Source organism: Ictidomys tridecemlineatus, chromosome 7 (assembly GCF_052094955.1).
Source record: "Ictidomys tridecemlineatus isolate mIctTri1 chromosome 7, mIctTri1.hap1, whole genome shotgun sequence".
In the NCBI taxonomy this organism is placed as follows: Eukaryota; Metazoa; Chordata; class Mammalia; order Rodentia; family Sciuridae; genus Ictidomys; species Ictidomys tridecemlineatus.
In genome coordinates this window covers 24,359,398-24,431,486 of record NC_135483.1, presented here as the reverse complement: position 1 = coordinate 24,431,486, position 72,089 = coordinate 24,359,398, and positions in this window count along the sequence as shown.

Sequence of the window (72,089 nt, the reverse complement as noted above, 5' to 3'; positions counted from 1 at the left end):
TGTTCTTTCTTTCTTGAAAATATAATAAAGAGTGAGAGCATCTGCTGCATTTCTAACAAGTAGCAAGTAAGTGTGTGCTTGAATACAACTACGGGTTTTGAGGTACCTGAAGGTAAAGTACCAATTAAGAGAAACCTAGAAGCAATGCTCCAGGGAAGAGCAGAAGGGGAGAGTCTCAGTCTGGAGAACATTAAAGTCACATGAATCATAGGATTGTTTAAGCATTGTATGTGTCTCAGATTGTGGAAGGTTCTTTTCCGTATTGATAAACAAAGAGACATGTAAGCAAATAATTAATCAATATGTAAGAGAGGTGTTAAAGGATTTATAAATATTAATGTTTCAAATGCAAACTCAGTTTGTGATATATATTTTTTAAATAATCTGCATTAAATATTTTGAACTCTATACTCCCAAAACCATTTGATGTGACCTCAAGTATTGCATTGCAAGTAAATGCACATTTTCTGCTTAGATATTAGTCTATGAACATTTTGATTCTAAAGACTTTAGCTGATTCATATCTCTCTGTAAGAATTTAGCTCATGTGTTTGCCTACATTGGGCACTCAATAAAAGATGATGAATGAATCAACAACAACCAACCCTTCTTGTAAGACCAACTTCCAGAGAGGAATATGGCATAGCTGATTTTTCAGAACTATAAATGGATCAAAGAAAGAAACCTTAATAAATTGTTTCTTTTTAAATCCATGTTAGGGAGAAGCAGAACTGTAAAGAGGCAGAAAATATAAAACAAAGTTTTAAGATCAATTTCATAACTTATTAAAGTCCACAGTTACCTTTTACCCAGTGGAAAATTGTTTCATGTACTAATATTAAAATTGGGTTTGTGGACTAGTTTCACACTGAGCTTTTAATAAAAGATGGTTCAGAATACTTTGAATTATTGGGAAATACTAGTTTAAGGTGACATATTAATTTGTAGTACATAAAAGAGAGATGGTTAACACTCAAAACAGTTTTCTTAGGCACCAATCAGCAACATACACAAAGCAGGACATACACACATATAATCATGTATATGTACATTTAAAAAGTCTGAAAGAAGACAAAACATCAATATTAAGTATAGGACCTATAATAACAAAACTACAGTTGAAACAAGGAATACAATCTCATTTTTCATGTGGCATTCAACACATGCATTAAATTTAATTCTTACTGTTTATAGAATATCCAGTATTGGCAACATGAAGATTTGAGAAGATTTTCTTATTTTCCAGTATGAATACTGTAACCTTTTTTGACTAGAAATTTGTAATCGTAGTACTCATATTGATATTTTGTAAAGTAGTCACTCAAATTTTATAACTATTAAATGCGGATACTAGACCCTAATAATTCAGGAGAGAATATTACAAGTTATAATCCTAAAATTAATTCCAATCCTGACATTCCTGGGAAATTATTAATTTTTTGACATGCCATGAGTTAAACATGTAGACCACTGTAAACATAGATATTTGTGTGGTGATTTTATATATATATATGTATATATAAATTAAGCATCAGATGCTCATTTTTTCCTTGTTATTTGAGACATGAGGCTGTCATTTCTCCCCCCGCTGTCATACTAGGTTCTCCCCAAGTTAGATGAAATAGTTCTCTAGCCTTTTCCTGTGACACTTTTCTGTATTAACATTACCAATTCTTTCTCTTTTTTTTCCTTTTAATTTTCTGCAAAACATATTTTAGTAGTTTCACAAGAAAGAAGAAAAGATATATGGGAGGTAAAATGTTGACCCCCTGTATGCTTCAAAACACCTGTATTTCTTCCTGTACTTAATTGACATATTTCTCTATAACTTGAAAGTGTTTCATTCTGTCAGGCAATGCTGTTGAAAAATCTGATGCTGTTCTTAGTCTCAGTTTTTTGAGAGTGATCTATTGTGATTCTCTGTGGATATTTATTTTTGTTTTTTTGTAGAAGATTTAAGATTCTGTTTTTACCTGGCATTCTAAAATTCTTCACTGATTTACATTGTTTTGATATTCCTTTAATGTAGTTGTCACCCGGTTGGTCCTTTTACACAGAACACCTGTGTCTTCACATAAAAGCAGTTGTTCACATATTTTAGTTTCCACTTTCATTTAGAAATGAGTTGAAGTTTGGTAGTGTTAGAGTCTGTAAACAAGTCAAGATGGCGTCTGGCATTTTGCAGGAGTGGTTTGTGAAGTAATGCCAGGGAGCCATTGAGTATGGAGATTCCTTATTGGTTGACTGCTCTATCTAGTTTATGTTAATTAAGATAAGCTGTGTGGAATGTATGTATACCCCTCTGGTCCTACAATAAACGGCTCCCACTCCAGCTGTATCAATGTACACAAGTTGTTTGTCACCCCCCAGTTATTTTGCTGCAGCCAGACTGCGGCATGGTAGTCCCTGTGTAACCATTAATTATTAATAGTGGTTAAAAAAAACATAATATGCTGGTAAGAATTGAGGAGGCTAACCAGCCAATAGACACTGATCTAAAAGTGGCCTGACATACTCTTTATGGTGGATGCCAAAATGACAGTATTTGTAGCTTTTTCTCTTCTAGACCTTTTTAGTTATTTCCAACAAAAATATCTAAATCTTCTAATGGAGAAGACTGGGTTTAGGAAGAGAAGTATAATATCTGAAATCTGTGAGCAACCAGACTCTAGGTTCCCAGAGACTCTTTTCTATAGTTACCTACATTCTAAATCAGTATTATAGTTTAAGTATTAATATTTCTTCTAAAAAATTAAGGAAATTTTCTTATCTATGATTATTATCCTTTCTGTTCTCATTGTCCCTTTGAGTTTCCCACTTGCCATATGTCTTTTCTGTCATTGTAACAGAATTGTGTTGGAGAGTGAGGATAACCACCAGCCATCACTTGATGCTTCATCACCTAGTTGGTATAAGGTACAACGAGTCCTCTTTTGTTTTCCCCTCCATTGGCTCTCTAAGGCTTGTCAGTTTAGGCAAATGACATGTAAAATGTCTCTGGAAGTCATTAAATTATTTCACTAAGAATATAATATGGTTTCCTTTTGAGATATGTCCATACATATTAAATCGAGCAATTAGTTAGGATTTACATCGATAAAATGAGGATTGACAGACTGATTCCAACCTAGGATGCTGGTGGTAAGGAAAAATTCTCAGATGAACTTTGTCTTTAACTCTTGCCTTGTCACATCTTATAGTAGTTGGTAAGAATAAAAAGGCATGAAAATAAAACTTTAGTTTGACCTGAAGCTTGTAATGAAAATTCATATATCAACTGAATAGATCAAATTTTAGAAAGGTACATCACAATGTACAATGATTTTCCCAAACCGTAAATATGAAATTGAATGAGTCTAAAGGATTTTTGAATTTGAGATAAATAATTGAAGAATCAAAGCACTAAATACTGATAGATTGATAACAGTTCATATAAGAGGAGCTGAGGATTTTATTTAACTTTCTTACGGGTAATTTTTACTTCAAAATAACAACAGAGGCAAATTTTTATTTCCCCACTCTGATGAAGTAACTTATATCAGATTTGCCATTCTGCAAAAAACAATTATTAAGCTAGATAATACATGTCTGATATCTATACTCTCACCCAAAAATAGACATCATGAGACTGTATTATTGAGAAAAAAGAAAGAAACACATGAGGTGAGTTTCATACTCAACTTAGATTTCTTCCTGGGATGTTTATTAGACCATGGTAAAGGAAGATAAAACTGAGACAGAGCTCAGCATTCTTTTTTATTAGTAGTAGTAAATTTTATCTTAATCAACATAATATTTTTAATTGAAAAAATACATCTAAAATACTATTTATAACTAACATTATAACTAAATGAATTTGGAACAAAACATTGTATTTTGTTGAAAATACAAGATATTACATAGAGTAAATAAAGAGGATATAGTATAAATAGATACATGATAATCACAGTTAATTATCTGAGCTTAATTTTGTTAAGTATAATTTCTTTCTAAATTGTTCTATAGTTCCAATACAATTATCAATCAAAATTATAGAACATAGTAAAAATTGTAACATTGATTCTAAAACATGTTGGAATTCATGGGGCTTATTATAGCAAACAATACTGAAATTTAAAAGCAAAATATGAGGTCATATGTTACCTGATTTCAATGTTTAATATAAAACCTCAGAAACAGTAATATATGACATTATATTAGGATATAAAAATTAATTGAAAATTTGACCCACAATGTAAAATCATCTATCTAATCTCTTCACCAAGTAAACTGGAAAAATTGAATAAATATGTAGAAAAAATAACACTAAACTCTGACACCCTCTTATGAACTATAATTAATTTTTTTTGAGAGAGAGAGAGAGAGAGAATTTTTAATATTTATTTTTTTAGTTTTCGGTGGACACACCATCCTTGTTTGTATGTGGTACTGAGGATTGAACCCCGGGCCGCATGCATGCCAGGCGAGAGCACACTACCACTTGAGCCACATCCCCAGCCCCCAACTATAATTAATTTGAGATGGTTCATCTAACATAAATACAAAAACTAAAGTTGTGAAGCATTTTGAAGAAAATATAGGAGAAAAGTGTCCACACAAATGTATTTTTAGAGAGGATCCACCAAAACATTGTTTATAATAGAAAACTAGAGAAATTGAAATTAAAATAGCTAATAAAACATAGTGTTATATAAATAAGATGATAAATCTAAACTAGGTAGAAATGTTTGCAATACAAAAATCTAATAAGGGCTGTATCCAGAATATACAATTTCACACCAATAAAAAAATACTTATAACTCAATAAAACTTGACAAAAACTTGAATATATTTTTTAAAGAAAAGAGCATAGGAAATTACTAAGATGCACAATTAAACTCTTCAATATCACTAAAATTAACCAGGCAGTACAAATAGAAATCACAGGGAAATTCTCTTTTGCCTGTACTTGCATGACTAGATTAAAAAGACTAATAATATAACTTTTGACAATAGAAGTATAAAATGATGCAACCAATTTGGAAATCTGCAGGGCAGTTTCTCATAGAGTCATACATACCATATTAGCTTATGACCCACATTTCCATTCTTAGTTATCCATCCAAGAGAAATTAAAACTTAATTCCATGAAAAATATTGTATAATAATGTTTCTGGCTTTATGAAAATTCAAACTATAAACCATTCAAATGTTCTAATAGAAGAGTAATTTAATTGTATTGTATTTATATGATAGAATAATAATTTTAAAATATATTCTAACAACACGTGAAAATATAGAAGAATCTTCAAAATATGTAGAACAAAATAAGTCAAATGCAAAGAATATAGAGTGTCTGATTTTAATTATGTAAATATCTGGAGAAATATATAATCTATGATGAAAGAAAGGTTGTAGAAAGGCTAGTTTTCTCCCAGTGGGAAGAACTGACTGAAGTGCAATAGGTAATTTTCTGAGGTAATGAGTTGAAGTTTCCTGTTTCTTGATTTATATGTTCATTTTATGTGCTTCTGCATATATTAAAATATTGAAGTATACACTTGAGTTATATGTATCTTATTTTACATAAAGTCTCCCTCAATATGAAAAGTCATATAAACTTACAAATCTTATAAGCTAAAAGAATCAAAGGCAAACGTTTCATTAAAAATATTGTCCCCTGAGGCTGGGGATGTGGCTCAAGCAATAGCGTGCTCACCTGACATGCACGGGGCATTGGTTTTGATCCTCAGCACCACATAAAAATAAAATAAAGATGTTGTGTCCACAGAAAACTAAAATAAATAAATAAATATTTAAAAACTCTCTCTCTCTCTTTGTCTCTCTCCCCTGAAATTCACACACAGACAAACTTATACAAGTTTTCATCTAGAAATACAAAAAATGTAATAAAGTATATAGAATACATCTTGCTGTTTTTGTATAGACAGAATCACCTAGGAGTCAGAATTTACATATTCTTCAGTTTATGCCTCAATATACTTATGTTTCTCAAACTGTAGGAAAATATTAGAGGCTACTGTAGAGATTAGAGTTAAGCACACACAATGATGCAATTGCTGCTGTGTTCATTTGTTGACCCAGTCTCAGTGTACTCTAAATTGAACCTCCTGTTGGTTTATGTACTAGATCTTGAAAACCAACTTTTCAATGAAACCAGCTGATTTTATGGTGCAGCTATATTATGATACCAAGAACTGACTAAGTATCAGGACCATGTTAAATGCTTCATATTTATCAATTTACTCACTCTTCACAGAAATCCATTAATCTAAAGAGTATAATTATTCTTATTTAAGTGAGAATTGAATGTTCTTTAAGGAAATTAGTCAATGACTATAAGGCTCATTTTTGGTGGAGAAACTTCTAATTCAGATAGTCTAATGTGAGGTTTTTGCTCCTATTTCTGTGATATTCTAGCTCTCGATAAAGCAAAGAGATGATTTTCATGAGCTTAAAACTATACATTCTAAAACCATAAAATGTCTATATTTGCTTCTCTTTCCAATAACTTTAGTAATTAACTTTAGTTCATATAATTGACAGGTATTTTAATGGCTGTCCAAGATTTTCAAGTGTAAAGATCCTGCAGTTAATATTCACTTACAATGGGAAAGGTCAATATTACTTGAGGATTAGAACAACAAGAAATAATATTGGAATTTATTTTGACTTTAAAATGACAATGAATTTCTGTGGCATATAGTTTGCTAGAAAATTAATCCTAATAACAACTTTTGTTTAAATCCAGGATTTAAAATATTAATAGTAGTATCAATTGTTTTCCATAGTATATTTGTTATATATAAGTGGATATTGCAATCTCAATTTTGCAATAAATTTATCAATAGTGTGCACATGGAAAAAATGAAAGATAATTTGTAATGTGTCAAATTTTAAAAATTGAGAACACAGCCTGGAATTAATTGTTGAAAATTATAAATACATTTTCTATTGCTAAATATGATGAAAACAAAATATAATATTTCTTAGTTACAATAAGCATTATATTTTATTTTCTTTTTCTTTCACTATCTTTTTTCATATTAGATAAAAGCACAAGAAACAACATTAAGGGTTACAGTTTGATTACTAACTTACTGAATGAAACTAAGTAATATATGACTCTATTCTGACAGCTACTGTTTTTGGAAGTCATAAAAGTGACCAAAACAGTTTTCATGATTTAACTGCAAGTCACATGCTTTTTTTAAAAAACTAATTTTTATATAGGAATCATAGTACCATAGGATTATGACACATTAGGTTTATGGATATTAATTGTTTTCTATTTCTCCTTGTAGCATGAAATATTCATGAAAGTTGATCATAGGATATGCCTCTAGGATAGCATTAGTTGTTTTTAGGTCAAAATGTCTGGCCTCTGAGTCCCAATTCTATGTTCAGCAATTCATATTTCTATATTTCTGGGAGAGGAAAAAAATATTTTTCTTCAAAATGATGTAGAGAGAATATACTTCTCCTTATCCTTTGGGAGCAATGGCAAGATAGTGTTCTCTAATTTTAGCCAGTGAGATGCACCCACTAAGGATATTGTATTTTCAACACGTGACTTAAAGATAAAGGAGAAGTAAAATGAAAATCTTGGTGGTGATGTGTGATGAGGTCAGTGTTACCCTTATCAGCAGTGCACATATCTAGATAAAGACAGGAGTATTTATTAGAAACAACACTTTCTGTTTTCATAAGTTTAGTTCTCTATCTTATAAAAGCCTTAAGTTGAATCTGTTTACCTGCTATGGTTAGAGTCATTTTTTTGGATGCATCCAGAATCCTGGCTGAGTGACTGGAACCCCAATTGTAAAAATTCTTTGGATCCCACCTTAACTGATTGAGACATATAAAACAAGTAAGTGTCAGTGGCTATGCTGGTGAAGTACAGAGGAAAAATAAGACATGGTCCTCAAGACAAATGAACAGAGTAAGGAATGAATTGAGAAAACACAAAGAGAAAACTAACAATTAACCAAAGACTAAACGAAATTAGAAAATAAACCTGAAGCAAGACACTCAATACTTTTCCCTAGTGAATTTATTGGCTGGTGATGTGTTATTTCTGTTGGCTATAGAAATAAAATAATAGATAAAGTCAGACTATTCTTGGGGGAAAATTTAACAAAGAAATCCAGATTATGGAGGGTCTTAAACAGCATGAGAAAAGAACAGAGGATCATGATAAATTGATGATTTTTTAAGTGCAAGTACATTCTGGAAGATGTTGAATAAGATCAATTATCATGGAATTTCTAAGTAGTGTATCTCATCTTTTAAATGTATCAATATTTTATACACAGTTTTTTTTTTTGCAGGATCAACTAACTTGAGAAACTTCATACATGTGTGGGTATAATGTCTGGTTGGAGGAGTAGGGGCTTGCATATAAAGGCCAGTTCCTTTGCTTCAGACATGTATAAATGTTTATTAATTTAAACTAGAAGGGTGTTCTCTTTAGTTCAATGCATCTTTGCTCAAAAAGGCAAATATATGAAGATAATGTCAGGAAATAATAATGTGCTTATATAGGAGTTGAAATGTTGAGAGAGAAATCATAAAAACATTGAAGAAAACTACAATGCAGCCCATAATTTAAAGAAAACAGAATTGCAACCAAGTATTTGTAGAAAAGATATAAGCAAATTCTGTTAAATACACAGAAGGAATGAGGAAAGTCACATCAAGTTTATATCTGTTTGAATATAAAAGAGTTTAGCATATACATCTTTGTGTAACTCCCAAGACTTTTAAATAATTTTGACAGCATAGTCCCATAAAATCAGTCATTTAAACACTGAATTAAGATAGCTCTCATCAATTCTGATAATAATTTAAGTTTACCAAGTAATATTTTATTGGAAGTGACACCAGAAAAATTTAGGAACAATATTAAAAGATGTCAATAAGTTTCAGAGATAATGAAAACTCCTATGACTGTCAAATGTCTCTTTTGGCAATTTTTAAACTTTTTGTACTATGATGAGACTCCCTCGCTAGGTGTGCATGCATGTTAGCTACCAATAATCTTGGTATTCTCCTCCAGTTCCAATTTATAATTATATATTTGCCTTTATATTTATTGATGTGTATAAATATGAACAAAATTGTTATGATGAAACCATTTTAATGCTAAACTGTATAAGAAAGTTATCAATCCTGTTCTAGGTGATTTTATATTGGTTATAATATTTCTACTAGAAGACAGCTATTTGATATATAAAGAGGCATACTAATTTTATCACATGTTGAAAAGTAGAGACATTTTTCTAGATTTTGAAATTTGTATAAATAAACATATGAGCAAATACCATTCTTATAAACTTATTTTAATCTATGAAACAAAAATCAGTTAAATACTATGCAGATATCAGGCTTTGAAATCTTCACTACTTGTAGTTTTTCAGTTGTTTAGTGGAATATGATATTAGTTATGTACCTGGGTCAATTTGTTTTTGGTTTTATTGGATAAAATTAGTGCCTATACATGTTTTCATTCTTTCCATGAGGGGATGGCATGGGAACTGGGAAGTTGTATCTACCAAGATATGCTATGTCCATGTATGAATATACCACAGTGAATCATGCATTCTTACACACACACATACATGTACACATGCATATACACACACACAATGTGCTAATAATAATAGCAGGGTGGTCAGTAGAAGAGCTTAAGCAGATCAAGGGAAAGGAGGAGGAAAGGAAAAGGGAAGGTATTAGAATATGAGATTGATCAAATTTGGTGCATATACAAATATGGCATAAAGAATTCCACCAAAATGCATAATTATAATGCACCGGTAAAAGTAATTTAAAAATAAAAATCCAAAAAAAAAAATAAAAAAAATAAAAATAAAAATCCATAACATAATTTAAGAATAATTATTTTAGAACAATTTTGCTAAAAATTCAAAGTATTTTTAAAATTTGATATTTTAATGACTTTATATCAGGAAAGAAAATAACTAAAATGCTCTGTGAATAGCAAGATTCTATGCTCTGTGTGATTTATTAGTTGGTTAAAAAAAGAGACCTGTAATATAAGAAAAAAAATGATAATTAGAACTTTATGTAAGACAGGTTTTATTACAAAGAAAAGTTATTAATTATGGTCTGTGGATTAAGACAAAGATTCACAAGGAGGTTCTCATTTGAACATGGTCTTAAAGGGTGAATAGAATCTAACCAAACAGAAAAAGGAAGAGTAGCCTTGAGAGGTCACAATGCAGAAGTTCATGTATGTAAAGCAGGAGTACCTGGAGTGCATTATCCTAGATCCAAACAGTTCATACAACCTGATTTTCTTTTTAAGAACTTCAGAGCATTTGTACAAACCTTATAATATAGACAGCTAGCTCTGAAGATTGACATTTCTCCCAAGACATATTTGAGGAAATATAATTTATAAATATGGGCCAGGCATAGTAGCACACACTTGTAGTCCCAGGGACCCTGGAGGCTGAGGCAGTAAGGTTGCAAGTTCAAGGCCAGTCTGGGAAACAAGAGTCTGTCTCAAAGTAAAAAATAAGAAGGGGATGTTTTTTTTAGTGGCAAAGGACTTCTGGATTCAGTGTTTTGTAATGCTAAATAAATGAACATGAATATTAAATTTAGAGAAACAAACCTCAGAAAGTTGGAGTTGTTTATGGAAATATTGCAAAAATAATACTAGTTTGATATGAATGTGGCCCATACAAAAGCCTTAAGTGTTTATTAAGTATGAATTGAGAAAAAAAAGTGAAAACTACCTGGAAATTTACTAAGTTTTGCTAAGCAAGGCTCTCACACTTTTTTTCTCCTTAAGACCATCATTAACATTATTGGACAGAGTGGGGAGGTGTGGCATATTACATATAGTGACTTAAAAATTATTGAGTTCAAATTTCATAGCCTCTCAGTAAGCTCTGAGGCTGCTTTCCCAGAAAGCAAAATTGGAGGAGAGGGGAAGAGGAAAGAGGAGAGATGGGAGAGAGAGAAAAAAGAAAAAAAAATGTGAAGATTTTCAGAGAGGCAATTTCTGGGTCAACTACAGTCACATTCAAAGTGTCTTCATGAAACTGTGTGACTGCATTGAAGCTGTTGAATTAGAGTCATTTCTGGGAAGAGGATGGGCAGGATGACCTTGTACATTCTAGTATCTTTTAATTATGTTGTTCTAAAAGGCCAGTTTCAAAAACCATAGAACCTGCAGTTCACAGGTGGAAGATACTTTTGGTGATTACAATTCTAGATTTTAGTGGTCTTTTCCAAGAAAGTTTGTGAAAACGTCTGTCTAAAAGAAAATTAAAAGGAAAAAACTGGTTGGTGTTTTTCTTGTTACCCTTAAAAATTTTGTTCTTTTGGAACCTCAATTCCCAAATTAAGGAATTAATTACAAGAGCTAACTGAACTTGAGAGGCAGGAAAGGAGAGTGGCTCTTCTCCCCACATTGTCCTGTCAATAAGCAATGGGAGGAAAATTTGTATCATGTGTTGATGGACCAGTTTTGAAAAGATGAACTCTCAAATTTCTCATCTCAACAAAATAATATCAATAACTTTTACCACATAGGATTAAAGATGAGATATGATAAAGCTGCACAAGTTTAATTCCCATTTAGGAATCAATAATATTAGGAAACATTGTCTTGATTATAATATTCTAATTATGCATCTTTCCTTATTATTCATACATTATAATCAGAAAAGAGACATGTATGTGTGTTTTATTTTGGGCCACAATATCATCTGCACTGAAGATGGTTAAAGGAAGGTAAGTAATTGGTGGGGATCAGATAGTGCAAAGGTATTCCAACCTAACATCTACTTTCCATGATGAAATTAGAGAAAACAAGTGACCATAAAAAATCAATAATGGACAAATAGATAAAATCAAAATTCCATTGGAACCAGTAACAGTTATGTGCTATTTTAGTGGCATAATGCTGTACTTACCCATAATTATACTAATTCAAAAGGATCTTTATGACTTCTGTCGCATTTCATAGCCAGCCTCAAGGGTTTTTTTTTTTAATTCATTTTACTTATTCTAGCCACAAAATCCATTTATTTTCTCGTTTCTTTATGATTTCTTTATGATACTGCTGTGAGATAATCATCATTATTATGGATTTTTAAAACATTTTTTTTACAGAATCATGTTTCTAAAAGCCCTGTGAGAAAGGTGAGTAGAATGATTTTGCAGATGAATGAAATAAAGACATGGAAGCATTAAATAGCAATGAGGTTTCACAGCTCTGACTTTTGATATATTGTGTAGATCCTAGATGACTTTTAAAATCTCATCTTAGTATTGCTATCTTGATGATTTTCTATGCAGTATTGAGTCTCCTGGGAACTGTGATACTCTTGTTTCCCTTCTTTAACCACTTGTGGAAAACTTGGCTAACTGCACTGTTTGTAGATTACATTCGGCACACACAGGGATATACAATTAACTCCTGTTTTATTTGTCTATATTAAAACCAACACCTGCACCTTGTTTGGCAAGTAACCTGCAGAGTAGGATAAATTAAAGTGATTAAAAAAGATGTGTGATTTTCATTCCTCATTGTCCTCACATTTTCATCTTCCTAATATCTTGAATTAATCAATTTTTCTTAGCATTGTTTATATTTGACCATCATGCATGCAAAAAATTTTCCTGTTTTGTGTTTATATTCTCTTCAACAATATCTATTTAGTGTCCACTGTATGCTAGCTCTTCTGTATGTTTTCTTGGGAGATAAGTATCTGGATTCTACTTCATGAATGATTAAACTGGAGTTGATTGACACAGAGCACTTTGATTGAGTTCATGTATGCACAAAAATGGTGAAGTTCTTTTCTTTTTGAATTCAAATTAGATGCTATTTCCATTAGAGCTAAATTTGGTGATTGGGATGGCATACTATATTTCCATTTGCAAAACTGCTTGAAGAGGACACTCATCATAAATCCATTAATATCTCTATTGACTAGAATTACTTTTTGTCTCCTGTAGAATGAAAAGTGGAATGTGACTAAAGAGATTTAGGCGTGTACCTGTTAGCCATCAGCTATTAAGTATTCTAAACATGTCACTTTGACTTGTTTCAATTATCTTACTTGTAAATACAGAATCAACTACCTTTAGCTAATCATTTTGATGATCCAGGGAAATAATGTCTAATAATGTATACAGATGTAGTAAGGTATATTCTATAATGTTGTATATATACAAATGCACAAAGTGAGGGTAAACTAATTTATAGTTTAAGGGTATTTGTGCACTATTCAGTTAACTTGTTTTTCCAACAACAGTTTAGAATAGAATTCTAAAAAGAGAGTCAACAGAAATAAACACACAAATAAATAATAAGTGGGTTGCATTATACTTACTAACTAATTACTCTTCACTAGAGATGGTATTTTTCTTGCTTCCACTACATAAGAGAATACAATTTGGAAGAATGTGAACATTGTTAGACTTCCCACATACTGGTTTTTCTAACTGTCCCATTTCTTGCCACAATATGCTATATTCTCCTAATGTTTCTATTTTCATTATTGGCATTCCTTTCCCAGATCATATTAATGCAGTGTCTACCTGCAGCTCATCCTACTGAAAGTCTTCTCTCTAAGGTTGTTGGTTCTTCCTATTTACTGGTCTCTATTTTCATTAGACTTGTATTGTGATTGCCATTTTCAGCCTTTGGAAATTATCTCCTCACTGATTTTCTTATTGCTCTTCTTTGATTCTCTATCTCTTGTCATTTTCTGTTTTAATTTTATATGCCTCTCCCTAAAGGCATGGGTCCCCAGGTGTTCTCATGAGTTCTCCCTGGGATCTGATCTCTGTGTGCTCTTTCTTCCCTGATTACATTTGCCTTTTTGCAATAGTGCATCCACCCAGCTTCTTCCATCATCTTAGCCTCTCCCTCTAATACTGTCATCAGAATGAGTTGTTCCCTCCTCTTTCTGACAAATCGGATTAGACCAAAAGTGTTTTTGGACCAAAAGTTGTTGGTTTTTTTTTTTTTTAAGTTGGACCAATATGGGTCTCTCTCTCTCTCTTTCTCTCTCTCTCTCTCTCTCTCTCTCTCTCTTCTCTCTCTCTCTCTCTCTCTCTCTCTCTCTCTCTCTCTCTCTCTCTCTCTCTCTCTCTCTCTCTCTCCCCCCCCCCAAGAAGAATTCAACCAAGAGCTGGGAGGCAGCCAGATAATATTTATTTTTACTACACCAGTAGCAGGCAAATTCAGGTCACCCTGATAGGAGGATGGAGAGAAAGAAACCCCTGATAAGCAGTAAGTTTAGCAGATGCTAATGAATGAAGATGAGATATAGAAATTGTGCTTCTTATGTTTCTGATGTCAATCAAGTCCAAATTCCTTTCCTTGAGTTTTGTGATAAACATTATTTATTAAAATGTTTTCACTTTATTAGACAACTCTATTACTTTCAACTGAGACAATCTTAATCTAAATTCTTTTTTTTCCTTCTGGTTATCTTTAATCTCCATATATATGAACTACAATTATGCTTTGTGCATTATAAACTTGGCTTTTCTGTTCTGATAAACTATGATCTTCTTGAGTTGTTTTTTTTCACTAAATATTTGTTACTTATTAAATAAGTAATTTAATAGGTGAAAACAGTATAATCTGTTATCTTATAAACAGATAAAAATATTTGTAGAACATGTTTTTCAGAATTTGACTTAAAACATTTTATATAACATAAAATAGAGCTTGTGGAGAACTTGGGAGCACTTCAAAAAGTTGGCCATTTATTTTGTAAGGCAGCAAAAAGTGCCTGAGAGGTTCTTATGGTAAACAAACCAGTGATTACTTCTTAATTTAAAATACTGATGTTTTGGGGCTGACCTAGACGTGAACAATTTTAACACACTATTGAAAGAACAGTAGTTAAAATGTACTTATTCAATGATAGCTGACAAACCTCCAAATAGTACTAATTACAAACAAATATCTTGAGCCAAAAGCTAACACTCTAGGTCCAAATCAGAATACAGCATCTGCATTTATAGTTATGTCTATATAGCTACATATCAATTTAATTTCTTGTGTTTTTTTTAATTCCAAAAATGTTTTAAAACAACTCAGACAAAAAATGGAAAAGACAAGTGTTTCATAGATTTAATGTAATGGTTAATCTACTAAATATCATTCAGCACTGGTTACATGTATGTTATTCTGCTATATAAAATGCTCAGCTCAACACTTCTTTATTGCCTTGATGCACATCCAAATTATGATGATATTCAGATATTAACATTTTTTACAACTAAAAAACTGAACTTGCTGGAAAATGCTGAAATGGCCATGCTATATAAAACCATTCTATTCACAAATGTAAGTATATGGGTCTGCTCATACCATCCATTTTGATAAAAGATAATATGTTAATAGAATGAAAACTCATAGAACTTGTCATGGACTTTAGAAATCAGCAAACAGATATTTTAAGAAAGAGATTAAAGTCAGTTTAAGAAACAATTGTAGCTATTTTAGAAAATTTATTTAAATATTTTGAAATGTTTTTGGCTAAAATGACTGAAAAAATGTTTTTCAATTAATATTTCTCAAATACTAAACTACATTGACTTTTATATGAATGTATTTATTAAATATATATTATTGTCTTTTCATTATGAATCTGTTTGGTCTTTAGTCATAATGACTACCATTAGAGATAAAGAAGAGGTACCAACATCTAAGTCTCTATTTCTGTATTTTAAAACTTTTCATACATGTTCATCATTTTTTTCTTTCTTTACAATATCAATTATTAGGTGTGGTAAAATATATGGTATTCATAACATATTTATAGAGAATTTTAACTTTTGGAACATATCATCATGTTTTTTAAAATAATATTCTTGAGTTATATTGATGGTAAGAAAATATTTACTTTTATCCATATATATTGCTGTTATTAGTATAAGTGTTTTCCTTTTCAGAAATGGTAAGCATCATTATAGTTTATAAGAAGTGTCTTTTTACAGTCATCTTTATGGGTGATAGCAGCAATAGTAATGCTCTGGGAAGAAAGATAAAGCTTACTTAAAATTCTGAATGGAATTTGTTGGTTACCTTTGGTATAAGTAATGGTATGAGATTTCTTGATTAATTTCCAGTTATACCAAGTAAAATTTTCCTCCAAAGATGAAATTCACTCAAAGCTTTGACAAAGTCAACCTCTGCCCTTGTTCCTGTTTCAGAGATGGTTCTTTATATAGAAAATGCTACCTGCCTTGTTATTGGCAGGACACAATGTGGTGAAGCAAAAATCACACAGGGTTTAGAATTTCAGTGTTAGAAATTCAACTCAATTTTATGATTGTTCTAACAGATCATTCAAACCCAGACTTCTTGCTGGAGATGATAGTGTTTACCTTACCATTTTGAGTCTCAGATAAGAAATAATAAGTTAATAAAAACATTAATTCACTTTAAGTTATTTTATTGAACTCATACTTATTGGAATACCTACATTATGCCAAGCACCATATTAAATGCCAGGGAATGGACGTCTCCTATTGAAGAACTTAGTATTAATGAATACTATAATTTTTAATAATGTTAGTCATGTATTAAAAGGCCCAAATCCTTCCCACTTAGGGTTGGTGGGAAAAAAATCAGCTATCATTAGGTAAGCATATAATACATGTAATATGACCTATAAATTTGACTTAATTATATTTCTCTGGCTCTAAAAAAAAAACCAGCAAATAAAATCACCTGAGTAGTCAATGCAATATCTCATGCACTTTTATAATGTGCCAAAGAACTTAATGAAAGATGTGTAATCCACTTAAGATTTTCTTAAGCAAATTTCTAACAATTGGGCAGCCATCCCACAAAATGAAATTGATATTAATATATAAAAATGGTATTCATTCTTTTTATGGTTTTATAGGCAGATTTGTATATAAATCTTATTAAAAATTTGATGCTTGTTCATTCCAAAGCCAATATTCTAAAAGGCTCTGCTATATATTACAAATAATGAGGATGATATATTATAGAATCATAATGATGGAGATAGAAAATGTCTTATTTATTATGGTCATAAGTCAAGTAATAAAATATAACCTATGTTGGAGTTAGAGGATTAAAATATACTTTAAATCAATTTAAAACAATAAAACCCAGACATTTAAAGTTTATGGTAAACTGGGATAGAGAATTAACCGGACTGAAATAAAGTAAAACAGTCTTGTCAGGAGCTCAGCTGAGCTGCCAGGTCTTGGAATCTCCAGTTAAGCCTTTAATCACTTACTGCCTTAATATAAGTGATGGATAAAATAGGATAAACCAAAAAATGTACAGCTCCTCTCTTCAAACCCATTCCACTTTCCACCACGGAATAGCATGAGGTCATGTCAAGGGTCAGGTGAATAAGCAAGGAAGAAAAGTACTGAGTCTACTTGAGAGTGGAGGAAAGTCCCTTCAAGGTGTCCTCTTTCTCCTAGTAAGGACATCTCCAAAGTCTCTTGAGGAAGCCTTCAGTAAAAAGGACTATGAAAGAAATCTTCTAGTTTAGGAATGCAGATAGGAATAAAATCACAAGTAGTCAGGGGGGCCTGAGACCTTGACTGCAGCTCCCTTCAAAGATATACATGATAGTTTAACCTTGCATGAGATATAGTGTAGGGAGGGCGAATTGCTCAAAGAGCGTGTAAGGTAAAGCTTCTCTGATTAGCCTGTCGTTGGGCCTAGAACAATCACAATTAGGCTTTTTGTTTTTTAAAGCCAGGAGTCATACTTTTCAATTCTATTCCAACCACTGAAATTATAGAGATCACATTTTATTTTTGCCTTTCTATGGTTTGAACATTTGTATCCACTCCCAAATTCATGTTGCAGTTTAAATTTCCTGAAACAATATGAATGGGTGCTGCTTACTTAGATAGGCACTGATTAGGTTATGAGAGATCTGCCTTCATAGGTCGAATTACTTTCTTATGCAAGGGTTGGCAGGAACCAGCTGGGCCTCTTTTGTCCTGAATCTTCAATTTCTTTTTTTGGAAGCAGAAACTTCACCAGACAACAAACCTGCCATCATCTTGATCTTTGGACTTGCCAGTCTCCAGAGCAGTGAACAATGAGAAACCTTCTATTCTTTATAAATTAATGCCAGCCTCAGTATTTGGTTATAGTAGCACAAATAGACTGTGGAATATTTAATTTTCCTAAGCCATTTTTCTTCCAGCACACACTTTTTTTTTAGTCCCAAAAGGGTGTTTCTACATATTTTATGACTAAGACTATGATCCCTCTTCCTTGCATACCCATGAGAAAAGGTCGGTTCCATGAGGTAAATCACCACACAGTTGCAATTCCCTTCCTTTACCCCACAGTTTGTGCACATTTCATCTCTTCCTATTCTAAATGACCAAGCAACTTATTGCATTTAGTCTAAAGACTTTAGGGAAGTAAACTGACCCTAGAATTGTCATTTGTGTTATGCTGTGACAATTGAAAAAAATATAAATTAGACCTGATTTAGTTTAGGCTTCTATATTCATCATAAATTTTTCTAATTTATTTCATGGAAACTAGTAGATATTGAATAGTCCATCTTATGTAGACCTTAAAAAGCTTTCACTTGGACTGGGGATCTAGCTCAGTGGTAAAATGCTTGCCTAGTATATTCAAGGTTCTGGTTCAGTCTCAAGAATTGGAAAAAAAATAATCCAACTTATGACCTACCATTGGCATTTCACTATAATTAAAATAGAATTTAAAATCTATACCATGACTTTCACAGTAATAGATAAATGATTCTAGTCAAATACCTAATATTTCACACCCCACTTCTAGCCTAACTTTCTGCACAACAACTCTGGACAAGGATCCAGTTGGCATTCAAGAAATGTCTACTGAAAGAATAAATAAGCAACAGTAATATTCATTAGAGAAAGAATAGTTAAGTATTCTGTGTAACATATGAATTATGCATATATACATATATATATTTATTACATCTCATTGACTTTTCAAACATACCTTATTTACCTTATTATTTGTCAGAATCTTCAGACTTTAATTTACTGTAAAATTCAGCAACTAAAATTTGACTATAGATAAGATTTTTTATAATTAAGATTTTTTTGAGAAAACTGTTAATTCAAACATAGTTTTAAGTATTAATGCTGTGAAATCAAGTGTATATTTTACTCAGCTTCACCAAGATAGTCTGAAAAAATCATAGTATGATAGGCAACCAAAATATTAACTTTGGGACAGTGAAGTTTTTAAAATAAACATTTCTGTCACTATAAGAATTCATCCCATTGCCATTTTATAGGTATTTCTATCTCCCTCTCATCTCCAGTCCGTTGTTAATCTATGGAAACCATTAATGCATTTTCCAGTTCTATAATTCTATCATAACAAGAAGGCTAAATAAAAGAACTGTAGAGTATGAAACCATTTGATGCTGTCATTTTTCCACTCTACAAAATCCCACAGAGACTCCTGTTGTTGTATATATCAATAGTATGTTCCTTTTTATTGGTTAGTAGTGTTCCTAGAATTGATGTTTTTGTTTTGTTTTGTTTGTTTTGTTTTTGCCATTCAGTCACTGAAGAGCATCTTTATCATTTCAGGTTTGGGCTATTATAAATAAAGCTGTAATGCACATACATCAACAGGTTTTTCTCTACCTGATGTAATTATGTCTTTGTGGTAAATGAATATGAGTGTAATTTCCGGGTTTTATAGAGATGAATACTTTGTATTTTTAATTTCTTTGGCTTTCTGTTTGTTTCTTTTTAAGAAACTGTTTTCCAAGAGGACCTATATCATTTTATATTCCTATCAGCAACACACAGCTAACCCATTAGTCCCTGTCCTCTCTAGCATTTGATGTTCCACTGTTTTTCACTTTAAAAAAACCCTGATAAGTGTTTATTGATATCTTATGCATGTTTTTAATTTGCATTTCCCTAATGACCACTGAAGTCAAATAGCTTCATGTTCTTTCTTTTACCTGTATTCGACTTACCTTGTTTTCCTTACAGTTGCGTCTTAAGAGTTCTTCATTAATTCTAGATATTAATCCTTCTTGGGTATATGGTTTAAATTTCTTTTTCTATCAGTATCTTGTCTTTTAATGAAATCCATCTTATTTTATAAATTATAATTTTGATTTGACATTTAGTAACTTGTTGCCTAGACCTACATCTGTTTATTTTATTCTGTTTTTTCCCTAAATCTTTTATAGGTTTACATTTTACATTTAATTGCATGATCCATTTTGTGTTATATTTTTCATAAGGTGAGCTGAGATTCTTTTCTTTACAATTTTTTAAATTGACCTATAAAAGTGTATGTATTTATCATATACATGGTGTTTTGAAATATATTTACATATGCAGAATGTTTAATCTAGCTAATTAGCAAATGTATTATCATTTGCTTCAGCATCCATGAAACATGGTCTTTCCTGCATTAAAATAATTGCTTTTTGCTTTTCTCAAAAAGCATCTGGACATGTTTATAAGAGTATATTTCTGGGTCCTTCTAGAATGTTCAGCTATTCTATATGGTATTATCCCTCCCTCTGAAACTACATTTTCTTTTTAATACCACATAATCTTTATTAATTTTGGTATTTAATTTTGAAATTGGAATAATGACATCTTTCACTTTATTCTTTCTTTTAAAAAATATTTACTTAATCCTTTGCTTTCCATATGTATTTTACATTATTATTAATCATATCTATAAAACTCTGAGATTTGATTAAAATTGAGTTTTGTAAACTCAGTTTTATAAACATATAAACCAATAGTTCAATTTTGGAAGAATTGCCATCTTTAATATATTTATTTCATAATTCATGAAAATGCTATGCCTGTAATTATTTAGATCTTTGATTTATTTCATTAGTATGTAGTATTTGGTATATAAGTCTTGTAGCTTTGTAGATGTTTTGTACACCAAAGTATTTCCTACATATTTTCATTTTCTTTTTCTCTTCCTCTCTCTTTTATTTTACTTTTCATGACTAAATGTTATGGAATTTCTACTTTTGGTTTTTATGTGCTTAGTGCTAATATAAGCAAATATTCATTTGTTTGATTATCTTTTATCTGAATACTCATTTATTAGGCTTAGGAGCATTTTTTGTTGTTGTTGTTGTTTTTCTTTATTGGTTCTTCTCCTTGGGGTCCCCTAAATATAATATCTTGTCATCAGTAAACAAGGATAGTTAATTTGTTCCTTCCAATCTATTCAATTACCTAGAAGTTGTAGCTCTGAATAGTGAGAGGGGACATCTTTGTCTTGTTGATCTTTGGGATGAACTTTAGATTTCAATATTAAAAATGATGTTAGATGTAGTTTATATATTTTTAAATCAAGTTAATAAAGTTCTCTCTATTCAATTTTCTGATTTTTAATTGAACTAAAAGTTTATCTAAAGCTTTTTGTAAATCAGTTATATGATCATGTGACTTTTCTCTTTTAGTCTTGTAATATGATGGATTACTTTGTTTGATTTTTGAATATTGACCCAGTCTTTTATCTGTGGAACAAATCCCACTTGGTCAGATTATGGTTACGATATATTGACAAATTCTAATTTTTGATATTTTGTTAAAGAAATCTCTATCCATTTTTCCTGTGGAATATTGGTCTGTAGTTTCTTAGTTTTACTATCTTGCTCTTTTCAGTTTATAGAGATAATACTAGCTTCATCAAATGAATTGGAAAGTGTTTTCTACTCTTCTATTTTCTGAAAGAAATTTCATAGAATTGGTATTATTTCTTTCTTAGAGGTTTACAATTTTTCTGTGAAACCATCTGGGTTTGAAGAGTTCTTCTATAGATCATTTTAAATTATGAAATCAAGTTCCTTAACAGTTATAGTGCCATTTAAATTTTCTATTTCATATTGGGTGAATTGTAGCACTTAAAATTATTTTTTGTTCTGTTTTAAGTAGTCCATTCTGTCTAAATTATCAAATCTATGTGTAGACTTGTTTGTTATATCCCCTTATTACCTGATTATCTGTTTGGTGTTTGTCAGGGTCAAACCTCTAGTAAACTTGTATATTCTCTTTTTTGAAATCACTTTGCTGGAGATTTCTCAATTGCATTGATCTTTATAATTGCTTTCCCTTTGTTTCAATAGCATTTTCCATTTGTTTTTCTCTTTTCAATTTCATTGACTTTTGCTTTTACCTTTATCTGAATGATTTTTTTTTATTTGGGTTTAGCTTGCCCTTCTGTATTAGGCAGTTGTCTAAATGTTTTCCAGCTTACTAATTTGTCCTTGCCTGTTCCCTTTATGAGAAGGAGATAGCCGGCTTTACCCGAGGCTCTGCTTTCTTTTCTACTTGAATTTCTGGTTTTCTAACATTGTTAGTTCATAGTCTGGTATACTAATAACTCAGGAAACTCATTCTGCATTGTTACTTGAGTCCTGACTTCCATGGCTGGTCTGTCTTCTATTCAACTTTCAGTGTCTTCTTATGTTTCTTGGATATATAATGTCTAGCTTATAATTGTACTTAGCAGGACATAAGGAAAAATATGCCTATATGACAAAGAAATTCTTCTTTAAAATATCTTAATCATTCTTTCTTGAAAGAAGACCCTCTATGTTGTTGTTTAATTATGGAAAATTGTCTTTGATAAATTTCATAGAGGAAAATAAAACCAATAAGTGTCTTTCCTTTAGGTAAAATTTTAACATAGATTAGGAAGCAAATAGGACTCAATTGTCATTTACAAGACATAAAGTCAAAGTGAATTAGGTTTTCACCAGTATCGATTCTTTATGTATTCAAAGAAATATGTAAGCAAAATTGTCATGAGAAAAATTAAAGAAAGCTATTGCCCAGGGAAGTCACTTATAATTGAAAATACTAAAGCATTTTAAGAGAAATGAATGGAAGACTATATTTAAATTCACAGTGTGGTAGTTGGATTGATATAACTTTTTGTGCAAAATATGATTTTAAAAAGTTATTTGATATCACAATCTTGTTTTATTAGAGATTTTAGATTTTCCCTACTACTGAAGTGATAATACATAACTATTCACTTGAGCTCCCATTCTATCTCAGTAGTTTGGTTTAAGTTTTGAAAGGAATAAGAGTATATTATTATCTGTTGGTGTCCACTCCAAAATGAATTATTTTACATATATTTAATTTATTTATGTACCTTTGTCTTGGTAGTAGTTTTAGTTACAGCAAAATGTCCACAAGGTCTTTGTTTTTAAAATCATTTGCCTTTGTACTTGTGCTATTATTCTTAAAAAAAATAATAGATAAGGTACATATTTATATCCATAAAGTACACATATATTTAAAGCATCTATACCAATCAAATTAAAACTCTGAACATATGTGTATATATGTGTCTACATATCAATATTTCATTTGAATCAGAGTAAATTTGGGGAACTAGTCTGATTCAAGATTCTCTGAAGGACCTCTTCATTCTTCTTGGCTTTGTTTATTGTAATACAACTTGAGAATGATGTTAAAATAGCAAAAGATAAGACACAACCACCCAACAACAACAATAGCAGCAAAAATCTAGCATTGATATAGGACTGAAGATAAAGGGAGAATTTTCCTTTTTTAAAACTCTGCCTCATATTTGATGACAACATTACATAAACTTGCATTAAGAAGTGTTTTTAATAATAAATTCAAGCTGGAAGCATTTTGAAAAACCTTACAATTGAAATGATCTTCCTTGTTTTAGATTTACAATCCCAAGTAAAATGAAAAGGTGAAATACAGTAGGAACATACTAAGCACTTATTATTCCATGTAGAGGAAACAATAGGTAAGGCAAATTCAAGAATGCAAAGGATTGCCTGTCTGATATGATCACAAGTGACCATGGAATTGATATACACTAAATATCTGTGCATACAGGATATAGCTTCAGATTCTTCAGATACAAAGATAACAGGTTTTCTCTGCTCTCAAAAATAAGAAATTTTATTATTTCAAACAAACTATTTAGAAATACACATGGGAAGATATCTAAGATTAAAAGAAAATATATGGATTATGTTAGCATTAAAAAATCTTAAAAGAAAACGAGAGTTTACTGGAGTTGGTAATATTTAAGAAAAGTGGCAGAATTCAAAGCATAGATATCAGGTGTATAAATAGGAACACAAAAGCAGTTCAAGGACTTTTACATTCTTGGTGTTATTAACATTGTGGAAAATTAATTCTTTGTTGTGGGGACTGCTTCATATCTCTAGACATATGATAGTATGTTTTGTGGTAAATTCTTAGAGTAAAAAGTATTTTACTGTAAGTATGTCCCATAGTAATTACTGTTTGTCTGAAACTCATTTGTAGCTAGACTGCCTGTATTTTATCTCATAACCCTAACCAGAGGATTGAATCTCTTGAAGTAAAAACCACAAAGTTAGAGGACATGCACAAACAAAGTTCACATTTGGGAGTTTACCAGTTGTGTCTGAGGGACGTTTTCACTAAGCCTCAACAAAAATTTTTAAACATATGTGTTGCCTGTGTGCCAGGATTGTTCTAGGTAGAGGGCATATAATAGGGAAAAGAAAATGCAAAACTTCCTGCCTCATGGAACTTACAGTATGGTAGAACTGATGCACAAAGTAAATAGAGAACTGAGTAAATGATAAGCTTCACTGTTCTGTCCTAATACTAATAGTAATACCAAACCAACCCACCCCCCCCCACACACACACCCCTTACAAATCTCTGTAAAGTAATATGCCTTCCTTCCTTTGTTACCTGTCCATCATGATGGTTGGCTGCAACCACATTTTAAGTCAGCTTTTCTGGAGCATCCTGGCTGACAACATAGCCTCTATTTGCAACATTTCTCTTTGTCTTTGGTGAGGAAAATAAGAGTGTAACAAAACATTTGCTGACCAGGAAAGCTTTCATTCAGATTCCATTAGTCAAAGCAACAACATTGCTCTGCCTGCATGGTAATGTGTAGATCTCCCACCCTAGGTGTAAAGCTACAGAACATTAAAGAAGTTAATAGACAATTAAGGATAATAATATTTTAGATTTGTTTCCAACAAAAAGAGAATCTCATAGAAGAACATAATTTCAGACATTATGTAATGTCATTTCAGAAAAATAGAATAAGGCAATGAGTTGGAGAATAATTGAAGAAAAAGGTAGTATCACACAGAGGTGTTGGATTGCTCTGGGGAATGGGGGTTTGCATTGTCTCTGCTGTTAGGCAACTATTCTATCTACAGGATTGTGTACTAAGAAAGAATGCTGGGGCAGTTATCTTCTAGTTGTTTCCTGGTAAAGAACACAAAACAAGTGAAATACTACAATCTACCTTATGTGGGAGGTCACATGTTAATGAAGGCTGCCAAGAAAAAGAAACCACCACCAAAAAAAAAAAAAAAAAACAAAAAAAAAAAAAAACCAACTAAGAACATAAGGGGTGTAGATAAGGAATCCAAGGGAAGGTTGATTTTTATGTTTATAAGATAGTTAAACAAGGTGACAGTTGAACAACATACTGAAGGCAGTGTAGGAGATTCTCAAGGGCATTTGAAGGAAAGGATTCTGGGCTGAGTAATAGAACAACTATAAGCAATTAGAAAGGAAGAGAAATTCATGCAGGAAATATACAAGGAGAATCATCAGTATAAATTAATTTTTAAATCATGAGATTCAGTGAAATAATAAAGGGTCTAAGGTATTCAAGGCTTAAATAATTGTTTTTATTTTAATTCCCCCAGAGAATAAAAATGAAAAAATCTATAACAATGAACCTGTTATAGCCTACATGACTTTTTCAAGGAACTGGAACTGGAATACTACCATGGAGATTGGCAGTGGTGAAATACAATGTCAGAAAGATAATAAGGGCCAGGAGATAATGTGGATCCATGTAGGTGATTGTAAAAATCCAGGATTTATTCCACAGAGGATTAGGAGCCATTGGAGAATTTAAAGCAGAAGAATAGCAGTATCTAACAATATTCTGAAAAGATTACTCTGGCTGCTGAGCTGAGTTAGACTGTAAGATGGCAGGACTGAAATCAGAGAGACCAGTTCAAATCTATGACAATGACAGAAGTTAAAAACACACACATCCAAACAAGGAGGTAGCAATAGAAGTAGTGAAAAGTGCTGGGGAAATAGATAAAATGCAAAAGCATAATGTTTGGTTGTGCTGATGGGATCAATGAGAGATTTTTTTTTTCCCCAAAAGTAAATATCCCAAGTGATCCACAAGACAGGGTTGCCATTAACTGAAACTTAAGAATACTGCAGAAGATTTAGAAGCTAAGAAGAAATGACATGTGCCTTGGTCATCCTCAGTTTGAGATGCTTAGTAGGCATCTAAAAAGAGGTGTTCTATAAGGAGTTGGAAAATCAAGAAGGAAATATAAAACAAAAATCATGAGAGTGTTAATTGGGCTTTGAATCATGAGATTCACTGAAATGATAAAGGGTAAAGGGTATCTGAGGCTTTTGATTCTCTTGGAGAAATACAAAACATAATAATCTAGAACAAATAATAAAAACCTTTACACTACTTTATTCTAACATGCATTGCTAGAAGCTAAAAAAGATTTTTTTTTAGAAACACATGAAAGAATTGAACTGTACCTATTCTTGTATAATTGTATACCTCTAGAAAATAAGATATTCTGTGAGGATTATAGCAAAGATGAAAATTTTATCAAAAAATATCTGAGATTGTTATTTTAAAGTTGTATTTGTTTAGTCATAATCCAGAAGAATTACATGGACTGTGGGTAGACAATTCTGCATGGATATTTTGAAATTGGCACATCATTTAAATGGATTACCTTTTTGTTGGATTATCATTTTGGATATGGCTACATAGCAAACAATGTTTAAATTTAGGAATAGTATCTTAGTACACAATACCTAAATAAAAAATTATGGTTCTCTGTGTTCTTAGTACCCCTCCTATAATGTATCCTAATTTGTATCCTGGTTACCCTTCACTCCTCTTACATTGCTTTGCATTATTTCATCATTTTGTGTTTAGGAAACTTGTGCAAGAAAATGCAAATGCACCGACTATTGTCATTCCTAAATAATAAAGTCCTTTGTCTCTGATCCAGTGTATTGTGTACTGTCCCAATATCCATGGAATGTAGCAGGCTACCTTGAGAGGTTGCTAGGAGTCAATACCTCATTCCTTTTGCAATTCTTGGAAGTTATCGACATTGTTGCTTAGTTCTCTAATGTACCTCAGTGAAGTTGTAGCTAAATGTCAGATTTAGCTCCATCTAGTATCAGGGATTCAGAAGGTTTGGAGAGAGATGTCAAAAATATCTACCTTTTCTTGTTACGTGAAGTGAATTTTTGAGCCAACGCTGCTGGTCCAGTCCAAAATATGCCTAGCCTTTTTTGAACACAGAATATCCAGAAAGAAGGAATCTTTATTGTGATCACTTTCCTAAGTCTGTAGTTGTTTTTATATTTTGAGATCTGATGCAAGATATCAGTAGTAAGCACTGTGGTCTCAGAGCCAAAGCTATAAAAAAGGCTACAATTCTTTAGATCTTCCCAATCATAGCCCTACATCCTTCACTTCACCCAAGGATGAGGTCTTTTGACCCTGAACTGTGCTCTTACATTTTAAGATTATTCTGGAAACCATTAGTGTCTTCTCTGCTGTGAAATATTTTCTACCTATATCCCAGGATAAAGGAAGATCTGAGGTACAAATAGTATCCTCAACCCAGTAGTTTGAGTGGATTTCTACACTTTTAGTCAGTTCATACACCATAACATCTGAATCAAGCTAGAAACTTCTTCAGGTCCCTGAAATGCTCCTGATGTCCTGCCACATCTCTGAATAGCCTAGGCATTAACTTTTTTCCTATCTCTTCTTAGTCGGATACCAGCTGCTTCCTTCATGCTCAAGGGCTGAGCTGAGAAGACAATGAATGTTTCCAAGAATGTTTCCAAGTAGTCATACTACTCTTAACGACTTATAGAGTAGTAAGTAGCCTCCTTCTTGCACTGTGCAGGCCAAATGATCATCTCTGTGATATTGTGAATGTAACTTAGTAGGCTTGTTAATGTCAAGTATAGGAATAGAATTTAGTTATAATAAAGAAAAATAGTTTGTATCCAAAATGAAAATAATAATAAAATGACTATAGTAATAGTAAGATAAAATAAAAAAATAAAAATAGACATAAACCAAGAAACCAAAATGAATACTGTTTCAGCTTTTTCATATAATAAAATTAAGAGGATATAAATATCACAATTTAAAGCATTGAGTTTTTAATTATTCTTAATTTTAAGTAATCATTAATAAATAGGTTATTTTCCAAAGATGAGACTTTAAAACATCTCAAGACTCTGATAATCAACTTTACTAGGTTAAATAGTATCTCTCCAAAATCCATATCTACTAAGAATCTCATAATATGATCTAATAGATAAATTGGGTCTTTTCAAGTAATCAGTTAAGATGAAGTCATACTGGATTAGAGTGGGCGATAAATTCAGTGATGGCGATCTTTAAAAGAAGACTGACAACACAAAGAGACTTGGTAGGGGGAATGCCATGTGGCAATAAATGTATAGTATAAGGAAAGACAAGGATTTTCTGTAACCACTAGAAGCTGCAAGGAGACATGTAAAATATTTTCCTTCAGAGCCTCCAGTAAGAACCAACCCTTCAACATCTTGATTCCAGATTGCCACCTCTCTTTTGAACCATTTGTGTCATATCAAAATTTGCACTTCAAAATCCCAACTCCCCAAGATTGTGGCGTCAAAGTTTGGAGCATTTGGGAGGTAATTAGGTCATAAAGGTGAAGCCCTCATGGATAGGATTAGTGCCCTTAGAAAAGGGCTACCATGGAGTTCTATTGCTGTCTAGCCTGTGAGGATAAAAAGAGAAGATGGCAATCTATTACTCATAAGAGGGCCCTCAACAGAAACTGGCATTTCTGGCATGCTGAGCTAAGATTTGCAGCCTCCAAAATTATGAAAAGGAATTTTCAGTTGTTAGGAAGCCACTCGGTCTATAATACTGTGTTGTATACCCTCCAGAACTATGAGAGAATAGTTCCCTCATAGTCTGTTGTTTCAAACCATCCAGTTTATAGTAACTAATATACAGCTTAAAAAAATTAAATCTGGAATTTTGGAAAAGTAGTTATTAAAATGGACAAAATTACACAAACTCTAGTAAGCATCTATACACCAGAACTTAGGTTTTAAATCAGACAGTACCACATAGTTTTTTTTTTTTTTCCGCTTTCTGTTACCAAAAATCTGATTGTTGAGGAAGAGTAAGTTCTCCATCTTGTGTTTGCCATTTATTTTTCTTTGTTATCATCATCATCATCATTATAGCATTATCATCATCTTCAACAAAACTCTAAACACATATCACACATTTAAGCACTTTATTTATATGTATGATCTCTGTCTTAAAGAACATAAAGAGCAACCAAATATTGAACAAGTGTAAAATAAATTAAGAGTGCACTTCCCTCCCTTAAACCCATTTTAGCAAACATCATTACAAAGAAATGTTCTTTTTAACCAAGTTATTTCTACCATGGGCAGATGGCCAATACTGAGTGAACTTCAATAATGTGATTGTACTGAGCCCTCTCAACGAATCAAATTACATTGTGAATGATTCCTATGGTCTCTATCCCAACAAGAGCCATTTTCAAAACCAAATATTAAGTGTAATTTGCATTAACAGAGTGACTCAAGTGGTTCCAAGCCCAGAAAGCTTGAGACAAAAGAAGCTGAAACAGATATTTCATTATTATTTTTTTCTTAATTCTTCAATACTCACTTTCATCTTACATGGTCTCAAATATAAAATACTGTTTCCATTCCCTAAAGACCTCCTACAACCTTAAAGCACTTAGTCAAACTAAATGGCCAGGGTCATGCCAAAAGACAGAGGGAGAGAAGGCAGTAAAAAGAGAGCAAGGAAGGGGGAATAGGAAAATGTGGAAAGGGTATAATAAGAGAGGAAGTATGGCAATAAGAGAATTGAATTATTTCTGCAGTTCATTGAATAGGGACATAGAGATGACAGTAAAATTTCCCTTTTTATCCTCTGCTTAGTTTAAAGTTTTGTTTTTTTTTTTCCCTAATGAATCAGAGAAACTGGGCATCCACTCAAATTTTACTCTAATATTGCTGACTGGAAATTTGATATCAAATAAAAGATTCATTATAAGATAAGCCTGTAACAACAACACAGGGTAGAAGTACAGCATTTCATCATCATAGAATATTACCTCTATGAGCCTCCTCCTCATATGAATGAACTGCAGAATAAAGACACAACTATTTGAAAGAGAAAGCAGGCTTTTCTTAGAAAATATATAAATTTTCATTGCAAATTTCTACAAGACAGCACTCATTTTCTTCATAAATAACATAAACCAAGTGATATAATTTTTTGAGCTTTGAAAATTCTTATTTTGAGAAATTTTTGTCCTTTATAGGTGTCTGATCTGCTTCATATTACTCACATTTTTATTTATTTATTTTTTATTTTTTGATAGAAGGAATTGAACCCTGGATGCTAAAACACTGAATCACATTCACAGCCCTTTTTTTGTATTATTTTGAGAGAGGGTCTCATTAACATACTTAAGACATCACTAAATTGATGAGGTGGCTTTGAATGCAGGATCCTCCTGTCTCAACCTCCCTAGCAGCTAGGATTACAGGTGTGTGCCACTCGCCCTGTGAGATCACTTAAATTTTTAAATGATAGACACAAAGAATCATTCCAATACCTTGAGGCCATTTAGAGAAGAAGATGGCATTCTAGACTTCCTAAGAGGTCTTCTAAGGCAGAGATGATTAGAAGTAAGGTACAGGTACAGTTGCATCTCATGTGATGTAAATTAAATAGGCATAGTGAGAACAAGAACTTGAAAAGTTTTGCATGTTCTACTTCTTATGGAAAATATGATGTTAATTTTTTTTCTGAAATAAATGTAGAAGGATCTTGATGTGACTTCATGCAAATAATTTTCAAAATTCATAGTTTCTTATTGCAACATTTATCTAAAGTGCAAGGAATGTGAGAGAGTTTTAGGCATACCATGAAGAATTTGACCCAGGGTCTTCCATAAGAGATAGAAACACTTATGTTAGTCATGACCTACAAAGACAGTAACCTAGTGTGATCATACAACCTTCGAGTTCACCATGAACTTGCAAAAGTAGTTTGTTTAATCATTATAGTACCACAATTGAAAATGGCATTATTTAATTTTATTATTTATTTATTCATTCATTCATTCACTCATTCATTCATTTATTTTGAATTTATTTATTTATTTTGGTACTAGGGACTGAACCCATAGGCACTTAACCACTGAGCTACATCCCCAGCCCCTTTTTGTATTTTATTAGACACAGGGTCTTCCTGAGTTGCTTAGGGCCTCACTAAGTTGCAGAGGTTGACTTTTAACTCTCCATCTTCTTGCCTCAGTTTCCCAAGCCACTGGGATTACAGGCCTGTGCCAACAGTCTGGCTTGGATTCATAATTCATATTTTTTCTTGTAGGGGAAACTAGCCTAAACCCTCCTATCTAAATAAGACTCATCACTTGGAGTTAGGTATTTTGTGCCTTTTGCTGCATCTAAACAAATAAAAAACAAAACAAAACAAAATACCTCACAATAATAATATGAAATTCCACTGTAAACTCTGGATTTGAAACATTCACAAAAATGATCTGCTAATTTTTGCATGATACATGATTAATAATTGTGGTCACAACACTGTGCAATGGATCACTAAAACTTGTCTCTCTAGTAATACAGAAACTTTGTATCTTCTTATCATCATCTTCTCTTTTCCCATTCCTCTCCTTCTTATATTAAAAACATAAAGTCCTGTTGTTATGTTGGAATGTCAGAAAAAACCCCTCTTGTGATTCTTCTTTTCTTTTCTGATACTTAAAATGACTCTTTAGGAATGATTTTTCATTGCCCAGACATTTAAAAGCAAGATCACTAATGTGACACTTTACATTTATGCAAATTATGGAGACAAATCTATCTGAAAAAATTTATTTTCTCTCCATCATGCACTAGTATTACTTGTGTACATGTCTCCTTTTCCAGTCAGAGAACTGCCCTGAAAGCAGAGCATATTTTGTTATATCCATATCCTTGTGTCAAAGCCCAGATTGACATAATATTTTTAAGAAGTCTTCAAAGAACTATAAGAGGACTTCTAGTATGGGGCTGCTCCATCTTGACCTTACGTGTCTGCATTTTGAATGCGTAAATAAATGGACACCATATATTGTTTTTGTGTATAAGATTTTGGTGGTAATTTCTTGGACAATAATTATGGATTCCTTCCTTCCTTCCTTCCTTCCTTCCTTCCTCCCTCTTTCTTTATTTCATACTAAAGATTGAATCCTGGGGCATTTAACCACTGAGCAACATCCTCAGTCTTTTTTTTTAATTTTTAAATTTGAGACAGGGTCTTGTTAATTTGCTTAAGGCCACACTAAGTTTCTGAGGCTAGCTTTGAACTTGTGATCCTCCTCCTTAGCCTCCTGAGTCACAGGGATAATTAGGGATTTCTTGAAATCTGAGAAGTTTCTGATAGTGAAAGAAATTTCTTATATTTACAGTGCATTTTCACACATATGATGGTCATATTTAATCCTCAAAGCAATGCTGTAAAATATAATTTCTTTACATCCCTTTTGTATAGGAAGATGTTAGGGTTCATGATTCAATGATTCACTCTTTAAGTAGCAGAGACTAGAACAGAAATTAATTAAATTATTTCCTAAGTTTTTTGTTTTTATTCATAGTATAAAATGCATGGGCTATAAAGTGGTCCTCAACCCATGGACTTCTGGATTACATAATTATGGCTGTTTTCAGGTCATTTCAGTCTCCTGAAAGCAGCCATAGGAAATTGCACAGGGTACAATGGGAAGGGAGTGGATATGCTTGGTTACCAGAAAAGGCTTTTAGGAGAATGCTGATGGTGAAATGAGATTTAAGTATAAAGGGCTTGTGCTCCAAGTGGAAATAATGTCATGTGCAAAACTTTAAAGGCACATTACTTTAAAGTGTATTTTTGAAACAAAACCAAGGAAATAAGCAACAAATTTCCCATAGTGGTAGTAATATTGTAAGAGGAAATTGTCAGAAAATAACCAAGGTCAGTGGGTAAACTTTTGTTACAAAAGGGGATTTTATATTTGTCGAATAAAATGAGAAAAATAAAAGAGAGAAAACCAAGCCTGAAGTGCTGGTATGATTTTTGTGTTGAACTAGAAAATTAGCAGCAATAGCACAGGAAGACATAATAATCACAGGAATAGTGTCTCATATCTTTAATAAAGTAAGATGAATAATATATTAGCATACAAAATGAGTTAGTACTAAGAGTAAATATTACAAATTAGTGAACTTAAATGCATGGTACAAGTTTAACAACCATATGGAAATAGGCTTTGCTTTTTTAAAAAAAATTAGAGAATGAAGATCATGGCACAGAAAGGCATAGGAACTATGTGACACAACAGCTCATCCAAAATAAACAAATATTTATTTGGTCCTTCTATTTCAACCTTAGTCTTTTAATAACAAAAATTTTTTAATTGATAAATTCTTTGTTCCTTTTTTTTTCTACTCTTCCATACCATTTTCCTCAGCTCTTAAACTTGGATCATTATCCCTGAATACATGTAGTATTTTTAGTACTTTTTAGCTTCACACACACACACACACACACACACACACACACACACATTAATAAAATATATGATGGATTTGATTTGTTAGTTTATAAATATTACATAGATTATAAACACGGGATATTTCCTTCTACTTCTTCCACCTCCTTTCTTTTCTAGCAAAAGCCCTAAGACTAAAGCCTCTCCTTTGACTCTTATTGGAAGATGAGGGAAAGAAGGGACTTTTTTTCTTGGCAGAAAAAAGACCTGATCTAATGACAGAATAAGAACAAAAATATCAAGAAAGGACACTATTTGTAGTGTCTATTTTTATAATGGCATTGGCCAAAAAAATATTCAGATGCCCAACCAATCATAGGTAAGTTTGATAAAACCAACTCTTGGCACACCAGTGCTGAGGCAGGGTCAGGGTCTTTCTGATAGATAACAGATAGATGGACACCAAAATGAGATTACCCTTTTAAATATCTATTCAGGGATTTAATTTATTAAAATATATCAACAGGAGCTTTATAAACAGCCAGACTACATTCTTTTGAATTTAGAAAAGTCACATTTTCTCCCTCATTTTTAGTGAAGTATCTGTGTGCTGTGGGCATATGTTACAGTTAACAAGAAGCTATAAAATTGAGAAAAGGTTTTTATAACCCGGCAGTGACCTGCTCAAACTGATATTCCCTTGTTCAAAACAAGGTACTTAATTTCTTCATAATTCCTTCAAAAGATTTTTATATTGTTGTTTAAACCCTGCAATAAATACAGGCTGAGGAGAATTTAGAGAGCACATGAAATTCCCAGAGCTCTAGATATCTGAAGCTTCACAACTTAGAGGTGCAATTCAACAAACCCTGTGTGGACACCCATGTGTTCTGACATATTGAACAGCATTTTCAGTTAATTAAGAAATTATAAATTAACACTCATTATGCAGCTTCTGGGCTATGTCTTTCAGGACTAATTGTGGAATTAATTCATTCCACAAATATTAATTGGGTGCTCCCTAAGTTTTGGAAACCATTCAAGGTTTCTGTGAGAATGCAATAATGATGGCAATAACAATAGTGATCATAAACATGTTTCTACCTTTCTGGAAGTTTAAAATGATGGAGAAAATTAGATAGAACAAAGTCTTCATAATGTTTTGCATAATTTACATATGAACTTTCCAAACCCATCCTTCATTTTCTGTGTTTCTGTTATTTCAAGCATAATATTTTTAACTTTAGACTATTTTCAATTTTATTTCTCTTGATTCTTCCCTTGTATTTTAAGCTTTCATATTTCCATGTAACAAATACTTTCATACTTTCATAAAGATTAATGCATTTACTCAAATTCCACATAACCAATATGTGATGTCAAATTAGTTAGAATGGCAGTATATCTGTCATGTGTCAGTTGATATTGCTACTTGGGTAAAAAGGTTCTTGATATTTAAACATTATTAAAATAGAATAAGCTATATTGCAATATTTTAAATTTTTTTTCCAGAATACTATTTTTGTTAAATCCTTTTCCCAAATTTTTCTACAGAGAATGCTGTTTGTGGTATACTTTCTAGGAATGTTACAATGTACATGTAGATTAAATCTTTAAAATCATTCAGAGAAGGATGTGTATTTTTTTTCCTAAAGAAAAAAAATACACTGGTATTTTCAAAATGTCTTACTATAGGATCCTCTACCTGTGTATCAGCAATAATTTCTTAGTAAGTCACTAACCAGTCAAACATTTTTCTGTTTTTCCAAACTAAAACATACTTCAGGATAATTATAGTGTTAGTGACACATGTTTCTTCCATGAACACTACTAATTGCCTGTAAAAATCTATTCTTGCCACTAAGACAAAATAAAACTCATTGGAAGCATCAATCCTCACACAGGGACTGAATTTCTCAGAGCCAGTAGGCAATTTTTGTCCATATGACTACATTTGTGCTATGTGACTAGGGTTGAGTCAATGTGATTTAAAAGAAAATAATAGGTGAAGTTCTATGTCATCTGTTTAAAGAAGCATTTGTATATCCAATGCATTTTTCTTTGTTTCCTACAGTTTTAAAAGTGACGTAAAGAATTTGGTCTAGAGAACATAATAGAGTTTTTCTAGACTTGGTCTGTGAATGACACTTTGGAAAACTTGCCTTTGATAAATTATTATGAAAGAGAGAAATAAAGATAAATTTAATAATATATCATAATCCTTGCTATAGAAAGTAACATTTCATGTATTCCAGTAATAATATTTAATTTTTAAGTTTCAGCCATTTTGTTTCTCATTTTAACATTAAGCCTAGCCTTTCATTCTCACATGGGGTAGCTTTATTCAAATAAATTATTTTCTTCCTTTTTTTTTTCACACTCATTCCCAGTGTGTCCTTGTCTTACTCCGTCTATTACTTACAGATTCTGATATTACCTTTATAATATTATGTGTATAAATAAAGTATTTTCTTTTTCTACACTACTGAAGCCAGAGTTAGACAGGCAGATAGCCAAGGGTTGGAGCCAGAGAATGAAGGGATTGAAATGTTAATTCCTTCAGAGTCCTTCCTCCACCCCTGCACCAACCTGTTGCTAAGGTAACCTGTCCCAAGGGTTCCCCCCCACCCAAGTTGTTAATTATGCCTCCTTCTTGCCTAGATCCTCCATCTTGGCCCCTCCAGCCCATCTGCTTCCCACCTTTTGGCTACCCCACTGAGCATCTCCTGAATCTAATCAAATAAGCAGGAAGAAGAGAGATAAGGAGCAGGAGTACAAAGGAAGCCCAAGTCACATAAAAAAGGCAGAATACCTTCACTTCTTGGTATATCAGGATAGCAGCTATGGCCCTCTTCTCCCTTCTGGGAAAAGTGTATGTTACCCCTTTTCCAATAAACGCTGCTATATATGCTTGCCTCATGTGCTTCTCTAATGTTATACTTCAACATGTGAGGAAGCAGGGCTCATCACCAGTAACTGATGGTATCACTAAAATAACACTTTAAAAGAATTGGTAAAATTAGGGTTTAAATAATGCAGCTCATAGATGCTATACTCTTCTATTCTGCTCCATAATCCTAAAGCATGCATTGGTCTTATCTTCCTTTAAATACATAATTCAACAAAATTCAAATATTTGATATTCCAATAAAACCTTTTATTACAAAAAGTCTGTAATAATTACTGTAATATTACTAGTTTTCTGCCTTTACCTAGGTCTGTTTGGTAACAAACCTATTCATAGGCCTAACCCTTTTAGTGATATTTTACAAGAGATGGTTATTAAAAATTGTTAACAGCCTTTCTTCAGAATACATAGAACTCTTTCTAATCAATTTCTATCATCTACTCTTCTATATTTCTATTCATCCCAATTTATATTTTGTTTTATTTCAGGGAAAAATGATATCTAAATCCTCCTCATGCAAAATTTGTCTAGAGATTTTCTATGGCACTCAAGTTGGTTTTATTTAGTAATAAGTTAACTATTCTGCAAAATGGCATATGACATTTACTTATTTTGATGATTATAGCATGTAATCACATTAGAATTTGCAAATACAAATTATGAAATTAAGTATTCATGGAAATTTTAGCTAAGGTTATCATTATTGTCATGGGGGTCACTGTGGCTGGCATCATCTTCATTGTTGCCTTCCTTACCAAGGTCATAATCATCATCTATAACAAACTTTTGGGATCATGGTAGTCATTTTTGGCCCAACCTACAATTGCCAGATCATTTCAATCCTCCTGTCACAACTTTCTTCTCCTCTTTTCCTTTGTGTAGTTTATGTTTTTAAGGGTGGCTTTTCCGTGAATGCCACTAACAATTTTTCTTCTCTCCTTTTGCTGAGCTAATTTAGCATGCATCGATGCTGTCACTACTTCTTGCTCTTCTATCCACTGTTCATATGTCTGATTTCAATCAAATCACTCGAATTAGGTTAACCATTGTGAGAACATAAACATAAGTTTAGTGAAAAATACTAATCTTGAAAGTACAGCTTGACAACTTTTTAACCAAAATATACCAATGCAAACACCACCCATACCAAGGTGGAAAACATTTCAGAAGACCATAAGGCTCACGCATATGCCTTCCAAGTATATGTCACCCTTATTTTATCTCATCCAGGAACATCAATGTTTTGGACTTATATTACTTTTTTATTCTTATGATTGCATTTTCAAGTTTTATTTTGAAATAATTGTAGAATCACTTCACAAGATAGAGTTGAAGAGAAATGAACAAGTTCTTTTGCACTGCTTTTTTTTTTCCTTTCTCCAAATTTAACAACTGGCATAACTTAATAGAACATCAAGACCAGAACACTGGTATTAGAGCCTGCAGATTTCACAAGTTAGTTATATATGCATACATTTATATGCATTTGGTGTGTTGTTTCTATAAAATAATGTTTTGTGCACATTCTAGTAATTAGATCACAACAAGACACAGAACTGGGCAACAAGTCTCTACAGTGCTGTTCCTTTATAGCCACATCAATTCACTCTAAGCCCTAAATCCTGGCAAATAATATTCCATACATGATTTCCTTAATTTTGTTATTTAAAAATATTACATAAGTGAAATTATATAGTGCATATACTTTTGAGGTTGGCTTTTTTCTTAAAGAATAATTCCCTTGACATTCACCCAAGTTGCTATGTGTATCATTAGGTTGTTCTTTTTAACTGATGAATAGTATTACATGCTATGGTACAAAAAAAAAAAAATGGTGTAACCATTCACCATTGAAATACTTGGGTAGATTCCACTTATAGAATATGATAACTAAAGCTGCTATTAACATTCATATAAATATCTGTGTAATATAAGTTTTCATTTCTTTGGAGTAAAGGCCCAAATATTTAAATGCTGGATCATATTGTAAGGTCATTTTTTTTATTTTTAAGGAAATGCCAAACTATTTTCTACAGTGGCTATAATATTTTATCTCCTCATTAGTGAAGTATAAGTAATCAAGTTTTTCTGTGTCTTTTCCATCATTAATGTTATTCATATATTTTCTAATTTTAGTGTTCTGATAATATGTGGTCTTAATTTGCATAGGATTGTGGTTTTTACTTTTTACTTTTTTGGGGGGTGGTACTGGGGATTGAACCCAGTGGTGCTTAACCACAGAGTCATATTCTCAGCCCTTTTTATTTTATACCTTGATACAGGGCCTTGATAAGCTGCTTAGGGACTTGCTAAGTTGCTAAGGTTGTCTTAAATTTACAATTCTCCTGTCTTAGCCTCCCAAATTGCTTGGATTACAGGTGTATGCCACTATGCCCTGCTTGAACTCTGGTTTTAGATAGCATTTCCATAACTAGTAAAGATAAAATTACTGCTTTTCTGTCATCTGGGTATTCTTTACAGTAAAATGTATTTTCGTGTATTTGTTGTTTTCTGATTGAATTGTTGTTGCTTTTAATTGGAGGTTTGGAAAGTTTTCTAACATACTCTAGGTACAAAGCAATGTGGTACTTAGAGAATAATGGAGAGATAAATCAATAGAACTGAATAGAGCACTCAAAAATAGATTCACACAAAAACGTCCCACTTGCAAAAGTGCAAAATTTAATTCAATTGAAAAGAGATTTTTTTCAATAAATGGTGATGAAGCAATTGTTATCTGTAATTTTATTATAACGAATCTTGACCCATACCACACACTTGATACAAAAATCAACTCAAAATGGTTTCTGAACTTAAATGTAAATGTTAAGCTACCTAAGAAATAAGAGAAGCACTTTAGAATGTAGGAGAATAGAAAGTCATTCTTATACTTGACAATAAAACATGGTTTCTGGAAGTAAAATTTGATAAATTAGACCTTATGAAAATTGAAGAATTTTGTTCTGTGAAAAACCTTGTTAGGTAGATGAACAGACAAATTAGAGGGAGAAAATATTTCTAACATAAATGATTTTAACATTTTTTAAGGGAAGAAATTGTTTCTATGTCTCTTCCTCACACCTGGTCTATAAAAAAAATGCTAAATATACACTGAACACACAAAAATTGAGAATACCTAGTGAAAGAAAACTTGGGAGGGAATTTGACAAGATATTCTCTTTCTACTTGAGTGTCAAGAAGGGCGAATTGTTTTGGAATGAAAGGAGGAAAGTCAAATTTTGTATTATATAATTCATAAAGTAAAACGCAAGGTTTTTTGAAAGCTCTTATTTTCTGTGGACATCGTTCAACACAATGTTTCTGTGAAAATGATGAGCATTGTTTACATTACCTGGGTGATAGGCTAATTTCCTTGTTGACAAGTGTAATTGATTACAACGGGACTCTTCTTGACAGGGTTTGGTCATCTTGCTTTGCAGAATAAGACTGCCCCATCACAGTGTTGTTTAAAGTCAATAGAACAAAAGTACCAGTCTCCCTGAAAAGTCCTTTTAGGTATAGTCTGGCTATCAAATGTCAATACAGCTGACAAAGTGGCCAGCAAACTGCAAGTACTAGATATCACTTGGTGATTATAAAAATTTACAGCTGTCAGCTAAAATGAGAATGTCTCCCATGAGTGTGAAACTAAAATGTGAGGATTAGCTGAGAAAGCATTCTGCTCTGGCTCCTTCTTTCATGAACCAAGATCACAGAGATGTGAGAATGTCATCCACAAGGTTTAACAAAATGTTCACCAAGATTTAGAGCATAATAATGAATTTTTTGAAAACATCTTTCTTATACAAGACAAAAACGTTAAACTACTTTGAAAGACAGGATGAAGTTGTTAGTTGGCAAAGTAAACTCAGAAAAGACTAGAATGCACCTTTATTGGTACTAGACATTTTAAACAAAATTATTTCAAAGTGATTTTAATTGTTGCTTATGTATTACAGCGATATTAAGGAAACTCCTAAAATTAAAGGTAAGTAGAAGGTAATCAGATTTGAGGTTTTAATTATGCCTAAGAAAGGCCTTGGGCTTTTCAGTAAAGTAGAACCATCACTAAATATTGACCTCATACTTGTACTTCTCTAAAAGGAAATTTTCATGTAGATAAACATATTAACTATTATCAAAAAATTCTAGATGAATTTAATACTTTGTTGCTAGAATTTTATCTGAATATAGATGAGGTGGTGTTTAATAAAAGGAAGTGGCTAATTCAATATGCTATTGAGATCATTAAAAAATACAGAAGCTTCCTAGAAGACAAGTAGACAAAAAAAAAAAAAAAAAAAAAAAACCAGACCAATGACACATGAAGTATGTTTCTGTAGTTAATACATTTCTTTCCCTACCATTTTATTTCCACATATGTGAAATCAATCAATAGTCTCAGTTTATAATTCTTTGTTCCAATAATTATCCCTCCAATTCAACACTTTATTATCTATCTTGGATGTATGTTACCTGAATTTTTCTATTCATAATTTCTTCCCCTATCTTCTGCATTACCAGGTTAACTTTCTACAAAGTATGTTTCTAAGCATAATGTTTATGGACTCACAAACATCTTAAAGTTATTCCCTTCTGACTAAAAGTTAGTCAGAAGGGAATAACTTATTTAGTTTAACATTTAATTTAACATTCAAAGGTTTTGACTCTTTGGTCTCAATTTACCATTGTAGAATTACTTCCTACTCCTTCTCATCAGTTAATTAGTTATCTAATATAATTAGATTTGTCATGTATGCTACCCCTCTTACCAAAGCCTCTTTTCCATGAAATGTTCCCCACTGGCATGTACCATTTTAATTTTAAATCCAGCTCATTAAATTAGAATTGTCATTAAACACTAGAGAAACTACTTCCTATAATAAATATGCTAGGAAAATGTGAAATATACTAGGACATTTGCAATGACTTCTTGAGAAAAGAAAATCTAGTAATAAATTTCATTAAAATTTGAAGAGAAGCATATCAATTGGATAGATTAATGGGCAGCAGGAATTGGTGCTAAAATATGCATATTTCATAGCCTTGAATCTGATCTTGAGGCCATGAGTGAGGAAGGTTAACTAAAGTTATAAAGTGATAGAATATATATTTTAAAATAAAGTACCTTTTGTATTAAATGTGGAAAGCATTCAGTATTTCTCATCTTGATCATAGTGCCTGGTATAAGATGATGAGAAATATCTACAGAATATATTTATTGAATAAAATCCATTTGAAACTGCATGTCAAAATAGTTTAAATCCAATACTGTACAGTATTTTTCAACATTGCAATAGGAGAATGAAATCTAAGTAAACACTCATAACTCTAAAAGCAATAATACTGTGGTTTAAAAAGATTTTAAAGTATGAGATGAAAAGAGAATTTTTGTTTTAGGCATTGAAATAAGCAAGTTCTGCAACTAAAGCATAAAATTTGATAGGAAATATCTCTAAAAATCTCATGGTAAATTAGGAAATGCTGCAATCATCCACCATCTGGTGGTTGTTTCAAAGATGAATTGTACAGGGATCTAGGCATTTCTATTGGGATTTAATGAGTTAGAAGGAATAAGAATGTACAAAGTATTCTTCACAAGAGTTATAGTTAGGTAATGTTCTAATTGCATGAAATAAATGTCATTGATGTGCAGATAAAATAATACCATACAAGTCAACTTTCTTCAGCTTTGTAAGGTGTCTGACCACTATATAATTGATGCCAGATCTAATGTCTGTTTTCTTTCCCTTTCTTTTCTTTCTTTTTTTTTTTTTTTTTTTTTTGTGTGTGTGTGTGTGTGTGAGAAAGAGAGAGAAAGAGAAAGAGAGTTGATTGAGCAGGTGGGATATGCAGGTAAATATTTAAAGACTATGAGATCCAGCTTTTAAAAATCATTGTAAATATTAAGCAGTTATTCTCTAAATATAAGTAAATTTGTTGTGGGAAAAAGATAAAGATGAATTTTCAAGATTGAAAATCTCTCTATGTTAGCACAGTGACCATTTAAGCAAATTTTCATTTATGAAGATTGATATTTTATTCATTTTCCTTTTCTATGCTAGAAAACAATTCCCCATTTTCCCTTTTTAAATAATTAACAAGATAGCAGTAAATCTGACTGTTTGAGTAACCCGAGCCTCTTTAATTTTATGTTTTTTTCAATTGTTAGAATCAGACACTACATTTACCCAGAGAATAAATGGCAAAATTAGCACTGCTTCCTTTCACTGCCTTTGTGAGTTTAGCACTGATTAGATTGAAAAAAAAATTCATGAACTTTTTGAAAAATATGAGACATATTATGATAACTGGAATAAAATATGTTGAGCTTTTACTCCAATCTTGAGTCAAATCATGCCAATTTTCATATTGTTTTACATTTTCCTGAGAAATCAAAGAAACTAGGGATATAGTTATAGCAAAGATAAAAAAATTCCATTTTGTACATCTCTGCTTTAAACAACTTCAGCTTATTTTTAATAAATATAGATATTTAGTTTTAAAGGAAAACAAGAAAATACATGAGTCATAAAAGAAAACAGTTTAATAAAAATAAAAATAATATATTAATAGTTATATTAATATTTGTCTATAAAAAATAAATACTATTTTTAAATAAATGAAAATGGAAAAAATTAACTGTCAATATGTGTTTATGTTTTTATTTTATGATTTATGCCTCATGAGTATTTACTCCTTAAATATTAACATACAGCACAGGGAGCATTCTCTGTCACTTAGCATGTTCTTCCTTTTAAGTAAGTAGGAATGCAATGAACTGTGTTAGTAACCTGGAGGCAAAATATTGTAGTGAGGGTCTAGAATGAAGGTCTAAATTTGGAACAAAAAATGAAAATGCTAGGATAATTTATGTCATAGTGAAAAATGTTATTAAGTTGAGTTTTATTACCTTAGATGAATAATTGGTCAATAAAAATTATTTGGAGCCCGGCCTGGTGTCAAACGCATGTAATCCCAGTAGCTCAGGAGGCTGAGGAAGGAGAATCAGGAGTTCAAAGTCAGCCTCAGCAACTTAGTGACCTGAGTAATTTAGTGAGATCCTGTTTCTAAAATACAAAAAGTGGCTAGAGATGTGGCTTAGTGGTTAAGTATCCCTGGGTTCAATCCTGGTACCAAAAGAGAAAATATATATATATTTTCAAGATAATTTCCCTGTTCTCTCTTACAATACATTGTTATTTCCTTATTATATGATCAAGAGTGTTGATAACACACATGTTTAATTATGATACAAATTCATGTTTTATATTTAAATGGGGAAATCCTATTTCAGTTTGTTCATTTTGTGAATTACATGGAGATGGAATAATCACATTTTACTTTGTATGAATCTTATGACTTACTGAGTATCAATATTTCTACTAACGTATACACACTCAAGACAAATTTCTCTACAATTGCATTTTTCTGATTTTAGATGTAAAGATGAACAGAGTCAGCATAAAGCAATTTTGTGAGATGATAGATAAAAATGGGCATCAACTCATATTTTCTTCTAAAACATGTCATCTCTTTTTGCAAACTCTTTTTCCTTTCCATGTTCACTGTCATGGGGCAGGCTAAAATATTTATTTCAAATCTGGTAGTTTAATATTGAAGTAAAAAAACAATAGAATAACTCCTAGAGAAACCCTTTCAGTTTCCTCTGTAGCCTAAGTTGCAGATTGTTTTATTAATCAATGCAATTGATAAGACTTACCTTGAGAATGAAAGGTCAGGAGAGTGACCTTTAAATTGTTGTTTAGTTTGTATGTATGCAAGAGATACTTATAAGGGTTTCCTAGATGTGTATTTTCCCTTTAATCCTCCTACAGATTTCTCTGTGTTGTAAAGTATGTTAACACTAGAACTTTATGATTATTACTATGTACATTAAGTTTCAGTGATACAACTTTCTTTACCAAACAAATCCTGAGTGTGTGATGCTGATGACAGATGGCCCTAGAAACACTGTCTGTAATCTTACAACTATTCTTATAATAATACTAAGGAATTATTTGCTTTTTCTTCTGTGTTGACCTTAGCACTGATGTTATAAACAATGGTGGATAAAACTGCTGGTGATGTCATACAAGTCATAGTGACCCCAACTATACTTGTCATGGTGTTATTCACTACCAGGCAATTGTTATTTCAAAAATTTACTGAAACAACAAAGTTCTAGGTAAGATTGTACATAATACAATTAAAAAAATAGTAATCAATTTCACTTTTAAATAATTTTTTTGGTATTCTGTAAGAAAATATATACCTGAAAACATTTCTGATGCATCTGTAAAGAGGATGGCCATTTAGAAGAAAATTGCTTATATGGTTATAAGAATTCTGAGCTGAATTTTCCATTTTAAGTGGAATAATATTTTTATTTGAGAAAATAAATAGCAGACAAACTGATTATGTGGGTATTTGGCCAAAAATTTATTTTAAAATATTTATTGATCCCATTGAGAAAAACAAATGGTAATAATTATTTTCAGAAATAAGATTCAAATTTTCAAAAGAATATAGACTTGGGAGAAACTTAATTTCTTTTAAGATTGGAAGACAGAACCTCATACAATGAAGATAAAATGTACAATCTTGAAAATAATGTGGACCACACAGTGAAGATAGTAACCATGAACAGAACATCCACAAATTATGGAATAACATCAAAAGATCAAATCAAAGATTTATTGGGATAGAGAAAGGCACAGAGATAGAATCAAAAGGATGCAAAATCCCTTCAATGAAATAATATCAGGAAATTTCCCAAACATGAAAAATAAATTGGAAAATCAAATACAAAAGACTACTTACAAGACACCAAATGTACAAGCTTACAGCAGATCTACACCAAGGCATATTAAAATGAAATGTCTAGCATACAGAATAATGATAAGATTTTGAAAGCTGCAAGAGAAAAGTTTTAGATTACATACAGGAAGAAACTAATTTGGATCTTAGCAGATTTCCCAACCCATACCCTCAAAGGTAGGAGACCCTTAAATAACATATACCAAACTCTGAAAAAAAAAATAGATGCCAACTAAGAATCTTATATTCAGCAAAATTAAGCTTTAGATTTGATAACTAAATAAGAGCCTTCCATGATAAACAAAAGTTAAAAGAATATAAATCAAAAAAGCCTACACAATGTAACATGCTTGGCAAGATATCCTAAGAGAAGGAAATAAAAATCAACAATGAAAATAAGTATAGAGAGAAACTACACTAAAGGAAAAGCCAATCAAAGAAGAAACCAAGTCAAGCAAAAAACCAAAATGACCAGGAATACAAACCATATTTCAAAAACACTCCTGAATGTGAATGACCTAAACTCAGAAATCAAAAGACATAGACTGGCTGATTGGATATAAAAAAAAAAAAAAAAAAAAAAAACCAAGGATATGCTTCCTTCAAGAGGCTCATCTTATTGGAAAAGACATCCAGAGACTGAAGGTGAAAGGATGGGGAAAAACATGCTATTCAATTCACTGGAATTGCATAAATAAGCAGGGGTTTCCATCCTCATATCAGATAAAGTGGACTTCAAACCAAAGTCAGTCAGAAGGGATAAAGAAGGACATTTCATTCTGCTTAAGGGAATCATGCATCAACAAGACATAACAATTGTAAATATTTATGCCCCAAACAATGGAGCATTTATGTATATCAAACAAATACTTCTAAATTTCAAGAATCAAATAGACCACAAGACAATAATATTGAGTAACTTTAACACATCTCTCACCCCACTAGATAGGTCTTGCTAATAAAAACTAAACAAAGGAACTATAGAACTCAATAATACAATCAATAATTTATACTTAGACATATATAGAACATTTCATCCATTAACAAGCAAATACACCTTTTTTTCCTCAGCAGCACATGGATCTTTCTCTAAAATAGACAGGTAGATTAATGATACAGAATAGAAAATGGTATAGAGACAAACTCACATAAATATAGTTATCTCATACTTGACCAAGGTGCTGAAAACATACATTGGCCAAAAGGTAGCCTCTTCAACAAATTGTTCTGGGAAAACTGGAAATCCATATGCAACAAATTGTAATTAAACCATTATCTCTCTCCTTGAACAAAACTCAAGTCACAGTGGATCAAGGACCTAGGAATTTGACCAGACACTCTGGGCTTAAATAGAAGACAAAGTAGGCCTAAATCTTCATCATGTTGGATTAGGTCCTGACTTCCTTAACAGGACTCCTAAAGTATAGGAAATAAAATTTAAAAAAATAATAATAATAAATGAGATGGATTCAAAATAAAAAGTTTCTTCTCAGCAGAGTAAATAATCAACAATGTGAAGAAAGAACCCATAGAGTGGGAGAACATTTTGCTTCATGCACATCATATCTATCGAGCACTAATTTCCAGGATATATAAAGAGCTCAAAACACTCAAGACCAAAAGAATAAATTATCCAATCAATACATGGACTAAGGAAATGAAAAGACACTTCACAGAAGAAGAGACATAATCAATCAACAAATATACGAAAAAATGTTTACCTTCAGTAGTAATTAGAGAAATGCAAATCAAAACTACTTTAAGACTCCATCCATCTCACTCCATTCAGAATGGCAATTATCAAGAATACAAGCAAAAATAAGTGTTGGCGAGAATGAGGGGGGAAAGGTGCACTTATACATTGCTGGTGGCACTGAAAATTGGTGCAACCACTCTGAAAAGCAGAATGGAGATTTCTTAAAAAACTTAGAATGGACTCACCTTTTGACCCAGCTATCCCACTCCTCCATTAAAGGACTTAAAATTGGCATACTATAGTAATACAGCCACATCAATGTTCATAGCAACTCAATTCAAAATAGCTAAACTGTGGAACCAAACTAGATGCCCTTCAATAAATGAATGGATAAAAAAACTGTGATTGATACACACACACACACACACACACACACACACAATGGAATATATTACTCAGACTTAAAAGAGAATAAGATTATGGCATTTACATGTAAATGGATGGAGTTGGGAAATTTGATTGGGCAAAGGGGGGACATGGGGGTAGGAAAGAGGGTGGAATGAGATGGACATCATTACCCTAGGTACATGTATGACTGCACATATGGTGCAATTCTACATCATATACTACCAGAGAATTGAAAACTGTGCTCCATTTTGCACAATAAACCAAAATGCATTCTCTTGTCATGTGTAACTAATTAGAACACCAAAAAAAAAAAAAAAAAAGGAACATGGATGAACCTAGAAGACCTTATCTAAGTAAAGAAGCCAGTCACCAGAGGACAATTGCTCTATGATTCCACATTCATGAGGTATCTAAAATGACCAAATGCATAGAATTAGAGAATAGACTGGTATTTTGGGGGATCAGGGGAATTGTTGCTTATTAGGTATAAATATTCAGGTATACAAAATATTTAAGTCCTTAGGTGCAATATATCATTTCTAGTTAACAGTATAGCATTTTGTACTTGAATATATGCTGAGGATCTCATGTGTGTATATTTGTGCGTGTGTGCATGCTTGCATGCGTGTTTAAATCTATTTCAGTTTTAGGGGCAGAGAGCTGTCAACTTGAAATCAAATGTATCACAAACTGGTAATATTGTAAGACTTCGTTTGTGGGTTTTTGTTGTTGTTGTTGTTGGTGGTGGTGGTGGTTTTTTTTGGTATCAGGCATTGAACTCAGGGGCACTCGACCACTGAGCCACATCCCCAGCCCTATTTTGTATTTTATTTAGAGACAGGGTCTCACTGAGGTGCTTAGTGCCTCTGTTGCAGAGGATGGCTTTGAACTCACAATTCTCCTGTCTCAGCCTACCAAACTGTTGGGATTACAAGCGTGCACCACCATGCCAGGCTACTTCATTTGTTTTAATGATTAAAAAAAAAGGTTACACATTAACCAGTTACTCTTTTTCTGTAATTCTCCCTAAAAGAGGATTAGAATAAATCAATAACAATTTGAAAAAAAGAAAGAAAGAAAGAACACAAAAAAGCAAAAAAATAGTATTTAAAATATTATCATTTCTTAGATAATTTAAGGATAATAGAGAAATATAACTATGTTCAAAAAGAAGATAAGTAATTCAAATCAGTTATGGAAATATAAGTGTGCTAGGGAGATCTAACTTATAGAATAAAATTAAATAATTAAATAATACTGCATGTAAAATTTTCCAAATTTGAAGAACAAAAGTACAAAAATAACCTTGTCACAAGTATCAGGATGTCTCCTTATGTAGAAAATAAAATTAAACCATCTGCAAAATACATGTAGATCAAGAAAAATCTCATAAAGCATATTTCAAACCCTGTAAAATTTTCCTATCTAAAACTACATCGCAATCAAATCTATTGTAGTTTATCTTGAGTGCTCTAAATATAATTGTCTATCTTTGTTAAGATTTATTATAAAATTTCTTTTATGTCTATAGTTACATTAAGTGTCAACTCTAAGCCTAATACTCTTTGAAAGACTCAGATCATCTGAAAAGCAAGCATATTTATATAATATATTCTGATTAACCTTGCTGCAACAAGTTCATGGGATTCTGAGAGCAAAGATGATGATAATGATGCCACTGATATTTGCTGAGGGTCTGTTGTGCATGGACACAGTGGTGTCAAGTATTTCATGTATTATTTCCAAATTTACAACAGTTCTCTATTTATAGATTGAAATGACTAAACAGGGCACATCTTTTCTGCAATGGTGGTTTCTGGAAGAAACTCTTCAAGGGGAAGATTATTAACTGCATAGTGTTCTAGTCTATGCCCAAGCCAAGCCAAGAGGCCATTTTGTAACATTTGTACTATCTTGAAATTTATAATAACTTGACAAGCTTTATCCCAACAGCTGTATCTCTATCTGAAAACAGCCTTTTAACCACCCACAAGTAGATAAAAGGATGGGGAAAAAACACCTTATCAGGCTCCTCAGCTGGCTCCTGCCTCTTAAAATCCTAATTGGGCTAATCTTGTCTTTTAATATTTGTTATAGGTCACCTTCCTTTTTTTTATCCAAAATAAAACAAAACTCCCGGATAATAAATTTTGCAAAACCAGTAGAGAAAACATAATTTCTTACCTTTTAAAAATCTTTACCTGTATTTTCCTGAGTTCAGGCTCAGAGTTTTGACTCTGAAATCCATTTAGGTGGGAAAAATTAAAACATACCAAAGTCCTTATGCAAATAATGTTCATTTAAGACAAAAGCAACCTTTGGAATTTAGAAAAAGAAAATGAGAAAGATGATAAGATATTTAGATTTTGTTTTGCTTTGTTTTCTATCTGGGTTCACTCAGCTCACCAATTTAGGCAGCTAATATATGCCAGAGCAATCGTATCAACAATTCATGTTTGATAGGGGCTCTTTTGATGTAGTACAAAGCTTCATGTACATTGTCTTTTTCTTTTTTTAAGGAGAATACAGTTTTCTCAACAGCAGATTCCATAATATAACTATTTCATGCATTTTTCTCCTATGAAACTAAATAGAGTTATAGGAAAAGTAACAGATTAATAAATGATGTGGCTTCCAATTAAAATTAGAATTTCTGATGCCATTTAATTCAGAGTAAATAAGAAATAAATAATAAACCTTAGTATATATTAAGCACTATGCATAAAGTATACAAAAATAAAAGAACAGTTTTTATTTTTAAATTGTAAAGCTGAAGTCAACATGGAAGCAAACTTAATCTTTAAATTTTGCTTGACAATTAATTTGTAAACTCAAAAATAGTTACTATATCTTCACTTATATTTTATTAATCTCAACTATGTAATTTATAGGTATTGGGAATACAAGCATAAGAGCTAATAACTAAAAAAGAGACACTGCCTTGAACTAATTGTTTTTCACTGGGAAGTGTCCCACGGGAAAAGGTTTCTTACAAAATTTGAAACTGTGTGTGTTTGTGTGTGTGTGTGTGTGTGCGTGTGTGTGTGTGTGTGTGTGAGTGATCTATTTTCTAAAGTGAAACTGGCCTCCCTACCAAATATGTGTTGCCAATTCTTGGGTGTTTTGTTCCACTATATGGCTATAGATTCTCAAGTGGATTTCTGAGCTGTCAAATCATGGATAGCTGTCAAATTGTTGCTATTTTTGTGGGGAAGGAAGACTGAGATCTCTTGTTCTGACATCTTGCTGATATCATTCCTCAATTCATTGACTTTTCATTGTCATTAGAATCAGAAAATTCAAACATTCTCTGTCAATCACCTGACCCTGTACTTCTCAGATCATTGCTGACCTTTTCCACAGGTATAGCCGTAGGCTTTCATTGGCTTGCTCACTCATAGAAAACTCTTCTCCACCTTTGATTGCAGTTGCTGGGACACTCTTCCTTCACTGCTTGGATCAGTTTCTTCTTTTATTCCTATCTGATTGTAATACTGATGTTTTTATCTTCAGACAATTTAGAAGGGGACTTGTCTGGCATATATGAAGGTCAAGAGATTATTCCCATTATACTCTAAAAACTCTAAATTAATTGCTTTATTCAAAACTCAAAAACCTGATTAAAATTCCTTAGTAGTTTCCTTTTTGCCTCAGATAAAGAATATTCTAAGATATACTCCCTCTCCCACTTCATCTTGTATTCATCTGTGTTAGTCTACCTACTCTTCTATTCTAATTTTTTCTCCATTCTTCCAGTGCTCAAATTGAATCTAGAAGTAGTTTGTAAACAAGTAACAATAGGCACTTTTTAATTAAGTTTTCTGTGAGGCAATATTCTAAATTCAGTAGCACATTTTTGAAAAGTCCCATTTACTAACTGAAACAATAATATGTTGGTACTGCTACTAACTTCATGCACAAAATGAGTAAACTGGAACCCAGACAATTTAAGTCACTTGGAGGATTCATACAACACATAAGTGTAGAAGCTCTTGAAAAAGGGGGCATGGATTAGTACATTCCAGGTTGAGCAATCACATCAGAAAAGACAAGGGTAGTGGCACATGCCTATAATCCCAGCAACTTGGAAGGGTGAGGCAGGAATACCCCAAGTTTGAGGCCAACCTCAGTAACTTAGCAAGGACCTATCTCAAAAAAAAAAAAAAAGTGCTGGGGTGTAGCTCAGTGGTTTAGCATCCCTGGATTCAATACAAACAAATGTCAGAACACACACACACACACACACACACACAAAAAAAAACAAAGATGGTTCAGGGAACATAGTCAAAATGACATAGCATTTGATTTACTATGGTTGAGTAAAACAGGGTCCATTGAATCATTACTCACTAATAATGCTAAAAATATGTATATTTTTACTTCATTATAGATTCTGTCTTCCAAATATTCATTTTCTTCTTAAAAACACAAATATCTAAAGCAATAACTATTTAATATCTCTTTGTTTCCATTCTATATTTGTTTTATGTATATTTAATAATACTGTTCATATGATTTTCTTTACTTAAAAATGCATGTCCTAAAATATTTAAAGATTGCAGAGAAGCCTTTTGCAAAAAATCCTAGAACCAAGAAAATGGAAAATTAATTCTTAGTCATCACTATTGTCCCTGTTTCTAATAACTCTTTCAACTCTTAATAGTAATGCCAAATTTTTGCTTTGGGACCATTCTTTTATAAGTGAGATAATATTAATAAATAAAAGCATCACTGATAACCTTTTTAAATATTTTGAGGATTAAATTATTTATACATAAATGAATGTATCAGTAAGTGAAATTCAGTGTACAATTTAACTATGTAGTTATGATGAAAACACATTCTAAGAATTGTTCTAAAAATAGGCTTGGGTTATAAATTTTTTTTTGTCAACAAGAAATGTTATTAATTAAAACAATAATGAATATAAATGAATGAAATAAAATTAGTAGTTTTCAGTATATGACTATAAGGACACACTGTGAAAAACAATTATATATATGAAATGAGTAATGATTCCAAAATAGTTCATTGTATAGAAGTATAAATAAAATCTACATAAAGCAACTGAAAAATTTCAGGATATATATAGACATGTTGATATCTATATTTATATACATATATATATATTAAAAGTAGGAAATTAAGATACAGAGATATATAAATGTATGTATATATATTTTTCAATAAAGTAATATTCATTTTGAGTGTGATGTTTCCCAGAACAAGGTAAATAAGACATCAAAGTTATGATAAATAGGTGATAGTTAAGTTTTCTAGCTGAAACCCTATACTGTCTTCTTGTTAACTACTCATATAAATTGGGATATCAATTTGATCAATTGATAAACTATTTTTGACATAAATTTTCCAATTTTTGAATCATAAAGATGGATAATATTCTGGCAAGAAGAATGCCTAGAAAAAGTTATTTTAGAAGACACCAGATGACTCTCTGAAAATAATGTATTCTCTCAAATTTGTTTTTCATCTTATCTGTAGTGCAAATGGTCAGTTACCTACTTGGTATCTTCCTCTCCTGCCTATGTTTATATAAAAGAATGTCAGTGCTTTCCTTGGTTTTTAATTCTTGCAGTATTGCCTCTGACCCAATTCCAGGGACATAGGTTGGTCAGTTTAAGCAAATTGGTAATTCAGCCTTAAGTGTCTCACTCAGTATGATTTACAGAGCCTTGCTCATGTGATATTTCTTTTTCTGTGTTTTCTGTGTATTGATGTGAAGGTTGAATGAAACTGTCTTGCCTATGAAGAAAAGAAGTTCAAAACAATTCAATACCAAAGACAGTAGAGAAGGTAGATGAGAAATAACTGGTCTTTGATGATTTACATTGTTGCTTCAACAAAACAAATAAATTTCTAAACTTTTCATTTTATTCTAGTTGATAACCATTCCCTATGAATGTATTTACAAAGGACAGTTTCATACAGCATGACAAAACAATTCCTGGGACATCAGTATTTCTGTAGTTAATTTGTGAATAGTTTTGTTTTGGTTCCCTTGCAATCTAGAAAGACAGCACTCATAGGTAGAATCATTTTATGCACTAGATTCATGCAAGTTATATAGGAGTCAAGGTGTGACATTAAAAGTAGTAAATAAAGATACAGAGAGATAAATTCTACTAAGCTAATTAAAGATACTAATATAAAATGTAAAATAAAGCATTAAAAAGCAAATAATTCCTTGTATAGTTGTAGATTTAGTGATTAAATCAGTGGAACATGCATAGTTCTTCATGCACAGATAAAGTAAACTTACATGTATGGGAGGTAGCTCAATAAATCTGTGCAACTTGAATTGATCCTGTTTTATGTTTAGTTAGTAGACAACTAAGACAACCAACCCAAATTTAAGTCAACAAGATCAGCATATAGAATACATGGTTTGTAAAAGTCTTTTTTATTGTATGTTAGGATGTGTAAGACTAATTCAAAATTATACTGGTATTATATTAGCCAGAAAATATAAAGAAAGACCATATACTTTGTTTTCTAATCACCATTATTCTATTGCATATGATCTTGATTAAATGGCACAAAACAGATTGGAAATAGCATGGTGCTTGAGACAATAATGCTAGAACTTAAATTTTCCTTAAGAAGTGTGAGAATTCAATGGCAATTTAACAGGTCAGAATTCAGAGATAAAGCATGTGACATGGATCCCTTAGGGAAGAAATGTATCACCTAAAAATAAATCAGATAGTATATATACCAGGATTTTCTGTGATTTTTCTATTCTTTTTGAGGACTCAAGCTTTATGCTTCAGTGATTTGAGCAAAAGCCAGCTTAGTCTTTCTTTTGTTTGTGTTTCTTCTTCTGAATAGAGAACAATTTCATTAAAATCCCTCTTACTCCTTTCATTTATTCATTGCCAGTTACAGGATTAGAGTATAATTAATATGTATGGCTCTATATATTTTGGAATACTAAGCCATAAATACATGTTTCAAGGGAAATTTGATTTTTATATCACAGAATCATAAATTCAATTATAAAAAAAGGTAGCAGAGACAAGCACAAAGGAATTATATGGATTTTCCCATTGTGCATTTCTGTTTGGGACATCAATCATACAAGAAGCTTCCATGTGTATGTAATGTATGTATAATATATGTTAATATATACACATACACATTTATATGCAATTTAATAAATAAAAATTATCCTATTGAAAGACTTATAATCAGGTTCTGATTCTGCTTTTCACTAATAGTATAATTTGTTATGTCATTTAAACTCTCTTAGACAATGTTCAAATGGGATATTAAATATGGCTTTCCCTTTTTCTGAATTTTTGACCCCAAACTCTTTTCAAAAAGTAGTGCAGAAATGATTAAACTGACCACAGTACTTTTAGTTCACTTCCAGAGTTCCTAAGAATGGCCCAGGGAATTGATCTAGAGATGGCAGTCGTGAAGATTCCCTAGAAAGCACCAACAGTCTGAAGCTATATTCAATCCTTCTCTTGGGGGAAAAATGAGTGTCATCTCCCATGTCCCAAAGTAAATAAGGCAGACTCTGAGGGAACTTTAAGACAGCTTGACATTAGTTTTCTAGAAGTTATGGGAGCCCACATAAATTAGTTTTTGCTCATACATGGAAAAGCCTAATGACCAAGGATTGGTTCAAGCTACATTTGATTTCAGAAGGGAGAAGGCAAGAATGGGAGAGCAGCCAATGATAGGGTGGGAAGGGAATTAAAACACTTAACCGAAAGTATATGTAGGATGGTTTCTCAAGTACTAGGGCATGAGTAAATAGGAATGGGCTGTGAGAATAATTAGTTATATGATCAAGTAATTAATGATGTAAATTTCCCAAAGATTGTGTCTTATTGGATCTTATCCACATTTTTTTTGAGTGGAGGAAAAACTGTATTTGGAAAGTTACTATATGTGAGCTACTATATTCAAAAGCTAACCATGAGACTTTCCCCAACTTGCATATCTCCACATTTTTTGGCAATGTTGAGAAGCCAGAAATAGCACCAGAAAGCAAGGGAAAATGGCAAAGCCAAAAGTAATAATGTAAAAGTACCACCAGTTCCTGTCCATCCCATATAATCTTTGGAGCCTGAGTTAGGCATCAACTTGAAAGGAGAAAAAAAATAAAAATATATGAGCAATATATATTAGATTATACAAGACTTTTAGAACCTGAAAGTTATTAAGACCTTGCAGTTATGGGAAAATCATGCTTAGATATAATAAGAGATTGTGAAGAGAAACTTTACTTTCTGTTTAAAACCTAGTAAGTTTCATTAAACAAAATATCACAATGCTAGATGTAATAAAATAATTCAGTGTTTCTCCCACACATACTTTGATGATGAGAGATCCAATGTCTTGGTTTTGATAAAATAATAATAAAATACTAGTAATTGTTTTATTTTGCCTATTACTCTAAGTGTTTATTATATATGTGTTGATCTTTAGCAATCTAAGAGTTTGTTATGATGAGAATCCCATTGACATTCGTACAAATGGAGACTTAGAATGATTAAACAATATCCCTAAAGGCAAGGATCTGATATGAGAAAATTCCTGGATTTTAACCAAGGTCCATCTGACTCCAAAATATCAAGGACTGTGCTCTATGAGGTCATTTCTCAGTCTCATTTAATATACTCTCCCCAAATATACTATTAGCTAAACTTTACAACCAGAATAATTTACACTGTTCAGAACCTGACTCAAGGGTGAAATAAAAAGGGGACAGAGTCTTCCCAGCATCACTTTTATGCAGACCTTTCTCTAGGGCTGTTTTACAAGCTCATTATATGGAAGAAATGAGGGTGGGACACACTGAATGCCAGCAGAGCCCCTCCATATCAGGAGAGCATAAAAATTCCAACGAAGAACTTATTTTAAAGCAGAGCCAGGAGGAAAACTGTCTAAATATTTACGTAAATGAGTCAAGGTTTAATAAATTTTAACTTGTGGTTGATTTGTTAAATTGTATTAGAGTCTGTTTCCACTTGATCCAATACTGCTCTAAATAAAAACTTAGTTTTTATGATTGAAACTTAGCAAATGATAATTAAGTTGTGAAGCAATTTTCTGTTTTTTTTTTAAAGCGAAGTAATTCCCAAATCCATTATAAAGCCTGTGATGAAGTAAACACTCCACCTTTTAAAGCATTCTTGCCAAAGATGTCTTCAGATAGAACTAGGTTTTCATTTCAGTTTTAGAGGTAGTATTTTAAATGATGTAATCAGATGCTTCCCCCTAATTGTTATCACTGGTATCTGTCAGTGTGTAGTACAATCAAGTCATATTGTTACAACATAAAATGCTGAAAGAGAAATCACCAACAATTTAATATAAAAAGCCTGTATGATACTTTATAAAATTTCTTTTTTAAAGATTTCAGGTGCAGATAATTGGCTTAAATAAAATATCCTTTGAGAAAGATATTCCCTTTTTCCATGAATGGTATAATTTTATTGTGTTTTAGTTTACTGTTTTTTTTAAATAATATGAACACCTATGTACACTAACGCAGAACATAACCAATAACTAAAATACATATATGTGCTCAATTTTACTATATCTTTGCATATCCCTAAAAGTTATTATTAAGATAAACTTTTATTTTTTAGTTTCTTGACTTTAAGATTTATATCATACACATGTGTATGCATAATAAATATGTGTGTGGGGGGGTTAATTTTGAGTCTTTTTGAATTATCTACAATGCCTATAAACATAAATATCTTCCAGGGGAGTTACATTTTAAAGAAACTTATGTTAAAAGAAAGTGCTATTTCTTGGTGCTTAAGCTAATTTATTTTTACAGTTGTGCAATAGTTTGTTATGTATATGTGCTTATTTTTAAATTAAATCTCCGTCAGTGAACAGTTGATTTTTTTCTATTTATTAATTTTTACTATTGTAAAAGTAAATAATGAGAATGTTATAATATATGTCCCTTGATATATTTTTTTAAAAATATATGTACCAAAAGTGAAATAATGTTAGTCAATTGTTTTTCAAAGTTTGTGATTTGACCCCACACTAATAATCTATAAGAGATCTAACCAGACAATTGCTTCTAAACCCTTTAATATACTAAGACTTTTAATTTTTTCCTTTGTACCAATTGACTGGTTATAAAACATTATCTCATTTTAAACTTGATTTGAATATTTCCAATCACTGTTGGGGTCTAACATCTCTTTATATTTTGACTATCCCTATTTTCTCATATTTGCATGTGTTTTATTCATGTCATTAAATACTTATACTGAATTAGCCCCAAAATGGTAGAATTCTTTTGCATATTCTAAATGCATATTGAGCATTAAATTTTAGAAAATTTAACAACTAAATATAAAATGGTTTTCAGATAAGGAAAAATGTTTTTAATTTTTTGGTTACTTGCTGGACCAATAAGATACTCCCATTACCTTCTGCAATCTTATTTGTTATTTAATAGACTACATACTATCATTACTAAGATTAAGGTAATCCTGGAAGACATATTAATCAATAGAGTAGAATAGTGTAAGTCTAAAAATACATTTATATGGTAAGGGTTAGTTTCAGATAAAGCATTGCAAATACATAAATGAAGATTTATTAAGTTATGAGAGTTGGGAAGTCTTGTTTGAAATTTGAAAACACAAACTAGAGGATAAATATTCTATAACTAATACTAACATTAATTTTGAGATTAAGTAAATTGCCATTTGAAAACTAATAGAACTACTAGTAAAAAAGGAAAATATTTAAAAATCATTAGATACTATTTGATCATTAGTTTAATACCTAAATTTATGAAACATCATAATAACAATTAACAAAATGTATTAATAGTTATTATTTGTATTTAATAAAGACTCATTTTAAAAGAAACTAATAAGTGCTTGGTTATGTAGGCAAAGGAGGTACATAGGAAACTTATAAAGAGGAAAAATAAAACTATTAGCAAACAATAAAGACACATGATTATTGTTTAAAGTTATCAAATAAAATTCAAACTAAAAATAGGATGTGGCTTTTACTTATTTAGAGAAATGGATTATGAAACTCAATGCAAGCAGGTCTTAGTCAAGCAGATGACTCCTGTGTTGTTCCTACTGGTATGTGTGGCTAACACTGGAGGGAAAGCAGATTTTGCAATGTTAAATTGGGAAACCTAAGTGTTTCATAAGCCTGACATAGGACCTTTTTCCTAGAAACTCTCTTAAAAAATAATTTAAAAAGGGAGTTACATTATAAAACTTATCATGATAGTCATTTAATCTTGAATAACTGGAAATAGCTCAGATATTCAAATATGAATGAGGGCCTAAATAAATTATCCCTTTAGGCAAAAGCTCTTCATTCTTCAACTATGTGATTTCGGTAGTCAGCAGCAGCATCTAGTTTGGGAATAGGTGTCCAACACCATCAACCTTTCCTAACCATTGTATCCATTCCGATTTCTGTCTTTCATATAAGGTCTCTTGGCATCCTGTAAATGACTTGTCTTCATTAAGGCCTTCATAGTATTTTCTCAGAAATTATGCACTTCTAAAAGACTTTCTTTGTCGCTTAGATTGAGAAAGAATTTTCACTGCTTCAGTTATTCTCTCTCTCTGAAAATTTAAAGTCCTTTTCAGGATTTGCAGAAGAATTTAAATTCTCTGGTCAGCTCTGACCTATTGTTGCAAGTTAACAATTACCAATTGTTACCCACACCAAAGAATCAAACTAATACAAAAACAGAAAAATATCAGGAAAATCCTACAAATGCCCACGCACCATAGTATATTTTTCAGAAGGGCTGTGAATTTCCACTTTTGAAAAGAAAAATAATTTCAAATTGTACACAAGAAATTCCTATTCTGCCTTTCTGTCATTTCATCTTGTGTGAATTACCAGGAGCTCTTCCCTCAACTTAGTGTTCTCACTTTTAATATTTCACTTCTCTTCACATACTTATTGTTATCCCTTCCTTAAAAATTATTTCTCTCATACAGATTTTCTCAAATCTAGCAGTTCTGCAATCTGCTTGTTTTTGCTTTGCCTTAGATCCTCACTTACCCAGTGGCATTGCATCTTTTGCCTCAATTAGTTTGTAAAGCCATTTTTTTCTAAGAGACAACAATTTAAAAAGTGACATTCTACATATTTATAAATATATGCTTATTTTAAAATTGTCTTATTTATTATGAAGTCTATGATTCAGAAAGCACAATTCTTTTAAGTTTGTATTCATGGGTCTAGCAAGAGTACTATTATATAATAATAATAATAGGTTTCCAATAAGCATTCATAAATTATGAAAGAATGAGTACAGCTGACTTTTTCATTTATTGACCTCCAGGCTGATGGTATATACTCATTGTTATATAGAATAAATTAATATTAATACATGCTGATAAAATATACATGCCATATAAAAGGCTGTGGAGAATTCATAGAGAAGCAAGTTTTAAAGAAAACAGGCATCTTCTTCTTGTAAGTGACCCAGAGCATCGATACCGCCAGTTATTGGTGACAAGTTCTATTCCTTCACATGTTGAAGTACAACATTAGAGAAGCACACCAAGGCAAGCGTTTAAAACAGGGCTTATTTATAAAGGGGTAACATAGACTTTTCCTGGAAAAGAGAAAGAGGCAATAGCTGGTATCCTGGTATCCCAAGAACTGAGGGTATTCCGCCTTTTTATATGCCCTAGGCTTTCTTTGTTCTCTTGCTCTCTTTCCCTTATCTCTTTCCTGCAAACTGACTAGTCCCAGGAGATGCTCTGTAGGATGGCCAAAAGGTGAGAAGCAGATGGGTTGGAAGGGCCAAGGTGGAGTGATCTGGGCAGGAAGGGGACATAATTAACAACTCCCTGTGGAGAGGGACAATTCCTGGGATAGGTTACCTTAGCAACATGTTGGAGCAGAGGCAGGTTATCTTGATAAGGGTGAAGGAAGGGCTCTGAAGGCATCAGCATTTTAATCCTTCTCCAACATCCTGGGCTCACTCAAATGGGCCTCCTTGATCTGATCTGACTCCATTTACCTATCTAAACCAACTGCCTCTTTTAATTCTGGCTTCATCATTATTTAGTGATTTAATTCTCTGGTTTTTCAAAAAAAGTCTCAAAAATTAAATGGTAAATGTGGAATCACTTATATATGTGCATGTATCTGCTAAACACCACCAGACATCTGTCACTATTTTTGGAATTTTTAACTGAAACCAATTTTTTTTTTTTTTGAGATTTAGTGTGACAGAAGGGAAAGGACATGAATCTACAACTAGAAAAAACTTGGATATTACTTCTGAGTAAAATGTATTTTGAATTAGTGTAGGTCAAGACTGTTTATGTTGGTCTGAATTTCTGTATTGAAACAACACAGCATTAGCATCATAAACAGAATTTAATGGAAACTGATTCAAGGGAATAATAGAGAAGGCTTGTGTTTTGAAATGAAATGAACTTAGATCATGGAAGGCTTCAACTCCTTCCAGAGAAAAATTGTCACAAGTATTAATGGAATGGTAGTTTAATATAAAGACATTGTACAGCTTTATGGAAAACTACACCTTAGTGGAAGAGACATTCTAAAAATCATGTAAGCAAGGGTGGGTGGAAGCATACATGGCACCATGGTCTGTTATAATACAAAGGGCCTTCTCAGTTGGAGATGAGGCCCCTCATCCCCTGAAACACAACTCAAAGGCTGTGGAAGCAATGGGAGTATTGCAGGGTTTCAACTAGCTGTATGTCACCCTCACGGTTTATTTTACTGAAACTAGTGACTTTAGAAGAATGACAGTTTGCCTATTTTGAAAATTTCGCTTATTATCTACAGTGGATAAAATGGTGGGATTCCTCTTTTAGATGTGATTCTATAAAAGAAGAGTACTTGAGTGAGATAAAGTGGTTCCAGGAAGTTTAATCTCCAGGCTGGTTTTTAGCAGTAAATCATTGACATCAATCTAGGGAGCAAGCTTTTTAAGTCTAGTCTCTTCATATTAAATGACCTGCATTATATTATTTTTATTTTTTTCCCTCATGATAGAAAGTTATGGTTAATATATCTATTCATCTTTTTACATTTTTATCTCTTTTTACAATCTTGAAAAATGGTGGTACTTGACAAAAATTTGTCTTGTCAATGAAAATTTGTAGCATTGATAAAAAAATAAATAATTATTAATAAAATTACTGATCTATACAAACAAGAATACACACTCAAACACACACATATGTGCGTGTGTATATATATATGTATATACACACGCACATATATATGCAAAGGATATTTTGAATTGGAAATTATACACAGGTGCACCATCTAATATTTATTTTTGTATTGAATTTAATATAATTTCCTTATATATCATGCACAATATTTTACATACTATAAATTCTATTTTGAAGAATCATCCTATTATATATTCTAGAAAAAAGTTTTTGTTTGCTTGCTATTTCTTTCAGACCTAAATGTTTAAAGATATTTCTTATATAAAAATTTATTCAGGAGACATTGAATGACATACTGGACAATGTCATCAGTGACAGTTTTATAAAATAGATGCTACAAAAGTCTCCATTGGGTTGTTTCTTTTACAGTCTTAAAAAATAAGCAAAATGCATAATGTTAAAATACAGCTCACTACAAATGATACTGATGAGGAAAAAATGGCATCTGTTGAATGGTCATTAGGTGACAGGCATTCTACATTTATTATCTGAATTATTTCAAAATCATTGAAAGCTAGAACATCTCAAGAAAAATGTGAAGAAAATCCTAGAAAATCTCAAAGGTAACAGAATTATATTGGCCAAGTTGGGATATAAATTCCGATCTACTTGTGAAAAGTGCCTAAATCTACAGTTTTCTACCCAGTCGAAGTACATCCACTGACCTGGTATAAGCTATTTTTTTTTTTCGTATTTGCATCCTATTTGGTTAAATGGTATACTTAGAATTTCTGGAGGGGTACATGACTTTCTTCTATTATCTAAAATTTCAGAATCCTTCAGTGTTCATTAAACACTGAATTATTGGAATTTACTGGCAGAGTTCTGATTCAGTAAATATGGAGTGGTGTGCTTGAATTTTCATTTTAAAAAGTTCCTAGGTGTTGGTATCATTGCTGTTATGGGGACCATTCTTGGAGAATACTGCCTTAAATTAATGCTCACCAGTGTAGTTGGTGGTTACCAAGAGAGCAACTTAGCATAAGAGAAGAGTTGGATAATTGCTTAAAAATAGAGAACTCAGAATAATAATAATAATAATAATAATAATAATAATAATAAGCAGCAGCAGAAGCAGCAAGGAAATTGTTCTTTCCTTTGTTAGAATATGTGGAGCAAGGATTATCTACTAATGAGCACAAACTGGGAACAGATATGAGACTCAGTGTTTTGCATTGAAGATGAAGGCTACAAAGTCTATAGGCATAGGAAATTAGTAGTTAAAACACAAGTGTAAACTTTTTGCCTATAATATATTCTTGTTTTTCTCTTACTCTTATTAACTACTATTTCACCTTTCTTGTATCTGACCTCTTAGTCTCAAATGACTTTAACTTCTCTTGCTTTCCTAATCTTAAATTAGTAAGTGCTATCTAGAATTTTATGTTCAGTGCCTTTTTCTTTTCTCAAAAAAGTTTAACCACCATTAATAGCTATAAAATATATCTTTCATTAGGTTTTATTTATTTATGCTTTTGTATTTTCTGTGTTCCTGAGATGTCCTTTATTCTTCTATCTATCCAATATATTGTTCTTTAGCCCAATTGCCATCCCTTCTATAGTGCCCCTTGGAATGCCTTTAATGTTTTTCTATGTAATTCCAAATAGATTTGTATACATATTGAATATTGATTTACAATGTAAATTATGCTTATTTATTTCTGCTTCTGTTTCTTTTGTATAATCCTAAAACACAACTCTATGCCTTATTAATCATTATGTCCTTCACTTTTGACCTCAGAATAAATACTTGATATAATCTACAATAAATATACATTGCAACATGTTGAAAAACCTTAAAAGTGAATAATTGGCATATTGGAAGTGGTCACTTAGTTCACCATCCTAAATTAGTTAATGTCAAACTGGTTGCTATCTGGAATATTCCTCTACATTACTTTGAATATTTCTAGACTAGGTTTGTTTTTGTTTTATTGTCATTTCCTTCCAAACTAGTGAAAAAGCCCTAGGAAGAACCATCTTTGTAGAAAATGTATGTATTATAAATGCAATGTACTTTATTCAGGACATTCTACTAAAATTTAGATAAAATCCAAATTTGAGATAGGAGATTTAGTGAGAATTACTAATGAAAACCCAGTAGTTCTAATTCAAGTTATTGAAGGTGTCCTGTGCACTAAGTCTACCATAGGTACATGAATTAGAAGCAGGGGAATATCACAGTAGGTAGCAGAAACTCTGATCTGAAATCATTTATTCTGTACTGTTGCTAAGAGTATTGATAATTAGTAAATAAATGCTAAATCAAATATAAATTCATCTTGATTTAGTGGCTCATAAGAAAATCTTTCCTATCTAGTGCTAGCATTTGGCCTGGATTCATTGGGTAGAGATGATATTAAGCTTTTGAGTAATGGTCAGAAGGGAGAAATGTCAAAGATGTGGAAACATATTTTGGCATTCTTTCACTACTATGTATGTAACATGTGATTTTTTTAAGCCACAAGGATCCTTATCTTCCTAATAATTGTTATAGCCTAGTGCACAGCACATGGAAGAGTCTCAATAAATATTGTTTGAGAGAATAAATAAATGAATGAAATACAAATAATTGACTTTTCATCATCATCAACTTACTCTGAAATGACCACTTGTTCAATCCCAAATTTTATTTAGTTTTAATTTTATATTTTCATGATGACAGGAGTGCCTTAGAAAACTATTGCAGTATTTTCTGGTTTAGGGGCTTTGCGAGTTTCACTGGTCCATAATTTTTCCTACAGGCAATACTAACACTAAATAGACCTAAAGAAAATATGGAACAATCTCAGGATTGTGTAATAACATTGTTGTTTTACCTTCCAAAAGAGCATACTTCTTATTTAAATGAACTCAAAGAAAATATGGAACAATCTCGGGTTTGTGTAATAGCATTGTTTTTTTACCTTCCAAAACAGCATACTTCTTATTTTTATTTCTTTTTGGATAGGTGTTAAAGTTATTTTCAGTCATTTCAATTAATTACATATGTTTGGTATCACAATGTCATGATAAACTGTCATTTTGTCTGATTTTATTTTCTCATAAACTTCAAGTAATTATTAAATATTCCATCTTGCAGAAATATAATTTTAATTAACATCAGCATTTTCTTGAAAACAGCACAATATCAGTGCTCCCAAGTGTTAATTCCTTGTAAGGTTTGTTTCCAATTTACATTGATATTGATCACATTAAGCAAACATTTCCTCTGAAGTCACAGTGTTACATATTTTTTAGTCAGTTTTCTATTTCTGTCATAAAATACCTGGGAAAAACAATTTTAAAAAGAGATTTATTTTGGTTCATGGTTTCAGAGGTTTAGTCCATGGTTTACTCAGTCTATTGTTTCTGGGTCAGAGGTGAAGCAATACATCATGGTGGGTGATGTAACAGAGAAAAGCACTCACCTCACAGTGGATGAGAAGCAGAAATAGGAAGGATCCAGGGACAAAAGATATCCTTCAAAGGCACATCTCTAGTGACCCACTTCTTTAAACTATGCTCTACCTTCTCATTTTTACTTCCTCCCAATAGCACCACCAGTTAGGGATCAAACCCTTTAAACCTAAGTCTGTAGAAGACATTTCAGATCCAAACTATAACAAGATCCCTAATTCCATAGGAATAAGGCAACTCTGCAAAATATTTTGGCAGTAGTTTTTGAAATAAGTACAAAAAGAAATAGGTATCTTTCCTGATTATTCCTTTCATGGAAAACAGGATAAGATGTACATATGCTAGTATATAAAGAAATAGTACATAAATGGTATATAAACTTATCTCCAAAGAAATTGGGATATGTAAACAATTAATGCATTAAATATTATTTGTAGCTACATAGTTTTTAATATTTAAAGATTTTAGAGGAGTATTGATTATTTTAAATTAATAAATTTTCAATTACTTCAAAGTATTAACTCAAGGATCTTAGGAATACCAATAGAAGCAGAACCAAATTTCTGTCCTCCAGCAATCTTATGATTTATTTTGGAAACATAAATGCAGATAATTTTTAAATTAATATTATAAATAAATTAAAGTTAAGTACAAATTGCTAGGTCAACATAAGAATCCTTAAATTAGCCTAGTTTGGAATATATTGATAGATGAAAGATCGGAATGTGTTTCATGGAAATTGATGAGCCACAGTTAAATGTTGAGTGAGGGATAAGTTATCCAAACAAAGATCAAAATTTTCTATCCACTTCTCCACATCTCCATGTTGACTAACACCATTTCAACTCACATTATCTTATAGTAGTTAAAAAAGCTCTTTGGATTTTTGCCTCCCTAAACCATTGTCCCTATGGCTGCAAAAAAAGGATATTATTAAAAGAACATCAAGTCATGACACTCTCCTATACGTTTTCTAATAACTTTATGAACCTTGAAATAAGAATCAATGTTCTAAAGTTTGCACAATGGCCTAAAGTATTCTAACACGTGTAATATCTGACTGCTAGCCTTCCTTGCTCACTATGTTTCAGAAATCTGATTCCCTCCCCCCCTCATTTTCACAAAGTCAAACCTTGTTCCTAAAATTGGGCTTTTGAATGTATTCTCTATCACCATTAGTTAACACATTCCTTACGGCTAACTTTTAGAGGTTTTAAAATATGGATCTCAATATTTTTGGCATTTCTTTTTAGATAGATCTGGATCTTAACCCTTTGAAATAAGGGTATGATTCAACAATAGAGGGTGAAATGATGCTATTTGGCATCTAAGGTTGGATCACATTTTATATTTGGCTTCCATATTTTTGGCAGGGATATGCAAAATTACTTCTTGAAATATTATGTGAAAAGTGCAACTATTGTAAAACAGCCTTGGTTGAGGAAGCCAAGACTCTTGGATTTTTAGTTGCTGTCATCAACAGTAGAAGTCTTGTAGTTGTGCCTGCCCAGGTATTAGGTACATGTGTGTGATTGAATCTTTAAACTCTCACAGTTCCCAAGCAATTCTGCAGCCATCCCAATCTCCAAGTCTCAAACATGGCAGCACAAGCAAATCCTCCCATTGTTTCTTGTCTGGATTTTCAAACTATAGAAATCATGTGACAAGAATTGGTTATTTTAAGTTGAAGCATTCTTGGATAATTTGTTATGTAGTGACCATAATGATACACTATAAAAGGTTCATTTCAAATAATACCTCCCCAGAAAAGACTTTCTGTTCTGACCAGTTTATTTAAAATCAATCCCCATCATTAAATTTCATTAACCATGATATTCATCTGTTTATTATTCATTGACTTATTATAAACCAAACTTAGAAATGACCCAAATGATTATCTAAAGTCAAATGAGTAAATAAATATTGATATATTTACAGATTGTAATATTATAGTACTTAGAATGAAAGATTTGTATCTACTTGCAAACTTATAAATGAATTATCCAGAGAAAATGGTGACTAAAAATATCATAAAAGAATATGTTCTGTGTAATTTTTTTTATATAAGTGAAAAAACATGTGAGTCACTCATTATTTATTGTTTATTGAAAAATGTCAGAAAGGTGGCTTCTGGGGTGCTGGTAATGGGTTCTGAGTGCTAGGTGCAACAATGCACTGTATGTAGAGTTTACAGCAAGTTGGAATTATTGGCCTCAAGTTATTGCCCCTTTAAAATACTTACCTTTGTATTCAGTTGTAATTAAAACTTTTAGGAATTGTGTATTATCTATAAAATCATTCATTTATAACTGCATTGTTACAATACCGGGATTTAAGAAGAACAGAACCTAGTCTTTGCTGTTTATTGTGTATGTCCTTTGTTGATTGGATTGGATTAGTATCAAACTGTGTGATATTAATATTGTACAATCCTTTATAAATTTTATTTTAAACTTTGCTACCTTATCTGATTTCAATTAAAATAAAATTTAAGGATAATTACTATTTGGATTGAATCATGGTAGATTTTGCAATTGAATATGAGAATATTTAACCTTTAAAATAAGAAAAACATATAACTTGAAACCACTGTGAAACTACTGTGTCATATTCTAATTAAACAAGCTAAATCACTATTTTGTGGCAAAATACCAAGTTTCCAGAGAAAGATATTAAACTAAAACATCTTCAGAGGAAAATAACTGGAAAATTAAACAACTGTAACTCCAAAATGTATCCTATGTGAAAAGACTGAAGGCTTCCAGCACTCCCTTGAAACTTCTCCTATTTTATACTTCCATGAATACTACTTGATTTGAAAACCAAGGCAGACTTCTTAATTTCTTCTCACTAGGACATGTCTTGAGTTTCTTAACAATTTATTAAAGACCAAATCTTCTCCAAATGCTTGGCACCTAAAATTTGATATCTGGCTCTTCATTTCAGCAAGAATTTTGGCAAGAATATGGTGCTCTGTTTGGTTTGCTTCACTCTACCCCATGTTATGGAAACTGCCTCCAGGTAGCAAATGGGGACAAAGATAGGACTGATTTCCCTTCTTTTAAGGACCAAAATCCTGTGGTACTTTCCAATATGTTAAAACAGGCTTCTTATTGTTTATAAGAGGAGAGTAAGTCTACTAGCCATTTGTACATTGTGGGTGGCCACAGAAACATGAGCATACTTTTGATTTTTTTTGTATTTACCTAATATCAACCTCAATACTTATATTTCAGTTCATTTGACACTAGTGTTTTATGTATGTTAAAAAACAAAAACAAATTAACAAAAAACATAGTTTATCCTGCACCCAGCACAATGTCTAAATAAGTGATATGTACAAAGTAAATACATGCTGAATGAATTAGTTGCTAAGATATATGTATGTATGTGTGTATACATATACTTAATAAAGACAACTTTATAACTTTTATTTTATTTGGTCACCATATGCATGTGCACTTTAAAAAGGATAAGTAATGCATTTAGATGTTCTACATATGTATATATTTATGTGCTAAGATTCACCATCCCTATAAGATAAAATAAATTTTTTTCTGTCACATTTGCAATTTTATTTAATCCTGTATATAACCTAGTGTATAAATTTAATTAAATTGTGAGTCTCTGAATTTAAATAGTTTTTTCCAAATTTATACGTCTAATGCTTTGCAATGTCCATATGAACATATTAATCTCTCTATTTTAGTATAGAACCTAAGTCTCATAGTAGTATTGCTGTTTGGTTTTTCAAATAGTCCATTTATTGCATTGTAGTTGTGCTTGTCAGAATTTTAGTTGCTGTGACTAGAATATGTGAAAAGAACAACTTAGAGGAGGAAAAATTTTGTTTTGGCTCACGATTTCAGAAATTTAGTTTAGTTGACTCCATAGCTTTCAGCCTGAGGTGAAACAAAATATCATGGCAGAAGGCCATGGTAAAGAAAAGATACTTAGCTCATGGCAGACAGAAGAGAAAAAGGGGTGGGGAGGGAGGGATGGAGGGAGGGGGAGAGAGAGAAAGGTGGGGGAGAAGAGCCATGGATAAGATATAGTACAAGACCACATCTCCTGTGATCCATTTCCTATAGCCATGGCCCACCAGCTTATTGTTACCATAAACTAGTCCATTTGAGTTACTAATCTGTCAAATAGATTCATCCACCAATAAGATTATAGCTCTCACAATCTAATCTGTTTACCTCTGCATATTCCCAAGTTGTCTAACACATTGGCTTTTTTTAGGGATATTAAAGATGCAAACCATAATGTTAATTCCACCCCTGGCCCCAAATTTTGATGTTCATCTCTTGATGCCAAGTGCATTTAGCCCATACCCAAGTCCCCATAATCTTAACAGTTCCATCATAACCCAAATATCCAAATCCAAACTCTTCTCTGAGACTGAGGACAAACACTTTACTGTTGATCCCTGTAAAAGTCAAGCAAGTTACATATACTTAATATAAAATGGCATAGAGTAAATATTGTCGTTCCAAAATGAAGGAATGGGGACATAGAAGAAGGGATGGGACAAAATAAGAAACCTTGCTGGGAAAACATGTCCTATAGCTTCATGTCCAGCTTCTGGGGCATATGGTGTCAAGACATGATGTTCAAAGGGATTTTTCAATATTACCCATATGGCCTTACTAGTTGCAGCCCACATGATTTCTCTCTTGGCCTGACTTTGCTCACTTCCTATAGACTTCCCATCAGATGATCCACTTCCTGGCATCTCTTAATTACTGGGTCTCACTGGTTGTTTTGGTTACATTCTCATAGCTCCACACATCACCCTTTCAGGGGCTGCCTGCAAGGATTCCAACCCTGGTTCACTCTGATGATCTTCCAGTCCTTCCTTTGAAATTTCAGTGGAAAGCCATGACCTCTCAACTCCAGAATCCTATAGTTGGCCTCAATATTGTATGTTATATTCTCTGGTCAAACTGAAAAATGTTTGAATCTTTTCTTTCTGGTTTTTGCTTCTGATTTTCACAGTAAAACTGGCTAAAAGTAGCCAGCAATACTCACAGCATCACATGAATGTTGTGCTGCCTGGAAATTTTCTCTCTCAGATTTTTCTGTCCATCATCTTTAAATTTAGATTTACAGAAAGTCTCAGGAATTTATACAAAACATAGATAAGTTCTCTGTGGAATGTAGCACAAATGGCCCCTACTCCATTTTCCCAGTATATTCCTAGTTTTCATCTGAAATTTTATGAGTAGTCTTTAACATACATATTCCTATTGATATTCTGGTTTTCTGAGCTCCCCAAAAGAATTGATCATTAAGCTCTGCTTGCAACATTTTAAGGCTTTCCCAACCTACATTTTTAAACTTCTTCAAACTTATCTTGCAATACAGTTCAAAATGCTTTTCAGCCACATGATCAGGTAAAGTAACAGCAATAACTTCACTGCTTATTCCAATTAATACATTAGTCTGCTTTCTGATGCTGTGATCAAAATATCTCACAAGGACAACTTACAGGAGGAAAAGTTTATTTTCAATATATATTATGGATTATATTATTTTTATGTATTTAACATATATATATATTAAAACAATCATAAAACATTAGTGTTTTAATCAGCTTTTGCATCACTGTGACCAAAAAGACCTGACAAAAACAACATAGAGGAGAAAAATTGTATTTTTGCTTATGATTTCCAAGGTTCAGTCCATGGTTCACTGACTCCATAGTGAGGCCGATGTGAGGAAGAACATCATGGTAGAAGACCATGGTGTGGGGAAAGCAGCTCAGGACATGGAAACTAGAGACAGCTCTGCTTACAAGGGCCAAATATAAATCCAAAGGCAAACTCCCAGTGACCTACTTTCTTTAACCTGTCTATTATCATCCCATTAATTCATATCAGTAGATTAATCTACAGATTAAGTTATACCTTTCAAGATATAATCATTTCACCTGTGAAAATTCTTGCATTGTCTCATATGTGAACTTTTGCAGAACACCTAAAATCTAAGGCATAAGAATTAGGTTAAAACCTTGTGTCGATCATCCATTAATGCTCTATATACTTATGCAATACACAATCAACTATATCTCTGGTTCTCATATCCACTCACAACTGATGAAATTCCTCTACTCTCCCTTGAAAAATATTGGAATATTTGAGGTACTTACTCCAAAAAGACTAGTGATATATAATTTTTTAATGCAACCTATAGCCTGTGTAGATGCTAGTGGTCCTAGGTTAAAGCATTTTTCTTTTTTACATTTTATTTTCAGTGTTATGAGTTGAACCTAGAGGTGCTTTGAAATCGAGATATGATACATCTCTAGTCCTATTTTTATTTTTGTTTAAATTTTGAGAGATGGTATTGCTTAGTCACTCAGGTTAGCCTTAAACTTGAAATAGTCCTACTTCAGCCTCCTGCATTGCTGGGATTATATGTGTGTTTCACCCTGCCAAATCTCTTTCTTCTCTTGTAATCTAAACTTTTGTATTTAACAAACTAAGATCTCTTCTACTAACATTTTATCCTAGTAATATTCAAGACAAATTCCTACCTCCCAAAGCCCCAAATACTATCTGATTTGTGTTCTTTTGTCACTCACCATTATTGATGCAAAATTCAGGCTGAACTAACCTTGTTTTCTAGATTTTCTCTACCAATATGATGCTTTGTTTTTAATGTGTCTAACTTGGATTTTATTATTTGAATACTGGCTTTCTCTCCATTGAACTGAACACTTGGGAAAAGGCAATGTGAATAGTTTGGGTTCAAACTGTGCAATAAAGTGTCTTTAAAATGAATAGAATTATACATACCAATGTGCCATCCTTTATGATGCCCATCCCATACTCACATTCTGGTACTTAATTTTATCAATCACTAGACAAAATTGAGCAGAATGATGACAATAATTAAAAAGTTACAAGGATAGATGAAAGGAGCTCAGCTTGAATTTC